General features: G+C 41.3%; 1 protein-coding gene across 2 annotated transcripts; it reads right to left on the bottom strand.

The window, feature by feature from the left end:
- Positions 1 to 14930: 14930 nt before the first annotated feature.
- Positions 14931 to 62031, bottom strand: LOC133653081 (EMILIN-3). Of its 2 annotated transcripts, XM_062052086.1 has the most exons (7): positions 61960 to 62031; positions 61072 to 61408; positions 19025 to 19147; positions 17982 to 18268; positions 17565 to 17911; positions 17146 to 17493; positions 14931 to 16579 (listed from the first exon to the last, which is right to left on the bottom strand). In XM_062052086.1, the coding sequence occupies exons 2-7, from the start codon at positions 61254 to 61256 to the stop codon at positions 15443 to 15445; spliced, it is 2427 nt and encodes an 808-aa protein (XP_061908070.1). In that variant the 5' UTR covers positions 61257 to 61408; positions 61960 to 62031; the 3' UTR covers positions 14931 to 15442. The 2 variants fall into 2 exon arrangements, with proteins under 2 accessions (XP_061908070.1, XP_061908069.1); XM_062052085.1 differs by lacking the exon at positions 61960 to 62031 and having other exon boundaries at positions 61072 to 61603.
- Between the last annotated feature and the right edge of the window lie 10058 nt (positions 62032 to 72089).

Below are 72089 nucleotides of genomic sequence, written 5' to 3'. Positions count from 1 at the left end.
CTCAGGCACTCTGTATGGGCGCTGACGGATAGGTGTTGGGTTTTTTAAGTGAATGACATGTTCAATTAGTGGAGTCCTTCCGGGCTTTCCACTGAACAATACTGGGAATTCTTCACACACTTGCAATAGTTTAAGGGCAGATTGTGCAGACAAGTGGCTTACATCAGGTTTCTGTGGTGTAGTGAGAATGGACAGATCTGTCTCCTCCACATCATCCTCCATTTCCACTTCCCGTGCCAGCATCACCTTTTTCTCTTGCAACTTCTTGCTTTGAGTAGGTACTTGACTGGCCTGGACATCCTTTCCTTCCACAGAGGATTTCCTCTCCTTCCATTCCTTCAGAAGGTTGATGTGGTACACTTGGGATGCCTTTCCTTTATCCGGATGTGAGATCTCATAGGTGACTGGACCAGCTTGTCTGACCACGGAGTAAGGACCTTGCCATTGGGCCAGCAGTTTATGGCTTGAGGTTGGAAGCAAGAGCATGACCTTTTGACCTGGGTATAGCACCCTGTGACGTGCTTTTTGGTCATACCAGGTCTTCTGTTTCATCTGGGCCTTTCCAAGATTTTCTCTTGCCTTGGCTCTGTATTGCTCCAGCCGGTCTCGCATCTGCAGCACATAAGAAAGTACCCCTTGTGGTGCAGGTGGTTTGGATTCCCAGGATTTCTTCAAGAGGTCCAAGGGGCCTTGAACAGGGAACCCATAAAGAAGCTCAAAAGGCGAAAACCCGGTAGAAGCTTGGGGTACCTCTCGATAGGCAAAGAGCAAGAAGGGAAGCCATTTCTCCCAGTCTCGACCGGTGTCGTCTACAAACTTCCTCAGCATGGACTTCAGGGTTTGGTTGAAGCGTTCCACCAACCCGTCAGTTTGTGGATGATAGGGGGTGGTGCGAATGCCAGTAATTCCAAGTTGTTTGTGAAGCTGCTTCATGAGCTTTGAGGTGAAGTTGGTTCCTTGATCCGTGATTATTTCATCTGGAATTCCTACTCGTGAGAAGAATTGTACAAGTGCAGAGATGACTTTCGGAGTCTTGATACTCCTTAGTGGGAAGGCCTCGGGAAATCTGGTGGCATAGTCACAGAGGACAAGGATGTATTCATGGCCTCCACTGCTTTTCTCCAGGGGTCCAACGATATCCATTGCAATCCTCCGGAAAGGAACATCAATGAGAGGAAGAGGGAGTAGTGGGGCTTTCTCAGGTCGTCTCGGAGAGGTCTTCTGGCACTGTAGACAGGTTTGACAGTACTCAATAACATCTTTGACCATTAAAGGCCAAAAGAAGCGAGCTTTGACTCGAGCAAGAGTCTTGTCTTGCCCAAGATGACCAGCCCAAGGTATGGAATGAGCAAGATGCAGTACAAGGGGCCTACAGCAGGTAGGGACCACCAAGCGATTCTCTGACTGATCTGCTACATACAGAACTCCATCCTCCAAGACATACTTTTCACCCTGGTTTGGCTGCAAGGGGATGTTTGCATCTTTCATCTTAGCCAGCAGGGGAGCCAGTGAGACGTCAGCTCTCTGTAGCTCTCGGATGTCTTCAGGTACTTGCCACTCTTCATCAGGTTTCAAGCTTGACACATTACCCAACAGTGGAGTACCTTGGATTTTCTCCAGGCGGCGCTGGCTCTTACTTTTGGGCGGGCCCTTCTGACCACCCTGGCATAGAGAAGGGTCCAAGTCAGGAAGAGGCTCCAGCCCTATCTTGGCTGTCTGGGCACGGGTGAGTACTGGATAAGCCTCTTGAATGGCTGGAATAAAACTGGACTTCACTTTCTGCGTGTGTGTCTGATGAACAAGATCATGCAGAATAGGCAAGTCTCTGCCCAAGATCATGTCATGGGGCATGTGATCAAGAACCCCCACACGGAGCAAGAAAGCCTGGTCATCGATGACGATGGTCACATCAGCCACGGGATATATTCTTTGATCACCATGGACACATTGAATGGCTGTGGCATGCTGATAGTCAAGATTACCAAGTGACACAAAAGAATGGTTCAACAGTGTCATGGAGCTACCTGTGTCCAACAATGCTTGCACTGGACGGCCATTAACACAAGCTGGCACCATGATAGGTTTGGCCTCAGGTTCAGAATTGGGTGCAAGAGCAGGTGCCATGACTGAAGCTGGGACAGATGGATGGGGAACATGACAGAAGCTGGACAGCTTGGGACCTTTCAAGGGGCAGACTGGGGCTCGATGCCCTGGCTGTTGGCAGTGGTAGCAGATGAGATCCTTCACTGGACTCTGTCTCGGGAGCAGTCTGTTGTCCCCTGAGGTGCTATAACCACCTGCTTTCTGCACACCTCTTTGGTGTGACAGGTCGGCTGCACCTTGGGCTGCTACACGGTTGTTCTGCTGCCTTGGCATTCGGAGTCCTTTACGAGCATTCAAGTACTGGCCTGCAAGTTTAGCAACAGTAAGTCCGTCTTCTGGCTCATGTTCCTTCACCCAAGTCTTCATTTCGTTGGGCAGCATGCGAAGCATTTGCTCCAGAATGAAGAGCTCTGCAATGTCTTCTTTGGAATGCTGCTCTGGCTTGATCCATCTTCTGTAGAGACCTTTGAGTCTGTTGTAAGTCTCCTTGGGAGATTCACCAGGGGGAATGTAGGTTGACCGGAACTGGAGTCTATAAGTCTCAGGAGAGATATCAAACTTAGCAAGGAGGGCTTCTTTAAGGTCAGTATAGACGTTGGAAGCATCTTCCTCCATCGCAGAATAGGCATCCAGAGCTTTGCCGGTCAAGAGTGGAACAAGTCGGCAGGCCCAGTCAGACTGAGGCCAGCCCCAGGTGCGAGCGATGCGCTCGAAGCGGACAAGAAAGTTTTCGATGTCCTCACCCTGCTGGAAAGGGAGCATCTTTGGGCCTTGTCGGAGATGATGGTCAGGTGGCAAGGAATCTCTGGACGGCGACGCTTGAGGACTAGGAGTTGGCTGTGGGCGAGTTCTGGGTTTGGGCGACTGCTCATAACGACTATCATCAGTAGTAAGGTTAGCATTTTGGTTAGTGAGTGAGTGATCTAGGCTAGGCCTTGTACAGACATTTTTTAACTCCTGGAGTTCACGGACTATGATAGCTTCCCTACGTTGCTGTCCAATCAAAAAGTCTTGGAACATGTTAACCAGGGTAGGTTCACTTAGCACTCTTTCAGTCTTTGGTGGCTCAGCAGACCACCTAGCCTTCCCAGAACCCTTCCTATGCTGCTTACGCCTAGCCCCAGAGTTCTCAAAACCTTTGACGTCTTCTTCAGACTCCTCTGTGTTCCATCCAACTTCACGCTCCTCAGCCATAGTCGTCCGGTCCAGCCTCATCGCCGTGGCCCCTCGACCAGCCATCTCATCAGTCTCCTCTGTCATTGCCACCTTCGACACTTGGGATCTCAAACCAGTTCTGGCCTGCCCTCTGCCAGATTTGTTGTAAACTCTGCGGCTTGCCATCCCACCACTGCCACCATATGTCACACCCCGCCTCGGGTGAAGGTAATGTAACCGTTGCAAACCAGACTTTCAAATCAAGGATGGCAAGGCACGCAGTTGGTAACAGTTTACAAACATTTATTGAAATCCCAAAAAGTGTCAAAAGGTGAACAATGACAGGAAAACAAAGCACCTACACTCTCAGTAGATGATGCATGGAGACCGAAACTCCTGCTCAGGACAGAGAACCTCCCCAACAGCAGCCTGTCAGAAAAACGGCATTTTCCAACTTAAATAGCCCATAGCTCCGCCCACTAGCTGGGACCAATTTGACAGGGGGAATTAAGAAAACAGTTATTTTGCAAATTACACCATAAATAACCATCACATGTCTAAAAAGTATTCACATAGTACTTTTGCATGTGTAGAGCAGTCATTTTTGTACCCAGTATATTCAGGCTTTAGACAACACAACTTTCAAATGTCCAGTGTCCTTCTGTAATACCCAGCTTTTGATAATCATGGTTCGACCCAAATTTGGCCTAATTAGTGAATGCAGGTGTGTTCACCTATATAAAGCCCTCAACCCCACCCTGACTCTTTTAGTCAACTGTTCAGAGCCATGGTGGGTGACAGGTAACAATTTGTTTGTTGAGCACATGCTTTTCACTAGCTAACAAGATTGAATGTTTGTAGTTTGTCCATGTTGAGCTTCCCAACAAATGTGCACGGTTTGTGAGGAAGTCCAAAGGTCAAACAGTGACAGTGTGGGGTCAAACTGTCACAACGGGGTACTGAGATTCATCACCAACTGCACTCCCCTTACTCACCATTGTGTGTTATACTCAATGGTTAACTGGACGTCTTCATGTGCTCGACGTCTCAATCATTGGTATGTGTTCATCTACAAAACCATTCTGGGTTTCACTCCATCTTATCTGTCTTGTCTTTTAACAATGAAACAACGATGTCACAATCTTCGTTCAATGAATGTCCCCAAAGTAATAACTGAACTGGGCAAGAAAGCATTTAGGTTTTCAGCACCGAAGGCTTGGAATAACCTACAATCAGATCTTCAACTTCAAACCCTTGTTACATTAAATGAGTTTGAAGCTTCGGTGAAAGGATTGCAGTTTACCTTGTCTGTATGCACATGTATTACATGAGCAAGTTTTAATGTTGTATATTTGATGTTTTATGTGTTGTTTACTGTTTTTAATGTAACGTTGCTGCTGCCCTCTTTGCCAGGTTTCCCTTGGAAAAGAGATCTTTGATCTCAATGGGAATTTACCTGGTTAAATAAAGGCTAAATAAAAAATAAATAAAAAGTAGGCGCCAAAAATGTGACATGTAGTGAGCAAATAAAGGTATATGTTTGTTTATGATGAAACAAGGCTGTGTACTACTATCAAAACCTATTCCTTCAATCGAATGTGCAAAATATAAATGAGTCAATAAGATAATACGAAAAATACTTACTTATTTTGACAGAACACATTAACTATACCATCTGAATAAGGTAGAACATAGTCGATAGGAAAGGCAACCTGTCTCACGCTTCTGGTATTGCTGCTAGCTGGCATGCTAGATCGAATCTGAACTTATATTTTAATATTTTTTTCCAAGAAGTTGCTTGCCTTTGTTGGATCATCAAATCTGTGCGTCTGGCTGCCGGATAAAATGATCTCCAATGTCGCTGGAAAGAGAAGTCCAAACTTAACCTTGGGATATGACTGTAGACTTTTCTTTACCGCAGCAAAGGCAGCTCGCCTCCGAGCCACGGCCGGGGTGAAGTCGGGAAAAAAAATTAAATCCTCTTGCCCTTTGACTAAGGATAGCGGAGAACCCTCACCCACCCTTCGTAGAAACTAGTTCCAGACTTGAAATAAATTCACTCATTCAACGAGTGGCCGCGGAAGTTTGTCATCTTTAGGCCTGGCACAAAAGGTCCGGTCAACACGGTCTAGCATGGGCTTGTTGTCAAGTTTCAGGACCTCTTGCAAGAGCTGAGCGGTGGACTCAGTTGGACGGGGGCCCTCACAACCCTCAGGGAGGCCCTCCACTCGGAAATTATTCCACCTTGAGCGGCCTCCAGATCATAAAATTTTTTTGAGAGGAGGTCCAAAGTGGCAGTTAGCTTGTTGACGCCAGTACGGAGTTCGGTTAACTCGTTAGCATTACCATTAGCAGCGAGCTCCAGGCTAGCGATGGCCCCGCTATGGAACAAGAGAGTGGTCTTGAATGACTCCATAACAACCGCTATTTCTCCTCAGACAATGGATCTAAGATGGTCGAGGATCTCTGCTCGCATTTTGTCCGTCTTCTGACTTATCCTCTGAAAAAGGGCCGAGTGGAAAACCTACTCTTCCATGATAGTGGCCTGGCTTATAGGATTTCCCTCAGCCAAACACCGTGGATCTCACAAGCGCAATCCACAAAAAAAAGATGCACACAACAGGCCAGTAAAAAATATGGTAGTGTTGACGGCTGGAGTTAGTAAAAGTGCCAATAAAATATAAAAAAGGTCACATTTCCACAGAGCCCCCACTAAGCACTCCTTGCACTGACCATGCTCAGCCGGAAGTCAACAACCCTGTGTTAAATAAATTGTTCGCTAAGAACTAACCAGTCCATAGTTCCGTCCTTTGTGTTTTTCAAGTCCCTTTTTCGACTAGACAACGTTACGGGGACCGTAACAATCAGCTGATGGGGAGGGAGGGTCCTCATTTTCTTAATGTGACTCAGTGCATTTGTTTGTGTAACCCAACTCTTCTACTCCTGAACAACTGCACACACATTTGTCCAAACATGCACCCTTTCTGTGTTGCCTGTAGGGTTGTCCCGATAACAATAATTTGGTACCGGTACCAAAATGTGTATTGATACTTTTCCAAATAAAGAGAACTACTAAAAATGTCAATTTTGGCTTTGTTTTAAGAGAACATTTTACAATACATTAAACATATGTTTCCTATTGCACTCAAAGAACAATTTTAGAAGGTTAAAATATAAATTAAAAGGCATAAAACACATTGGGCTTTTTTGTTGCACTCAAAGAACAATTTACAATTTTCCACATTACATATAGTCTGCCATAATCAAGGATTAGGTTAGAATAGAACAGAACGTTTTACTGACATTATATTAAATTATTCATGATTTATGGTTGCTACTCCTGGTCTGTGCTTTAAGAAAACAATTAATAATAAGTACTAAAACAAAACTATGGATAAATGTACACAGATAAGCCATGTAGCAGGTAAAACATACATTTGTTAAAGATGCAACACAAATTGTAGGAATTTGTTACAAAATTTAGTAATTTCACTTGCATTAGTTGACGGTAATTGGGCAGTTTTAACTCAGCTAATATTTGGCATCAAGCCAAGCAGCCGTGTGCGTGTCTATGTATCTCCATGTTATGTATCTACATATGCACAGCAGAGGAGCTGGTTAGCTCAACAGAGTAGCGTATGTGTGTTTACGAGAATGGCAATGTGTTGGCTGACTGACGTCAGTGAGTGAGTAGCCGGGTAAAGAAAGAGAGAGGGAGCGTGTGCACTGCGCAGTAAAAGGATGAACGGTTCCAGTTGTGTCCTGCAAAACTAATAATAAAGCAACCAAATTGTCATGAATTGGCAGCCTCAAATTCTGACCAGAAAGCAGAGCTTAGCAGGCCAGGTAAAGTGAAGGGTGTTAGCCCCGACGAAAACATCCGCCCTGCAAGGAACATCTGCCCTGCGTTCCTCGACTACAGCCTGCATAGGAGCCGAACAGCAGGAAAGGTGCAACACCTACATCATTACCTGTTACTCTCTATAACTCCTTGTGCAGATCTTAATGCTTATTAGTTAAATGTTTACCTAAGTTCAGAGGTGGGTAGTAACGCGCTACATTTACTCTGTTACATCTACTTGAGTAACTTTTGGGATAAATTGTACTTCTAAGAGTAGTTTTAATGCAACCTACTTTTACTTTTACTTGAGTATATTTATAGGGAAGAAACGCTACTTTTACTCCGCTCCATTTATCTACATTCAGCTCGCTACTGATTTTTATCGATCTGTTAATGCACGCTTTGTTTGTTTTGGTTTGTCAGACAGACCTTCAAAGTAGGATCTATGCATGCCTGCGTTTCACCAATCAGATGCAGTCACTGGTGACGTTTGACTCCATTTCACCAATCAGATGCAGTCACTGGTGACGTTTGACTCCGTTTTTTCAATTAATCAGAGCCAGGCGGTCACATGACCGTCACACGTGGACCCCGACTTAAACAAGTTGAAAAACGTATTCGGGTGTTACCATTTAGTGGTCAATTGTACAGAATATGTACTGTACTGTGCAATCTACTAATAAAAGTTTCAATAAATCAATCAAAAGTGTGAAGGAAAAAATACTTTTTTTAATTTCAACCGTACCTCCCGTCAAAAGCCTAAAGACTGACCGCACAGTTCCTGTCTTCACAATATAAGTGCCGCTACATCGCGCCTGCGCTAACAAAATAAAAACCTCCGAAAGCCAGCGCAAACAAGCTAGCAAGCTACGGAGTTTGCCATCAATGTATTTCTTGTAAAGTGTATAAAAACGAAAATGGAAGCTGGACAAATAAGATGCCAAAAACCAACCACTTTCATGTTGTATTAGACAGAAAAGAGGAACTTTTTTTCTCCTCCATTTGAAAACGTGGACGTTATCAGCACTACTGTCTGATTCCAATCAATGCAAGTCATCAGAATCAGGTAATACACCAACTTATATTCTTGTCTTCATGAAAGAAAGGAATCTATATGTTAAACATGCATGTATATTCATTAAAACACCTTTAACATGTGAACAAAAACGGCAAAATAAATAAATATAAATTATATACTGTATATATAAATGTATGTATATATATATATATATATATATATATATATATATATATATATATATATATATATATATATATATATATATATATATATATATATATATATATATATATATATATATATATATATATTTATATGATATGTGTGTGTATGTATATGTATATATGAGGTAGATCACCTCGACTTGGTCATTTAAAAAGTAGCTCGCCTGCTGAAAAAGTGTGGGCACCCCTGGCTTACATGAACTCAACGTCAAATTTGAGGAAGCATATCGCAGTAAGTAACGTTAGTAGATATTTTGGCTGTCACCGTAGGCTGATGTTAGCTTTCCTGCTATGAATCACTGTCAAATGTACATCGTGTGGGGACATTTATTAACGCACTGCAGACTCACACACACACACACACACACACACACACACACACACACACACACACACACACACACACACACACACACACACACACACACACACACACACACACACACACACACACACACACACACACACACACACACACACACACACACACACACACACACGCGCATGCATAGAAACACTAATCAGAAGTGCACAGTGTGTTTACCATGAATTGATTAACGTTGAAAAACTTATTAGGGTGTTACCATTTAGTGGTCAATTGTACGGAATATGTACTGTACTGTGCAATCTACTAATACAAGTTTCAATCAATCAATCAATCAATGCCTACTGAGCCTATGGTGCTGTTAAGTTATTGTGGCTCAATTTGCCTTAATTTTTTTTATATTAATGTATTATTATTTAATATATATTATTGTTTTAGTTGCTTAAGAGATATTCCTGGCTCTGAATTTGCTCATTGCTATTTTTATGTTATTGTGCATTATTTGTTGCCGTCATCATTAAACGAACAGGTTACTCATCAGTTACTCAGTACTTGAGTAGTTTTTTCACAACATACTTTTTACTTTTACTCAAGTAAATATTTGGGTCACTACTCCTTACTTTTACTTGAGTAATACATCTCTAAAGTAACAGTACTCTTACTTGAGTACAATTTCTGGCTACTCTACCCACCTCTGGCTTAGTTTGAAGCAAAGGTGCTAATAATGATTGCCACACTTAATAATGATTGTCACACTTGCAGCGTGGTGCCTCCCTGTTTAAAGCGTCACTTTTATCGATACCTCCATATTGCGCTTCACGCATCCTCTTCAGTAACCAGTAGATTTGTCGTTTTTTGACATTCTTCCTCTCCAAGATGTTATTGCTTGTATGCACTTTGTGTGTGCGTTTTGACACACTCAACATCATGCTGTCTTCACCGACGCACAGCGGCATTCGGATGAAAGAACGGTACCGGTACTTTTCTAAGGTAGTATAGTACCGATTTCAATTAACGAGTATCGTGCTACATTATTTGTACCGGTAAGCCGTACAACCCTAGTTGCCTGTGCTGGTATTTGTCTGAAAAACACACCACATGATGGTGCTGTTATTATACCCCAAAGCCAGATGGACTTAAAATGTCTCACACAACTCAATGTGCGATACAATACTCAGAATCACCACTATATTTGCCACACACACTTAGTGGACTAATAAGGACATTTGAGCAAGATTGGTTACAGAATGGGCAGCACGGTGGAAGAGGGGTTAGTGCGTCTGCCTCACAATACGAAGGTCCTGAGTAGTCGTGAGTTCAATCCCGGCCTCGGGATATTTCTGTGTGGAGTTTGCATGTTCTCCCTGTGACTGCGTGGGTTCCCTCCGGGTACTCCGGCTTCCTCCCACCTCCAAAGACATGCACCTGGGGATAGGTTGATTGGCAACACTAAATTGGCCTTAGTGTGTGAATGTGAGTGTGAATGTTGTCTGTCTATCTGTGTTGGCCCTGCGATGAGGTGGCGACTTGTCCAGGGTGTACCCCGCCTTCCGCCCGATTGTAGCTGAGATAGGCTCCAGCGCCCCCCGTGACCCCGAAGGGAATAAGCGGTAGAAAATGGATGGATGGATGGATGGATGGTTACAGAACATGGCGACCATCAAGCAAAAAATTGTTGCAGTGAAACAGGAACATATAAATCCTTGACTACTTGTCTGATGATTATTTGATGACATCTGTATTACATGCTGGCATGTCTTCCAAAGCATTGGAGGCGCCACACATGTAATTTACAGTAAAGGAAGACAAGCAAGTATGTTATATAATGAATGCACCCTCACTTGCTGCATCGTTGAGGACTCCTCAACGATAGACATTATTATTATTATTTTTATTGCTTTCATTATTATATGTATCATGTTTATGTGTGCTATGCTATGTGAGGTTTTTTCCTTGGACTCAGTCTGCACCCCTCCCGAGGGTCCAGCCTTAGACTGATATTTTTTTTACTCTTCCCCCCTTTCCAAATATCACCTTTTTCCCACCTTTTTTAAGGAGCGCTGTAAGTGGCTGATCCGTTGGCGGTCCCGTCTTGTCCCCCTGTAACGTATGTCTGCTCTTAGTGGGACTGTGCCGAAAATGAAATTTCAGTTCTTATGTCTTGTACATGTTAAAGAATGGACAATAATAAAGCATCTTGAACCTTGAATCTTTATGGGTCTTGCTTCCTTTAGTTTGTCTTCACTAAGTGAAAAGTATGCTCTGATGTCAGGCCACTTATTTAGAATATTCAATTTCTGTGCCTTTAAATTTGGGACGTCCAGTTCCAGTTTTCAAGTTTTCAGGCCCCTAAAGGGACATGGGAAATTTTTTTTTTAGACATATATATATATATATATATATATATATATATATATATATATATATATATATATATATATATATATATATATATATATATATATATATATATATATATATATATATATATACACACGCGCATCTGACTAGAATACCCTTATGTGCATTATATATATCAACATCAACTACCTACTGTACTGTTTACTTGTTGAAATACCCTTTTTAGAGCAAATATCTACCCATATAATATATATATATATATATATATATATATATATATATATATATATATATATATATATATATATATATATATATATATATATATATATACATATATACACAGTATATACACGCACAAACACACATATACATGTATACTGTATAGGAAGAAACACACATACATATATACAGTATACATATATACACACAAACACTAAATTTGACATACAAAATACAAAATAACTACTATTTTTAAGAACAAGTTACAGTAATATATAATATATATATACACTACCGTTCAAAAGTTTGGGGTCACCCACACAATTTTGTAGAATAGCCTTCATTTCTAAGAACAAGAATAGACTGTCGAGTTTCAGATGAAAGTTATCTTTTTCTGGCCATTTTGAGCGTTTAATTGACCCCACAAATGTGATGCTCCAGAAACCCAATCTGCTCAAAGGAAGGTCAGTTTTGTAGCTTCTGTAACGAGCTAAACTGTTTTCAGATGTGTGAACATGATTGCACAAGGGTTTTCTAATCATCAATTAGCCTTCTGAGCCAGTGAGCAAACACATTGTAACATTAGAACACTGGAGTGATAGTTGCTGGAAATGGGCCTCTATACACCTATGTAGATATTGCCCCAAAAACTAGACATTTGCAGCTAGAATAGTCATTTACCACATTAGCAATATATAGAGTGTATTTCTTTAAAGTTAAGACTAGTTGAAAGTTATCTTCATTGAAAAGTACAGTGCTTTTCCTTCAAAAATAAGGACATTTCAATGTGACCCCAAACTTTTAAACGGTAGAGTATATATATACATGCTTATACATAATATGTATATATATATATATATATATATATATATATATATATATATATATATATATATATATATATATATATATATATATATATATATATATATATATATATATACACACACACACACATATATATAAATATATATATATATATATATATATATATATATATATATATATATATATATATATATATATATATATATATATATATATATATATATATATATATATATAGATACACATACATACATATATATATATGTATACATATATATATATATACATATATATATATATTTTTTTTTAATAAAAAGTTTCTCGTGCGCACGAGATACATGTCTAAAAAAAAAAAATTCCCATGTCCCTTTAGGGGCTCCGTACATCACTGATTGCAAAACGTTTTCAAAATTGCTTTTATTTAGAACAGGGGCCTCAAACTTATGGCCCGCGGGCCATTTATTTTTGTAATTATGGCCTGCACACCCTGAAATACTTAAATATATTATGGCTATCTTGAATCCCACTCAAAATTATAACTACAATAATGGTGCAGACACAACATTTACAGCACAACAAACACATATTGGGCAACACAAAGAGCAACTTCCTGTAAGCAAGCCGGAGTGTTGGAGGGTCACTAACTGCTGGTAAAAGTACTGTCGTTAACAAATTGAGTCACATGGTTAGAACGGGATTCTAAAGTAAATATTTCCTTTGGCCCAGCCTCACCCTAACTCTACCTCCAGCACTCCCCAGTTAAATTGAGTTTGGGACCCCTGATTTACATGTCTATTAACATGGAGATGATCTCTAAAAATGGTTGCAACGCCTAAATAGTAGATGCACTGTTTCTGTAATACCTCTTAAAGCTGAGAGTTTACACTGACATGCTTTCTATTGGATCCCTTGTGAAATCCATTTTAATTTCAAAATAATTAGAAAAAGGCTCTCCAAATAATTCTGGACCAAACTGTATACTGTTCTGAAAATAAGCCATATTTACAGGAATACTCATTTCTATTGGAGACCTCCCGATCCGAATCGTGGGATCCGATCAGACCAACAGGAGCCTTTTTTTTTAACTGAATGGGTTTTTTACAACAGCTGTGTCCCAGTGTATTCAGGAGGGCAAGGTTGAACTCACTTGAAAGATTCCTTCAAAATGTAAGCACGCTCATCTCTGAATTCCTTGTTATAACCACAAGCACATGCAGGAGGCACATGAATTCCAGCAGGGTCCGTACCATGAACCGCGGCGAAGTTGGTAGAGTGGCCGTGCCAGTAATCGGAGGGTTGCTGGTTACTGGGGTTCAATCCCCACCTTCTACCATCCTAGTCATGTCCGTTGTGTCCTTGGGCAAGAGACTTCACCCTTGCTCCTGATGGCTGCTGGTTAGCGCCTTTCATGGCAGCTCCCGCCATCAGTGTGTGAATGTGTGTGTGAATGGGTGCATGTGGAAATACTGTCAAAGCGCTTTGAGTACCTTGAAGGTAGAAAAGCGCTATACAAGTATAACCCATTTATCATTTATCATTTAACCCTAAAAAGGATTGTGTTTACGTTAGTTACTTGGGAAAAAACTTTTTTTTCCCTTTCTCTAATCTATAATAACTGTCAAAGTAGCAAACTCAAAATCGTATCAGATTTCAGGCCAGAAAATTGTATCGGAACATTCATGTACAATATATGAATTATTGTGTTCTACAAACACATTTATAAATATATACTCTGTTTACTCTAACACTAATACATCATGCATATGCTATAGTGTTTAGCGTTAGTATTGACCTTTATTAAAAAAATATGAGACCTAGAAAATGACCAAATATTGAAACCTCAAAGCAAAATCGAATCTATAATGACCTCAATTATAAACTCAATATCTGCTCTGTTGCATAATTTTAGGCCTGGGGGTTATAAATACATTTGCAATGGACTGAATATAGTAACAACAGTCCACTCTGTGCTGCTCAATCACTATATGTCAATTTTATTCCAAATGTTCCTAAAATGCACAACGCTGGACACTTTGGAATACATTCAATTATCGATTATTTAATTAATCGAGTAATATATCAATTATTACGGCGTGGCGAAGTTGGTAGAGTGGCCGTGCCAGCAATCGGAAGGTTGCTGGTTACTGGGGTTCAATCCCCACCTTCTACCATCCTAGTCACGTCCGTTGTGTCCTTGGGCAAGACACTTCACCCTTGCTCCTGATGGCTGCTGGTTAGCGCCTTGCATGGCAGCTCCTGCCATCAGTGTGTGAATGTGTGTGTGAATGGGTGAATGTGGAAATACTGTCAAAGCGCTTTGAGTACCTTGAAGGTAGAAAAGCGCTATACAAGTATAACCCATTTATCATTTATTTATTTAATTAAGTGAGTAATCACATAAAACACACTTTATAGCCTTAATGTCTATTTTTGGGATAATAGTTTGTATTTGCCATACCATTGATCCTTTCTTCTAATAAATGCACATGATCAACATTTAAATTTAACTTTTAACATGTGTGCATTAATAACAAATAGAATCTGCGTGCGCTCTTGCAGTGGCCATATTAAAACTATGTCTGCTTATTCAAAGTTCCAGGTACTCCATGCGGTCCTGATTTTATCAATTTCCATTAGTTATACTCATTAAACGATTATTTGCAGCAACAGAATATAAGTCAAAGTTGTACTTTTTATTTTATTTTATCTCATTACATCTATTTAATTGAATAACCACTACAGCCCTAATTTAAACCAATTATTTTTTAAAAGATGGAGCCAGAAATTCTCTATTACCTGAAGTACACAGAAACAAACACACCAGCCATTGGAGAAATACATATTTTAACATGTGTACATGGCAGATGTTTACAAGCACGTAAATAGCACCACATTGAAATAACATACTTTTTTTTTTATGAAGAATTTTCCACACAGAAAGTGTTTTTTGTGCTTGTCAGCAAAAACCCGTAGCAATGTCGTGTTAGTCCCAGGTCATTCATTCTTGCACAAACATATCTAATTCATAACAATACAGTCGCTTCATATAAGTTAAAAAGATGACAAATGTAGGGAGTGATACACAGCCATAGGTGTGTCTTTGAAATGTCTGTGTGTGTTTGTGTGTGTGTGTGTTTGTGTGTGTGTGTGTGTTTGTGTGCAAGTGCGTGTGCCCTCCTCATTTGGCTGAACTACACAAACAGGACATCTGGAGGCACTGCGGTGGAGGGCTTATGGGAAATGGCTTTCACCGCTCCAATTAATTTGCATTTGTGCAGATGGAAATTGAAAGGAGGGGAAGCAAGCAGAAGACATCACTTGAGCCAATTGAAAAAGACACACAAGCCTCTTTTTTCAAGCTACTACTGGTCTCCTTTCCGGTATGCTGCCTGCTTTGGCTCGCAGTCTTTGATTTCTCCTTTCAGTTCAGCAAGCTGCTCTGAATGGTCGGCCAGGGTGCCGTTCACCTGAGCCAGGTAAGAGTCTGAGTGTCTCTCAAGCTCTGCCCTGATCCTCTCCAGTTGCTCCGCCAGCTGCCCCAAATTGCTACACTGACCCTCTACGTGGCTCACCCTGCTATCCACGTCCATAACCTCCTTCTGAACTTCTCTAGCTGTGCTCCGGCAGCCCTGAAGCTCCCCACTGAGCTGTCTCTTTAAGGCCACAAGTTCCCCCTTTAGCTGGGCTAGATGCCGTTCCCCAGACCCCAGCAGAGAGGCTTGGTGGCCCACTATTTTGGTGATTCCTTGTACCTGATTGACCAGCTGGTGTTCCCGCTGTTCCCAGGTGGAATTGGCATGGCCAACCTCACTTGCAATAAAACTAATAGAATCCTTGAGGCCTTTGAGGGTGCGGTTGACGGAGTTGATGTTGACTTTCAGCAGGGTTATCTCACCATAGACCGAGTCACCAGCCGCCTCCTGGGCAATGCGGAAGAGCAGGTTCTGCAGTGTGTTGTTTAGACGATCCAACTGCTTGGAATGAGAGTCCAAGCGATTTGTCATCTTTTTCTCCATCTCCTCACACTGCTCTCCCACCACACTCCCTCTGACACCCCCTGCTGGAGGAGTAGAAGGCGAGCAGGAGGAGGTGCAGAGAAGCTCCAGGTCTATGAGGCGTTTTTCAATGCCATCCAGATTTTCATCAAATCTCCTCCTCACAGACTCGATCTCAGACTCCAGGGCCGGGACCGCCTGGCCCTCTAAAAGTGCCGGTACAGTGGCGTTGCTCAGCTCTTCAACAGCCACAAAAACCCTCTCCTCTAGGGTTTTCAACTTGTCGTCCAGCATGCTCCTGAAGCCATCAAGACCACCATGGAATCCATCCGTTCCACCTTCTGTAGAATTGAGACGACCCTCTATGTCTACCAAGCGGGTCTCAATCAGCGTCTCCACGTGGATATTCTGCTCATTGAGGGATGACTGCAGCTGTCTCTGGGATTCTGTGAGACCTTTCACCGACTCCTCCAGTAGAAGAACACGCTGAGAGAGGCTGGTTACCTGCAATGATTGTCACAGAAACATAATAATGTAATTATTGTGCGGGAAAAATGTATTAATATAATCATCTTTCTTGGTGTTTGGATGGTGTCATAGCATGGTTCTATTGCCTTATGACATTGGTAGAGGACTATCCTTCATAAATATTGCTTTTTTATTGCTTTCATTATTTTAGGGCAGGACTATTTAACTGGAAATTTCAGTTAAACAACTTGAAAGAGACTAACAACTTTGCAGGAGATTCCTAAAAACAATGTCATGTAGACGATCTTTGACTAGCGTTTTGGCCGTAGGTCCTTCAAAAACAGGGCTTTTTTAAAATTATTTGGTAACGCTGACAAAATAAATGGACAAAAATCGAATCAAGGATGCTGGTTCTCAGGAATATACAAAATAAAAATGAAAGAAGAAGTCCATCCCCCCAGCCATTAGCTTTCTGGAAATGTGGCCTCCAAAACAGTTTATTTGACTAGCCCTGTTTTAAGGTATTTGATGTTTTACTGAAAATATACTATTACATTCAGTTTTTTCTTTACAAACTAAATCAAATGTGTTTTTGATAATACCTGTCCACAGCAGCTCTCTGTGAGTGTTAGGCCTTGTATCTGAGCCTGCAAAGAGCCCAACTCTGCTCTCAATCCAGTCTCTCTTCCATCAAGGGACTGCTGCATCTGTTCTTGGCCATCTATGTTCTCCCTGTGGCATTGTCTCTGCACTGCCCCAATCTTTTCTTCACAGTGGTTCTCCAGACGAGTGAGCCGGCGCTCAAATCCATCCAAGATCTCTGCCTGAATGCCGGCCAGCCTGGCATCAAGGATGTCATCCAGAAGCGCTGAGCCAGGGCTGGGAATGGGCCTTCCTCTTGTTCCTTCCAGTAGTCTCTTCAGCTGCCCATCATGGCCTAGAACCATTCCCTTTAAGAAATAGGTGAGGACAATATCAGATTGAGACATTTAATTATTTAGCACAACGGCATGCCACAAACCTGAATCTCCTCTAATATATGTGTCTTGGCCCGTAGCTCATCCTTCACTTCTGTCACCCTCCCTGCAAGGTCCCCAAATCTATTGAAGCTTTCTTCCCCTTCCAGTACAGCAGGATGCCCATCGGGGATCAACCCGTGTCCGACAGCTGAGTCAGGACCTCGTGGCGTGTAGGGAAGAACGGACACCAGGATCTTGTTGGTGTCTTCCCGAAGAGATGTACGCAGTCGCTCCTCCAGACCCGCCACCATCCCATTGAGAGTATCAAGACCCTGAGTTAGGCGCCGTAGATCATCCTCCATACGATCCAAACGTTCACCAGTCACACCGGAAATCCCAAATTTGTTCCCTGTTTAGAGCAAAGTTCTGATGCTTAATCATATCACCGCATAATTACAACACACAGCTGGATGTCTCACCATTGTTTGGTTTCCCCACAGGCAGCTGTCCACTGGGTACTGATCTGTGATCAGGCAGACCGGGGTAAGGTTTTCCAGGCTCCAGCTGCGCTCCTCCAGGCCAGTGGTCAATTGGGATTCTTGGGCCATGGGGAACACCCTTTATCTCAGGGCGATGTGGCAAAGCAGCTCCCATGTCAGGCCCATCATAGCAGTTCTCCCCAGAGAAGCCGGGGCAACATCTCCATTCCAGCTCAGTCACTGTTTTATAACCCACTTTGTATGTTGGTTTGTAGAACGTTCTGTACCTAAATAGAAAACATGTTCAGAGTTACTTTTTTTTAAGTCATGTTGTTTCACACCACTAATTTGGTCTTTGTTTGAAATAATTAACACCAACAAGTCAGGAGTTCTGACGGAGAGATGGGAAAGACAGGACAGAGATAACAGGATGTATTTGTTCTCTGTGGGATTAAACACGGATTAGAGGGAGATTAGGGTTTAGTCTAAAGTGTAATGTAAATGACGAGGCATTAGGATTGAGGGATTGAACCTGGGTCATTATTGGATGTTAGTGTTATGATTTTCTGAATTCAGATTTCCTTTTGATTGTTTAGGATCATCTCATCTCACACACACACTGAATTGATTTATCTTTTGGGTGGGAGAAAATCTGCTCCTTTAATTTCCCTTGTGAGACACAGAATGTTATTACAAATGGGCCTTTGAAATTCAAATCAAAGAGTCACACAGTTTGAAATCAAGCAGACATCTGCGTCAAAATGAATATAATTTAAGACAGTGACTCAGCTAATCATATATTGTATTAATACACAGGCAAACATGTCTCTCATCCGTCATATAACAAATAAATAAATAAACCACAGTGCTCGTGATATTCGTTCTTTTGAAATTGAAACTTATTACGTTTCCACTGCACTTCTCTGGAAAAGTACATTTTAACACTAGAGGGCAGCATTGATGCTATAAAAACCTTTACATTTTACTGTGCATTTATAATAGTGGCGTACTGTATATTTGTGTTTATTAGTGTATGAACTTACATGACAACAGGACATTTCTGTCCCCAGATGCATTTAGTCGTGTATTCCGCCTTCACATATGTTGCCACTCCATCCTGCATGGTGCATGTGATATTTCTCTGGACCACATAAGCACAGTGGTTTCTGCAGGGAAAAGAAAGGGAAATTAGAAGTTAATATTTTGCAGCATGGAGTCATCCAAAGGCCTTTGGGTGTCCAGCTGCATGTCATGACAATATTTCTTGCTGTCATATTCATAATGTTAAAATGAAACATTTGTAAATTTTCCAGTATTGTCTCTTCCACCTGGACTTGATTTTGGTGTTGCTCAGTGACAGGAAAAGTGGAGAGTATGATGAGGGATACATTTACCAATCCATGGATACTTGAATTTTAAAAATGTACTAGGATTTCACAGCATTTAACAATATTTATTCACAGTAAATTTTCTGAAACAACTAATGACAATACAAAATAGGATACCCTTTTATTTCACAGCAACTAAATGTTATTTTACTGTAAACTACTGTAATCATAGTCCTCTGTAATATCACAACACCCATCCATCCATCCATTTTCTACCGCTTGTCCCTTTCGGGTCGCGCGGGGTGCTGGAGCCTAACTCAGCTGCATTCGGGCGGCATTACTGTAAATTCACACTGATTTGTCCCTTAAGGGGTTCCGTGGACTACGTTGCACACTCTTGTACAGTAAGTGGCAGTATGCTGTTCAAATGAGAGCAAAAAATGAAAACAATACATTTACAATTTACAGTTACAAAATGTAGTTGTAACTTTTTGGAGCTTGTTTCCACCACAAAAAAAAAACAACCCCAGTGGTAAGTCATAATTATGAGATACAAAGTCGAAGTTATGGGATAAAAAAGTAAAAATTATTAAATAAAAAGTCATGCTTATGAGATCCATCCATCCATTTTTCTACCTCTTGTCCCTTACACACACACACACACACACACACACACACACACACACACACACACACACACACACACACACACACACACACACACACACACACACACACACACACACACTCACACATACACACACACACACACACAGACATTTCATCGCAGGGTCAACACAGATAGACAGACAACATTCACACTCACATTCACACACTAGGGCCAATTTAGTGTTGCCAATCAACCTATCCCCAGGTGCATGTAAAAAGACCTAATCATGAAATAGAAAGTCAAAATTATGAGAAAAAAATATTGTTTTTATCTCATGATTAAGATTTTTAATCTCATAGTTTCAAATCTTTATCCATAATTTTTCACTTTTTTTCTAATAATTTTTCACTTTTTATCTCACAAATATGTTTTTTTTAATGTCATATTTGAATTTATCCCGTAACTATGACTTTTTATGTCATAATTTCAAATTTTTTATCTCATAATTATGTTTTTCTTTTATCTCACATTTCAAATTATCTCACAACTATGACTTTTTATCTCATAATTTTGTCTTTTTATTGTTAGCTGTAAAATCACAACTCTGCTGTTACGGTATATTACTGTAAAGATTTTTCACATTTGATTACTATGCAAATTACTGTGAAAGTAATGCAATTATTAGCTAGAAATTGGTTGAACACTTACAATGAAAATCAAAAATTGGTTGTCATTTTGTAGAATGGTGATGGTAATAAACGATATCCAGCGTACTTTTCAATATGTGATCACATTTGCTAACCGCCTTTTCATCCGTCTAAATAATGCAGTTCTACATTGTTTGACATTTGAAATGCATTTGAAATGCTTTTAGCTATAGCAATCTACTGTTGCAAATGGTACACCAATGGTAGAGGATATGAATGGTGTCTATGCAAGACCAGAAACAGACACATATTCACTTTAGTGTGTAATCACAATTTGAAGTACTTAAATTGTTTTCGTGTCATGCTGGAGTTTAACCTTCTCCTGTATCATTGCCAATAGGCCAACTGCAAAGACAGGAAATGACGATCTGCACTCTTTGGACTCACACGTGAACCGTTGCTCTCATTCAGAGGGGACTATTTAACAACACATGCAGCCATCATTGTTGCTCTGCAGCTGTTTCAGACAAATCCAAATGTTTGGAGGAGCAGGGAGGAACACGGTGAGTGCCAAGTTAACGGGTTAAGAGGATTGAACAGATCAGACGGCCTTTAAGAAACTGTGAGAATGTGTTGTCAGCTGATCACTGACTGTGCTGACAAGGTTTCTGTGTCCCCTCATCGCCTCATAAGCAAGGGAAAAGAGCAGCAACCTGCTGCCAGGTCATGCATTGTTTGCCAAGCTGTGGTTACGGTCTGTGCTTATGTGCCTCGTGGGAAGTCTTGAAATGATGCAAAGTTATTTTGAATTTAGAATTTGTATAAAAAATGCAAACTTCCACTGACCTCCAAGAGGTGCAATATTGAAACAAAAACATACATTTTCTGATGTTTTTGGGACTGTTGAAATTAGAGATGTCCGATAATGGCTTTCTTGCCGATATTCGATATTCCGATATTGTCCAACACTTAATTACCGATTCCGATATCAACCGATACCGATATATACAGTCGTGGAATTAACACATTATTATGCCTCATTTTGTTGTGATGCCCCGCTGGATGCATTAAACAATGTAACAAGATTTTTCAAAATAAATCAACTGAAGTTATGGAAAAAAAAATATATTTATTGAAGTCACAAAGTGCATAATTTTTTTAAACATGCCTCAAAACAGCAGCTTGGAATTTGAGACATGCGCTCCCTGAGAGAGAATGAGGAGGTTGAGGTGGGCGGGGTTGGGGGGGGGGGGTAGCGGGGGTGTATGTTGTAGCGTCCCAGAAGAGTTAGTGCTGCAAGGGGTTCTGGGTATTTGTTCTGTTGTGTTTATGTTGTGTTACGGTGCGGATGTTCTCCTGAAATGTGTTTGTCATGCTTGTTTGGTGTGGGTTCACAGTGTGGCGCATATTTGTAACAGTGTTAAAGTTGTTTATACGGCTACCCTCAGTGTGACCTGTAAGGCTGTTGACCAAGTATGCCTTGCATTCACTTGTGTGTGTGTGAAAAGCCGTAGGTATTATGTGATTGGGCCGGCATGCGAAGGCAGAGCCTTTAAGGTTTATTGGCGCTCTGTACATCTCCCTATGTCCGTGTACAGCGGCGTTTTAGAATGTCATAAATTTTACTTTTTGAAACCGATACCGATAATTTACGATATTACATTTTAAAGCATTTATCGGCCAATAATATCGGCAGCCCGATATTATCGACATCTCCAGTTGAAATGTATCAATGCTCACACACTCGGTGGGGCTACAATACCTGTAGGCTATATACTGTATACATAGGCGCCGATCCCGTGGGGGCTTCGGGGGCCCGAGCACCCACAGACTGTGCCGAGCACCCATGTGGGATTGATGGCAACTTTCAATCTTTAAAATAATTTTTGAAAAATCAATCTTGTTGTAGTTCATTTTGTGCCGAGTTTGGTCCGTTTTACAAAATAATAAAGCCACAAATCATATGGGATATTAACTTCGCTGAACGTCTTTATTTTTTTTAATACACACACACACCGAGCACCCACTGGCAGAAATGTAGATCGGCGCCTATGACTGTATATGTATACATTTGTATGTATACATGTATATATTTACATGTGTACATTTACAATTCCCGAAGGGGATGAACTCCAATCAATTCCTCTGCTAAACATGATTTATTGGGACAACATTTGGAGCTTTTTCTCCCTAAAATAATAAAACTCTGTCTTTATATTGCAACACTTAAAACGTCTGGCGTCAATAATCTCGTGCAAGGTCACATTTATTGCAACGCGTCGTTGAATAATTGGAAGAATATCTGTATGAATTGTAAACAAATGGTTTGGATTTCTATGTGAATGAATCCACAGTAATAATAAGCTTTGTGCACTCCCCCCCCCCCCCCCCCCCCCCCAAAAAAAAAGGCAAAACAGGCACTGTGCGTAGGGCCCCACGATCCCTGGGGGGCCCTGTTTTGCATGAACAACTGCATGTAATAACAGGGCGCAAATGTATTCCTAGCCCTTTCCTGCTCTGTCACTGATAAAAATGTAATAGTTTTCAGTGTCTCTCATGGTGCAGAGTCTTAGTGCTGTTCTTATAATATATTATAACTTTGATCGCAGGTCGCAGTTGTGTCTGGAAGGTTTTCAGACAATTATTCAACAATGTCTTTCCCAAAACATGTATCAAATTGAATTAAAGTTTTGTTAAAAAAAAAGTGTGAAATCATGTTTATTGGGGGAGGGGACTCCACTAAATAACATTTTGCTTAGGGCCCCAATTTAGCCTGGGGCGGCCCTGGTTTGGTGACTTGTATGTTTGTGTAATTGAGACTTGACAATTGATTTGGGGACGACGTGGTGCAGTTGGGAGAGTGGCCGTGCCAGCAACCTGAGAGTTCCTGATTCAATCCCCAACTTCTACCAACCTTGTCACGTCCGTTGTGTCCTTGAGCAAGACACATCATCCTTGCTCCTGATGGGTCATGGTTAGGGCCTGGCAAGGCAGCTCCCGCCATCAGTGTGTGAGTGAATGGGTGAATGTGGAAATATTGTCAAAGCGCTTTGAGTACCTTGAAGGTAGAAAAGCGTTATACAAGTATAACCCATATATTGTGTGAATATGTGGTACAGTAAACACACCAAGGCATTACACGTAGTCGGGGGAACCTCTATTTATTGCAAAATGTGGGAGCAGGGCTCCCCCGGGGCTAAATTGGGGCCCAAAGCAGAATTTTATTTTGAGGCCACACCTCATCACAACATTTTACATCATTGACTTTCATTCATTCATTTTCATTTTTAATGCGCGTATGCACGCAAAACAGAGGCCCCTATGCATGGTGGAGCCCTGCGCACAGCACATAATCTGCATCTAGGGAGGGGAGGCCCCATGTGGGAGTCCTTATCTGTGTGTTTTCATCCATCCATCAATGGCTTTTGGCTCTGTGGGTGGTCATTTATTATGTATTGAGTTCTTACTTTCACATTTTGAACAGGAGCTTTTCACCTCATATCCCAAGACACACTTTATTGCAGGAAGTAGCAATTAACTCATAAAGCGTGTTTGCTGCAACTTTGTTTTGTCTGCTTGACTGATGGTGCTGGGAGAAAAGATGACTTTGTAATCCGGAGTGATCTAAGATTAGACATACAGTACACCAGGAGAGATAAGAGCTATTATCCTCTGTGAGTTATTTTCCCACTCGAGCTCTAAACCAATATAGCTCAAGAAGACTGCTGTTAAAAAGTGTATGTGAAGTTTGCTTTTGTTTTCATGGCTGACAGATGGGAACTGGTGGTCACACACGATTAAACAGTAGGTGTCAAAGCAAAAGCACAACGGACCTTACATTTATCAGAGTGGGAGGGGGAAATAATGTCAGTGGAGAAAGAAGCCGCCAATTCGCCCGATGAATCCTAAAAATAACTGCTGTTGTATGGAAATGACCGGATATATTTGTCATGATTGTGTGATCATGTTTGGTTTTAGTTATGTTCGGTTTTGTTTTTGGACTCTTTGTGCACTCTTGTTTGTTTTGTCACCATAGCAACCCATTAGTTTCACCTGTCATGTCACGCACCTGTCTCACACTTTGCACTCGCACACCTGTCACTAATCATGTCACTGCTATTTAAGCCTGTCTGTTTCTGTTGATCGTCCTGGTGACATTATCCTTTCTAACTCTGCTCACTTCATGCCATGCTACTTCTGTACCTTCATGCTACCCCAGTTCCATGCCAAGTAAGTTTTTGTTTATTCATGTCACGTTTAGCAGTTCTTTTGTTTCATGTCCTTAGTCTACGTTAAGTGTAAGTTTTTGGTTTCATTAGTCAAGTTTGTTCTCCGCCATTGTGCGCGCCTTTTGTTTGCTCCCTTTTTTTGTAGTTTGTTAGTGTAAAAATAAATATGTACTTACATTCACGCCTTGCCCGCGCCAACTTTCCTTTGCCTTCCGGGAAAACAAAACAACCCATAGTCCACGTATTGACAATATTTTCCTCATATGCATTTAGGCAAAAGTGACTGAAACCACTAGTTTGCTTTACTAACCCTTTATGATAAAGTCTGTCTGTCACATTCTAGAAAAATCCATCTTTTTTCTACCACTTTTCCTTTTTAGGGTCGCGGGGGCTCAGGTGCTCAAGCCAGAAAAAAAAGGGCACCCATTGTGAAAACATTTCATAAAATTATTATTATCATTATTAAAATTACAGCAGGATGTTTTCAATGTATATAGCAGGGCTACTCAACTAAATTGCTTTGGGGGCCACATTTTCAGAAAGCCAAGGACTGGGGACTTTGTCTTTTTTTGTATATTCCGGAGAACCAGCGTCCTCTAGAGTAGACATTTGATTTTAGTCTATTTATTTTGTCAGCATTACAGCAGCATTTTGCTGTTTTTAAGGACCTTCTGCAACAATGCTAATCAATGGTCATCTCTACGACAGCCCTCCGCGGTTTTTAAGAAGTTTTTTTCAACTTAACTTGCGAGCCACCAAGTTGAATAGCACAAATGAGGAAAAAGAGAGGACCTAAAATAAAACCTAGAGGAACACCATTCATATAAATAAATAAGATGAACAAATGAGTATTGACTGCATCTAAAGTAAACAAGCGACAGCAACACCTTAGTTACATGAATCACAATGCAACTGTCGAAAAGGAGAGGACTTAAAGAGGAGCCTTGAGGAACTCAGTTCTGATGAATGCCTTAAATGTCACCTTAAGGATCTGCCATTGTGTTTACAGTGGTCCAAGTTCGTCTTTACAACAGGAGCACTCTTGAGATTTTAGAAATTTGCTTCAAAAATATTGGTCTCCCAAGTTTTGAACTGAACTGGGGGTCGTTATGGTGTCATTCCCGTGCCGGACTGGGCCCCCGGCCCAGCAGTTGAATAGCTCTGGTATATAGTCATTAATACAAACTCAAATTATCAAATTGAATACAAAAATAATGTTTATGGTACACACATGTATTGAAGCATCACACTAATACCCAGTGACGTGCAGTCAGGGGAGGCAGGTGAGGCGGGGCCTCACGTGCCATCATGGAAATAAAAAAAATTTAAAAAGAAAAAAAAATTATAAAATTGTTATATGTATCCAGTGATTATACTATAAAGTTATTTCCATTTAACTTCACCAGTTTTAGATTATTTGTATTCAAAATCGCTGAATTTTCACATTTGCCATTCAAATACTGAGAAGAGACGGTGCGGTGATCAGCAGCCAGTTGAGGCACGTCACTGCGTTGTGCCTCAACATGGATTGCGGACTCGGCTAACTGCTGGCCTGCTGTGCAGTGAGACCGTATTGCTATATGAACTATATTATACATTTCCAAAGTTTAGTTAGCTGAGGTATATAATGTACAGTGTATTTTGTCAACAACTGTATGTGTGTAAGTATTTCTTGTGCTGAGCAATCATAAAACGGCTGCGAAGACGCACTGGCTGAGGCTCGCAGTAATCCCGCCTCCTGGTGGTAGAGAATGCACCCCCGCCGTAGATAGCACCCCCTGACGGGAGTGTTATATCAACTAAAGCCCACACTTAAACTTTCCATGTGCAAGATTGAATCTATTTAAAAAAGGTATTTAATTAGAAGCCAAAAAGTGCAAAAACAATAATGTTCGTGTTGGAGGAGTTGTGAATGACTGCAGGGCCACAACATTAGGTACACCTGCAGACTGCAGCACGGATTTCATATTTCATTCATTCACAACTGGGGTGCATTCTACGGCGGTGGTGGATTAATCCAGCACAACAGCGGCGCATGGACTTCATTTATGAGTAAAGGTAAGACCATAATAACGTTTTTTTTATTAAATGTGCTTTTTTGTGTGCTACAGTTTGTATGTGTAAAGTTAAAGTTAAGTTAAAGTACCAATGATTGTCACACACACACTAGGTGTAATGAAATTTGTCCTCTGCATTTGACCCATCCCCTTGCTCACCCCCTGGGAGGTGAGGGGAGCAGTGGGCAGCAGCCCTGGAATAATTTTTGGTGATTTAACCCCCAATTCCAACCCTTGATGCTGAGTGCCAAGCAGGGAAGAATGCTGGTATGAGCTTTTAAACATAACCCGTTAACTGCTGCCAATCAAATGGTGAATACGATACTCTTTAGGGTTCATATGTTTGTAAATCTGACTGTGATGAAGTCAGTGCCTCACCAGCCATGAACCTCACCGCACGTCACTGCTAATACCTCATCCATAGCATAACTTAAGACCCTTAAGAACTTAGAGAGATTTGTGATGATAATGAAAACGCCTTACTTTTTTCCCTTTTTCGAGGAATGTTCTCACAAATTGAAATGCAAATGTTGACACGTATGCCCCTCTCCCTTCATTAAACATGGCAAACGTCAAGAAACAGCTGAACTAGGCTTTGAGTTGTTTTGGTAGTTTGTTTCGGAAACGTCGGACTAGTAGTGACATCATGTTTTCAGTGGCGCTAATGTCAAAGTTAATTTAACAGCGAACAACGTCGGGGGGTTCCACCAACATGGTTGTTAATTGTCTGTCTGATGCTGCGTCAGCACGGCACGAGGAGGAGGGACGTGAGCGCCGTCGAACAGTTTAGGGAAGAATTCTCACAAGAACTTAAATGTATGGCCTTTCAGATATCAAAACTTATTTGGGGGTAATTGATGATGGATAAGATGTTAACTCTTAAGTGAAAGAGAAAAAAGGTCTTCACAGAAAGGACACTTTTCTTATGCAGAATAATAGGGCACCACTAGGGGTCTCTGTGTGCACATGTCTGTTTTTCAGTTCTGATAAAACTGCTAATGTCTCCCAGACATTCTCTTTTATCAAGACACATCCACTTTTTGGGATCAAAAATGATTTTCCTTCTTTTTGTACCTCAACTGTCATGTTTTCTGTTCCTCCTTCATTGTGCGCATGGCTGTTGCAATCTACCATGCATGTCAGTCAGCAGCACCACTGATTGGTAGTGATGTCACTCACTGAGTGTGCATCATTACATGCAATTGTTTTGTTCTTGAATTAAAATTACTACATTATTTTCCCAAAAATCATCTTCTAAAAGAGCAGAACAGGTGGACTAAATGTTCAACAGGACTGACTTTGTAGTTATGTTTTCTTCAGCCATGGAAATAGATTGTTTCGATTGTTTATTGTTTGTTTCAGTAAAGTTGATCATCCAAATTATGGAAGAAGCCACAGTTTTGTTTATCAATCAATCAATCAATTTTTATTTATATAGCCCTAAATCACAAGTGTCTCGAAGGGCTGTTTACATGTTAAGATCACAACGACAAACACAGCCAGTCACTGTCCCATGGATTCATCAACTCTTTCTCCTGAGTCAAAACCAAAATATAATTGTAGGCTCAGGAGGTGTACCGCAAAAAAGAGCTGACAAAATATAAGATGAAAAGACTAGATTTAGGAAGAAAAATAAAATAAATATGTGAATTATCTTGTCAATGCAGCTAGTTAATTTTAATTAATAAGACATCCTAAATTAAGATTTGTGTATCTAGAAATTAGCAAGACTTTTAAGATACAAGTAAGTATTTTATTCTGACAACAAACATTATTAATTTTGCAATTCTTAAAATAAGCATTTTTGGGATGTTACAGAATCTTTAAACAAGATTTTCTATGTGGGGTAAACCAAAATACTGTATTTTATTAACTATAAGCCGCTACTTTACTATAAGCCACAGCCAAGGTTTCTCATTGTAGCCCATTGGGTTGAGTTTTTCCTTGCTCTGATGTGGGATCTGAGCCGAGGATGTCGTTGTGGCTTGTGCAGCCCTTTGATACACTCGTGATTTAGGGCTATATAAATAAACTTTGATTGATAGATTGATTGATTTTTTTCCTACGCTCTGAAACCTGCGGCTTATAAAATAGTGCGGCTAATTGATGGATTTTTCTTACTGACGGCCATATTTTTTTTGTTTATTTACTAGTATGGTTTCTTCATTCATCACTCCAAGCAACAATTGTAAATTTTACAATATAACTTACACAATTCATACTTACCAGTACTAAACCGTCACATGTTTGATAGTTGTGTTTTCATGCTTATTTGTATGTGCTATCGTAACGTAATCAAGCTAGCATCGTTAGCATTAGCTAAGAAACTAACACATTTACAAGCGTCTGTGTTAGTATTATTAACTTACAATGGCATTATTTTTGTATTGTTTCAGTTTCACAAATTCCTCAGTAAATTTACCAAAACGTCACCGTGATGTTATTGAGTCTGTTTGGCTGATTAGAGAGCTTGCTTCCGCAGCTAGTGGGTTCATGACTGTCATGCGCTATGGTTTGGATCATGTTTTATGTTATTTTCTGTTTAAAGACTCCATAGTTCCTGGTTGCACTTCCTTGTTTGTTTGTTTGTTACCTTGACAACCATTAGTGTCACCCGTTTCATGTCTTGGACTCACGCACCTGTTGCTAATTATGTTCACCTGTCTCCGATTAGTGTTCGGACGCTCACCTGCTACCCGAGCACTAATCAGAGGCATTATTTAAGTTTGCCTTTGACAGTCAGTCGGCCTGGCGTCATTGTTTGCTTCATGCAACCTGTCTACGTAAGTTTTGCCTTGTATCTAGTTTATGCTAAGTGTTTGATTCATGCCATGCTACGTAAGTCTTGTTTGTTTCATGCCACAGTTACCTGAGTATTGTTTGTCCCTAGTCCATGCTAAGAAGTAGCATTAGCTCCAAGTGCGATCAACACGTTGTGCCTTCGCCTTGTGTTCCGTTTTGTTGGTACTCCTTTGGTAGTTTGAGAAAAAAATCATGTTTTTACCTACACGCCATGTCCGGAGTGGTTCGTCTGCATTCCTGGGAGAACGACCCCGCAGCAAGCTGCGACCCCCCCATCGTGACAATGACGATGACTTCTGTTGTGTTTGACCGGCCGATTTACTGATGTGGTTCAGGCACCCTTTGGAAACAATTAAGGTATGTAAATAAACATTTACAAAAACTTTCTGTGTAAATAACTTATTTCACAACATATATCTGCAGCTAATACATGGGGACATTTTTTTTTTTCTAAAATTCATTGGCTGCGGCTTATAGTCTGGAAAAAGACGATATTAAGTTAGTTAACTAAGTTAAAGTACCAATGATAGGTGTGGTGAAATTTGTCCTCTGCATTTGACCCATCCCCTTGTTCACCCCCTGGGAGGTGAGGGGAGCAGTGTGCAGCAGCGGTAGGCACGCCCGGGAATCATTTTTGGTTATTTAACCCCCGATTCCAACCCTTGATGCTGAGTGCCAAACAGGGAGGAAATGGGTCCCATTTTTATAGTCTTTGGTATGACTCGGCCGGGGTTTGAACTCACGACCTACCGATCTCAGGGCGGACACTCTAACCACAAGGCCACTGAGTAGTATCCTATTTAAATAGTTATTTTCTCAATTTTAATTAAAAAAAACAACTAGAATAGACACAATTGAATCATTCAGGCTAGCATTAAGAATATGATGTAAAGTCAATGACTCAAAAATGGAAATAGCTCTTAAAACTAGGGACATTTCTCAAAATAAATTTTAAATCATGGCAAGTGGCAAATAATTTGCATTGTAGAGCGCAAAGGTTCCGGTTCAAATCCTGCTTCCTCCATCCCAGTCACTGCTGTTGTGTCCTTGGGCAAGACTCTTCACCCACATTGCCCCCAGTGTCACCCACACATGGATACATGGATTTCTACACTGACCGAGACCCTGACCTACAACCCAGATCTGGTCCCGGGCTCTGCAAGATGGCAGCCCACTGCTCCTCAAGAAGAAGGTTTAAATGCAGAAACAAATTTCACTGTATTTTCTGACAAAGATGATTCTTTTTAAAACATGGCAGCATATCGAAAACAGTGCTGGTCCTTGTTGTTAAAGAACCACCCATCTGACCTCATGCTCAAACCCAATCCTCTAGTGAGATGGACTCTCCTCCCTACCACACTTTCTTACCCAGTCCAACTCCAATAAACAGTAAAACACTCCTCAGCTCCCTCCACCTTGCCAGGAAGAGCCACACTTACTATTTATCTTGCCCTTTGAACATATTTGCTCTCTAACACAAAAATATTGTCTTTAGTCACCACTCACTGGACCGTGCCATTTTTTCATCACGAGCAGCGTAAATATTTCCAGTATTGCATTACAGTTGTAAACTGGCTTGCAAGGGGGAAAAGATTATTCCAGTCTCAAAATTTTCACCTGCTGTGTTTTTGGCAAATGTTATTGCCATAAGACCTTCTCTCCATGTTGGGGTCAAAACAACTCCCCTATTAATCACAACTTTTTTCCACTTTAAGTCCCTCTTATAAATCTGTAGTGAATCTTATTTTAATCAACCACCCGCACGCATGTGTTCTGTTTTGCTCCTCTGATGATTTTAAGGAATTTCTGTTGTTGTATTGTCTTCTCCGATTTTCTTTGACCTGCTTCTTTGTGTTGACAAAATGTAACTAAAGTGCCCACCTTCCTCATTATTTCCTCATCTGACTAGCAGGGTTCCTGACCCCATGAAAAAAGATCATTTTTGTGTTGAATGTAGAATTTACAGAAAAATGTGTCTTTTGCATTTACAAATCCCAAAACCAGTGAAGTTGGCACGTTGTGTAAATTGTAAAAAACAGAATACAATGATTTGCAAATCCTTTTCAACTTATATTCAATTGAATAGACTGCAAAGACAAGATACGTATTTAATGTTCGAACTGAGAAACTTTTTTTTTTGCAAACAATCATTAACTTAGACTTCAATGGCAGCAACACATTGCAAAAAATTTGGCACAGGGGCATTTTTACCACTGCGTTACATGGCCTTTCCTTTTAACACTCTGTAAACGTTTGGGAACTGAGGAGACCAATTTTTGAAGCTTTTCAGGTGGAATTATTTCCTATTCTTGCTTGATGTACAGCTTAAGTTGTTCAACAGTCTCTGTTGTGGTATTTTAGGCTTCGTAATGCGTAATTTATATAGCCCTAAATCTCAAGTGTCTTAAAGGGCTGCACAAGCCATAACAAAATCCACGGTACAGAGCCCACATAAGGGCAAGGAAAAACTCACCCCAGTGGGACGTCGATGTGAATGACTATGAGAAACCTTGGAGAGGACCGCATAAGTGGGTAGCCCCCCCCCCCCCCCCCCCTCTAGGGGAGAACGATAGCAATGGATGTCGAGTGGGTCTGACATAATATTGTGAAAGTCCAGTCCATAGTGGATTTAACATATTAGTGAGAGTCCAGTCCATAGTCTAATGCAGTGTTTTTCAACCTTTTTTGAGCCAAGGCACATTTTTTGCATTGAAAAAATCCGAAGGCACACCACCAGCAGAAATCATTAAAAAACTAAACTCAGTTGACAGTAAAAAGTTGTCGCAATTGTTGGATATGAATTTAAACCATAACCAACCATGCATCACTATAGCTCTTGTCTCAAAGTGGGTGTACTGTCACCACCTGTCACATCACATCATGACTTATTTGGAGTTTTTTGCTGTTTTCCTGTGTGTAGTGTTTTAGTTCTTGTCTTGCGCTCCTATTTTGGTGGTATTTTCCTGTAGCAGTTTCATGTCTTCCTTTTAGCGATATTTCCTGCATCTACTTTGTTTTAGCTATCAAGAATATTTCAGTTGTTTTTATCGTTCTTTGTGGGGACATTGTTGATTCGTGGATGCCCTCTTTGCTCCACAGTACGTCTTTGCTGTCATCCAGCATTCTGTTTTTGGTTTACTTTGTAGCCAGTTCAGTTTTAGTTTCGTTCTGCATAGCCTTCCCTAAGCTTCAATGCCTTTTCTTAGGGGCACTCACCTTTTATTTATTTTTGGTTTAAGCATCAGACACCTTTTTACCTGCACACTGCCTCCCGCTGTTTCCGACATCTACAGAGCAATTAGCTACCGGCTGCCACCTACTGATATGGAAGAGTATTACACGGTTACTCTGCCGAGCTCTAGACAGCACCGACACTCAACAACAACACATATTTTGCAGACTAGAATTACTGTATTTTTCGGACTATAAGTCACAGTTTTTTCATAGTTTGGCCGGGGGTGCGATTTATACTCAGGAGCGACTTATGTGTGAAATTATTAACACATTACCGTAAAATATCAAATAATATTATTTATCTCATTCACGTAAGAGACTAGAAGTATAAGATTTCATGGGATTTAGCGATTAGGAGTGACAGATTGTTTGGTAAACGTATAGCATGTTCTATATGTTATAGTTATTTGAATGACTCTTACCATAATATGTTACGTTAACACACCAGGCACGTTCTCAGTTGGTTATTTATGCGTCATATAACGTACACTTATTCAGCCTGTTGTTCACTATTCTTTATTTATTTTAAATTGCCTTTCAAATGTCTATTCTTGGTGTTGGGTTATATCAAATACATTTCCCCCAAAAATGTGATTTATACTCCAGTGCGACTTATATATGTTTTTTTTCCTTCTTTATTATGCATTTTCGGCCGGTGCGATTTATACTCCGGTGCGACTTATACTCCGAAAATTGCGGTACTGGTTTGCAAAAAATATTTTTAACCCAAATAGGTGAAATGACATAATCTCCCACGGCACACCAGACTGTATCTCACGGCACACTAGTGTGCCGCGGCACAGTGGTTGAAAAACACTGGTCTAATGATTATAAAACTTCAAAGGATATCTGTATTTCATGTATGCAAGCATGTTTTAGCACAGCCAATACGGGTCAACCAATATACTTAGTCATATTTCCTGGTTGAGCCTGTTGAATATTTTGAGCAGTGCGCCCACCTAGCTGAAGGCTAGTGTCTCGTTCAAGAATGACACCTCAGCGCATAGGGTCCCCCCCCCCCCACTGTTTGGGAATGTCTGATTTAACCCATTGTTGGCAGCTGGAAATAGATGAGGTCGTAGGTCAGCATCTTGGCCAGGGAAGTATCACTGCAGTTAATGAGCCCTGATGACCCTCACAGATTTGTGAGAGATGTTAGTCAGATCAAAAAAAACAAAAAACATATCAATCTTTAGACGTATATGACCTTTTTTAGGAAACAATTCTATTAATTCATCTACAAACGTAAAACTGACTGCTCTTGCAGCCATTAATTAGGGTTAAACATTGTATCTATCCATAAGGACCAAGTTAAGACAATTCAGTCTCTGAATAATTCAACTCAAAGACAGTTCTGTTTATTATGCTGTTTTTTTGCCAGACAATTCTCCATAGGCCCTATTCTCCCAAGTGCATAAGTGAAAAAAGCTGCGCAATTATGTAGATTCTGGCTGCACAGCCTTTTCACCCTCGACTTAAGTGTGATACTGTACGCCTTCATCCCAGATGCACACTTTGGGTGGAGCGTCACTTAAATGTGGGCGTTCACTGTCAAATCTGGCCTTACGCGTACTGTTGTTCCTACATGTCTCTGAGGCTGCAATACGTCCAATGCCTCTGGGAGATTAAACATTATATTGCACTTGAAGTTTAGATGCAGTCTACACCACACTTAATAAAATAATAAAATAGACTTACAGAAAGCTAACAAAAAGGAATTGTGATTGCTTTAATTGAGTCACCTGGAAATGTTCATTGATATGAGGATAAAAGGACTATATTGCCACGCTAAGTTAATTATGAAAAATCAAAATGCACATCATTTACCTGCCGTGTCTCTGTGTGAGTGGAAGAGCTAAAGGGCCTGACAAGGCTTAAAACGCAAGTCGATCGCACATATCGGCCAGGTTTGGACTTCCTGGATAAATGGTAAATACATTTAATAATTTCGGTTGAACCATGATCATTGAACTACACAACTGTTTTGTAGAACTTGCTTCTAAAAGACGCTATAAAAAGTTTGGAGGAAGTTATCATCAACAATCACTTTATGGCTCACACAGGATAAACTAGAATGTAGCATGTATAATACCCAAATATGTAATTTTTTTTGGACAGTTAATGTCAAATACAAACAGCTGTCCAAGTCAGGGGTGTCCTAACATTTTGACTGGCCATTGGGCTTAAAAAATTTGTCTGGGGGCCAAATGTTTGGATTGTGACATCTAATTGACAGCTGTGCTGTATTTAAATGAAAGTATAATGAATGGTCACTGATTTTAGTGACTCTCAATGACCACCAGCTAGCGTCACAACGCCAGTTGTCAGGCCTTGGCTAATTGCTTGTAATACCACACAAACAATTGCTTATTAAACTCAGGTCATCTCACGGGCTAAATTACTGACGCCAGTGGGCCGCACTTGGCCTGCGGGTTGTAGTTTAAAGGCCTAATGAAAGCCACTACTACCGACCACGCAGTCTGATAGTTTATATATCAATGATGATATCTTAACATTGCAACACATGCCAATACGGCCGGGTTAACTTATAAAGTGACATTTTAAAATTCCCGGGAAATATCCGGCTGAAACATTGCGGTATGATGACGTATGCGCGTGACGAAGTCCGAGTAACGGAAGTTATGGTACGCCGTAGAATACTATACAAAAAGCTCTGTTTTCATTTCATAATTCCACAGTATTCTGGACATCTTTTGCAATTTTTTTAATGAACAATGAAGGCTGCAAAGAAGACAGTTGTAGGTGGGATCAGTGTATTAGCAGCGGACTACAGCAACACAACCAGGAGGACTTTGTTGGAGCGCTAGCCGCGCTAGCCGCCGACTTCACCTTGACTTCCTACGTCTCCGGGCCGCCAAACGCATCGGGTGAAGTCCTTCGTCCTTCTGCCGATCGCTGGAACGCAGGTGAGCACGGGTGTTGATGAGCAAATGAGGGCTGGCTGGCGTAGGTGGAGAGCTAATGTTTTTAGCATAGCTCTGTGCAGTCCGGTTGCTAAGTTAGCTTCAATGGCGTCGTTAGCACAGCATTATTAACCTTCGCCAGCCTGGAAAGCATTAACCGTGTATTTACATGTCCACGGTTTAATAGTATTGTTGATTTTCTATCTATACTTCCAGTCAGGGGTTTATTTCTTTTGTTTCTATATGCAGTTAAAGCAAGATGCTATCACGTTAGCTCGTAGCTAAAGCATTTCGCCGATGTATTGTCGTGGAGATAAAAGGCACTGAATGTCCATTTCGCGTTCTCGACTCTCATTTTCAAGAGGATATAGTATCCGAGGTGGTTTAAAATACAAATCTGTGATCTACAATAGAAAAAGGAGAGTGTGGAATCCAATGAGCCAGCTTGTACCTAAGTTACGGTCAGAGCGAAAAAAGATACGTCCATCGCTGCCTCTCAAGTCATTCACTGTAACGTTCCTCATCTACGAATCTTTCATCCTCGCTCAAATTAATGGGGTAATCATCACTTTCTCGGTCCGAATCTCTCTCGCTCCATTGTAAACAACGGGGAATTGTGAGGAATCCTAGCTCCTGTGACGTCACGCTACTTCCGGTACAGGCAAGGCTTTTTTTTATCAGCGAGCAAAAGTTGCGAACTTTATCGTCGATTTTCTCTACTAAATCCTTTCAGCAAAAATATGGCAATATCGCGAAATGATCAAGTATGACACATAGAATGGATCTGCTATTCCCGTTTAAATTTTAAAAAATCATTTCAGTAGGCCTTTAAACACCCCTGGTCTAAGTCTATCCTGAAGTGTGACGGCTTCACAAACTTTGTACAAAACTGTCAACGGTGAAGGATGCAAAAAAAAAAGAATTGCTTTTGCTACCAGGGTTTTTTTAATCTAATATTGAAGATTGAAGTTTTCCTGAACACTGGCTACAGGAGAGTTTGCTGACATCTTCGAACGGCTCTTGGTCAGGAAAAGGAACATATTTACTGAAACATGTGATTTGGAAGCGCTGTAAGCCCTTTATATAGCGGCTCACTGATAAGCAGTTGCTTAGCAACCCAAAGCCATATGGACATCAGGCTGCAGGAGTTTGGGACAGTTTTAAAAGTGTCACCAAGAGCAACCGCTGTCAGCGGGCGGCTATAGCAAGAATGCAGAAACCCAAGCTACATAACCTATCTCAAAGTCCGGAACCGTCGATCTCATCAAATGAGTTTCTGCAAACAGGATACGAATGGAAGTAGGACATCACATTGATCTTACAAAAAATAGACAACATGAAATCAACCCTGAAACAGATGTGTAAAGTCTAAGATCAAATGTGGGAAGTCTAAAATCAGAGATGGCAAGTTTAAGATTAGATCAAAAAGCAGCGTGGCATGCCTTCAAGCAAAAGTAGAAAGCCTGCAAACCCAGAATCAATCAATCAATGTCAATCAATGTTTATTTATATAGCCCTAAATCACAAGTGTCTCAAAGGGCTGTACAAGCCACAACGACATCCTCGGTACAGAGCCCACATACGGGCAAGGAAAAACTCACCCCAGTGGGACGTCGGTGAATGACTATGAGAAACCTTGGAGAGGACCGCATATGTGGGTAACCCCCCCCCCTCTAGGGGAGACCGAAAGCAACGGATGTCGAGTGGGTCTGACATAACATTGTGAAAGTCCAGTCCACAGTGGATCCAACACATCAGCGGGAGTCCAGTCCACAGCGGGGCCAACAGGAAACCATCCCGAGCGGAGACGGGTCAGCAGCGCAGAGATGTCCCCAACCGATGCACAGGCTAGTGGTCCACCCGGGGTCCCGACTCTGGACAGCCAGCACTTCATCCATGGCCACCGGACCTATGCAACTCCCCCTCGCAAGGGACAGGGGAGAAGAGGAGAGAAGAAAAGAAACGGCAGATCAACTGGTCTAAAAAAGGGGGGGTCTATTTAAAGGCTAGATTATACAAATGAGTTTTAAGATGGGACTTAAATGCTTCTACTGAGGTAGCATCTCTAACTGTTACCGGGAGGGCATTCCAGAGTACTGGAGCCCGAATAGAAAACGCTCTATAGCCCGCAGACTTTTTTTTGGCTCTGGGAATCACTAATAAGCCGGAGTTCTTTGAACGCAGATTTCTTGTCGGGACATATGGTACAATACAATCGGCGAGATAGGCTGGAGCTAAACCGTGTAATATTTTATACGTAAGTAGTAAAACCTTAAAGTCGCATAAGTCGAATAACAGCTTGAAAAGGTTGCTTCGTGATCTCAAAGATAATGTGATGAATCTCCTAGAGGAGCAAACAGAAATGTGACAGTAGATAAAGCTTCTCTGAGAAGAAAATATAGCAATGCATCAAGAAATAAAGGTTCTACAGCAGGATACATCGCTCTGAAGAATTTCATCGATAATATGGATCAGGAAAAAGGAATGAACGATATAATCGTGGCAGGGTTGCATATCATTCCTAGATCCTATGCAACAGCAGTTGCCACCGTAGGCGAACCAAATGAAATGGATGTTGCCTCAGCAGAGCAACAAGTGGTAAACGTGTTAACTTTAAAGGCCTACTGAAACCCACTACTACCGACCACGCAGTCTGATAGTTTATATATCAATGATGAAATCTTAACATTGCAACACATGCCAATACGGCCGGGTTAGATTAATAAAGTGCAATTTTAAATTTCCCGCGAAATATCCGGCTGAAAACGTCTATGTATGATGACGTTTGCGCGTGACGTCACGGATTGTAGCGGACATTTTGGGACACCATTGTGGCCAGCTATTAAGTCGTCTGTTTTCATCGCAAAATTCCACAGTATTCTGGACATCTGTGTTGGTGAATCTTTTTCAATTTGTTTAATGAACAAGTAAGACAGCAAAGAAGAAAGCTGTAGGTGGGAAGTGGTGTATTAGCGGCCGGCTGCAGCAACACAAACACGTAGCCGGTGTTTCATTGTTTACATTCCTGAAATATGACAGTCAAGCTTTACCATTGGCCTGTGGAGAACTGGGACAACAGAGACTCTTACCAGGAGGACTTTGAGTTGGATACGCGCTACCGTGAGTACGCAGCTGCGGCTTCCAAACATTTGATCACTTGCCCGTACGTGTATGCCGCTATGTGCATGTCACGTACGTAACTTTGAGGAAATATATGTGCTGTATGAACTTTGCGGAGGTGAACGATACTTTGGGCTGTGGGATTGAGTGTGTTGTGCGGGTGTTTGATTTGTATTGGCGGGTTATATGGACTGGAGGGGGGAGGTGTTTGTTATGCAGGATTAATTTGTGGCATATTAAATATAAGCCTGGTTGTGTTGTGGCTAATAGAGTATATATATGTCTTGTGTTTATTTACTGTTTTAGTCATTCCCAGCTGAATATCAGGTCCCACCCGCCTCTCACAGCATCTTCCCTATCAGAATCGCTTCCACTGCCCTCTAATCTTTCACTCTCACTTTCCTCATCCACAAATCTTTCATCCTCACTCAAATTAATGGGGTAATCGTCGCTTTCTCGGTCCGAATCGCTCTCGCTGCTTGTGGCCATGATTGTAAACAATGTGCAGATGTGAGGAGCTCCACAACCTGTGACGTCACGCTACTTCCGGTACAGGCAAGGCTTTTTTATCAGCGACCAAAAGTTGCGAACTTTATCGTCAATGTTCTCTACTAAATCCTTTCAGCAAAAATATGGCAATATCGCGAAATGATCAAGTATGACACATAGAATGGACCTGCTATCCCTGTTTAAATAAGAACATCTCATTTCAGTAGGCTTTTAATACTTTAACTTTGATAACTGACATCAGTGATCATCTAAATGTTCACAATCTATGAAAAAAACTACAAGAATGGATGAAAAGAAGACATTTCAAAGATTATGCACAGAAAAAAGTATGAATGCTTTTAAGAATGATCTGGAAAAACAAAACTGGGACTTTGTGTACAGTGAAAATGATGTCGGTGAAGCATACGGTAAGATAAAGGCTGTCAAAATTAACGAGTTAACTCCTGTGATTAATCACCAAAAATTATCGCATTAATCATGTACATACTTTTGTACAGTCAGTACAAAAATTAGTGTGGAGACTGACTGGTTCTGTACGTTGGCAAATTTCACTCCAAAATACAGCCTGAAAGAACTCTAGATAAAACTGTGACCAAGTTTTGTGCAAATAAATAACATGCATTCAGTAAAACATAAAAAAATATTTATGTATTATATTCTCACGATAAAATTGCATTTGTGTTTACAAATATCAGAGTTTTTTTCTTAGGCAAATTTTAATTATGCAAGCAAGTAATTGATTAATCTCTGATGAATCATGATTAATCCTGTCAGGCTTGTCACTGACAGTTTGGTTATGTTTTGGTTTTTCCTCTTTGTGTTTTATTTCCTGTCGGCGCTCTTATTTTTGTTCAGTTTCCTGCTTGTCTCCCTGAGCGCTGTTTCCCCTCAGCTGCGGCTGATTGGCACCTGGCCACACTTGGTGTCAATCAGCCGGCTGCTATTTATACTTGCCTCGCCCTCCAGTCAGTGCTGGAGTATTGTAAGCTGTTACCTGTATGCTGTGGACTGTTTGCTGGTTGCTGTCTCCAGTTTTCTTGTTTCCTGTTTGCTGGTTCCTGTTCGCAGTTTCCATTTCACCTGTTTTCCTTTTTATCCTGTTTCCTGTCTCCTGGTTTGTGTTTTTCCTGCATTTTTTGGACATTAAAAATCATGTCTTCCTCTATCAAGCCTGCCATCTCTGCATCTTGGGGTTCGCCACCCCCACTTCTTGACAAATTCCAATTCCAAAATGTGATTAATCTGATTTTTAAAAATCATCATTTTACAGCCCTAGTATTTATTTATTTTTTTTTTTTAACTTTTATGATTCTTTATGACAAACATTGTCCATGGACACAACTTAGAAGCAAACGAAGAACAATCATCCATGGATGACAAGGGGACTGATAAATACGTGTAACAGGAAAGGTACATTATATAGAAAATTTACAAAACAAAGATCAATTGAGGCAGAAAATAAGTAAAAACATATAAAACCTAAGCTCATTAGCATACTACAAACATGTTGTAAAAAATATTAGTCATTAGGCAGTAACAAAAATATAATTAGAGCAACATTGTAAATTGCGCAAAAAAGGATTACCCTCAGTACTTTTCAGACAAACGTAAAACATGACAATATGAACAAAGTAGTTGATAGCACACAGACATAAATCCCAACACAATGTTCCTCACCGACGTGACAAGAGGAACTAATCAAAATTGTGAATAATTGTAAATCCAAGATCTCAACTGATTGTAACATTGATATGGAAACGATAGAAAAGGTTATTGAAGAGATCTCAGAAAATTCAACGTATATCAGCAAACTATTGTTTCAAACAGGCAAATTCCCAACCAAATGAAAATAACAAAAGTTGCACCGATTTATAGGACTAAAGAAAAACACCAGTTTACAAACTACCAACCTGTTTCTTTAATTCCACAATTTCTTTTAATCTATTGAAAACGATTTAACCGATTGGAAAAATTCATCAATAAAAGCGGAACACTTGCAAACAACCACACGGCTACAGAGCCAACATCTCAACATCGATGGCATTACTGGAAATAATTGAAGAGATTATCAATGTAATAGATAGTAAACAGCCGCAGTGTTTATGGATCTGACAAGAACATTTGACACCATTAATCATATCTTAATCAAGAAATTAGAACGGTATGGAATCAGAGGGTTGGTCTTGAACTGGGTAAGAAGCTGCATAACCAACAAGAAGCAATATAAGAAGCGAACACACATCTACAAATCTTAGAATCTTAGTAAAACTAAAATAATGCTATTCGGTAACAGTAGAAGAGAAAGTCAAATACAAATACAAATAGGGTAAAAGAAACACAATTTTGGGGTGTAACAACAGACATACAAAACTTTGGCTATCAAGAACATTCAATCAAAAATAGGACAATTCAATGATTTGGTGCATTTGCAAACAGCTAAAATTATGTACAAAGCAAACTATAACCTGCTACCCAAGAATGTACAACAATTATTCTCACCAAAAAAGGAGAAAAAATAACCTGAGGGAAAAAAATGTAACTTAAAACATTTGTATGCACGTATGCTAACAATACATTGGAGGTAGCCACCATAGTTGACATACAGTGCATTCGGGAAGTATTCTCAGCACTTCACTTTTTCCTCATTTTGTTATGTTCCAACCTTATTCCAAATTGGAATACATTCATTTTACCCCAGAAAACGTTTTGAAATTTTGCAAATTAATCTAAAATACAAAAATCACATGTACATAAGTATGCACAGCTTTTGCTCAGTACTTTGTTAATGCAACTTTGGCAGCAATTACAGTCTCAAGTCTTTGTGAATATGATGCCACAACCTTGGCACACCTATCTTTGGGCATTTTGCCCATTCTTCTTTGCAGCACCTCCCAAGTTCCATCCAGGTTGTCTCTGTACATTTCTGTATTCATCTTTCCCTCTAATCTCCCAATTCCTGCCACTGAAAAACATCCCCACAGCATGATGCTGCCACCAGGGAGAGCATTGACCTGGTGATGAGTGGTGCCTGGTTTCCTTCAAACATAATGCCTGGCATTCACGCCAAAGAGTTCAATCTTTGTCTCATCAGACCAGATCATTTTGTTTCTCATGTTCTGAGAGACCCCCAGTGATCCCAAAAGGGACAAGCGGTAGAACATGGATGGATGGATGGTCTGGGAGTATTTCAACTGCTTTTTGGCAAACTTTTTTTTACTAAGAAATGGCTTCCATCTGGCCACTATACCATACAGGCCTGATGTGTGCATTGCTGCAGAGATAGTTGTCCTTCTGGAAGGTTCTCCTCTCTCCACAGAGGAATGCAGCTCTGACAGAGTGACCATCGGGTTCTTTGTCTCCTCCCTGACTCGACTAAGATGAATGCAGCAATGTACAGAGACATCCTGAAAACCAACGCTTTCCATCCAATACGATGAAGCTTGAGAGAGTGCTGTAAAGAGAAATGAGCAAAGAGGAATGGGTGAAACTGCCCAAAGAAATGTGTGCCAAGTTTGTGGCATTGTATTCAAAGACTTGAGGCGGCAATTGCTGTCAAAGGTGCATAAACAAAGTATTGAAAGGCTGTAAATACTTACGTAATGTGTTTTTTAAAATTTGTAATATATTTGCTAAATTTGGAAAAAACAATAAAAATGATTCCACATTGTCATTACTTAGACTTAGACTTAGTTCCTCCCATTCCTGTTGGAACATTGGGCGACGAGTCCCCTCCATTTGTTCCGGTCCCTTCTTGCTCCATGCCAGCTGACTCCCATCTCTCTCAGGTCTTCCTTGGCTGTTTATCTCCACGTCTTCTTTGGCCGTCCTCTCTTCCTCTTTCCCCCTTCTGGCACCCAGTCCATTGCCACACTTGCCGGTCTCTCTTTTGGCAGTCGGAGTACGTGTCCAGCCATTCTCCTTCTCATATCAGAGACTATATCTCATCACCTCTTCATTGGTGATGTGGTCTCTCCATGAGATCCTCAAGATGTATCTGAGGCATCGTCGGTGGAAGACATCCAGCTTGTTTGTAATGGTTGATGTCTTCATCCATGTCTCACAGGCATAGGTCACTGTAGGGATGACCACTGACATATAGAGGCGCAGCTTTGTGGACGTACTGATAGATTTTGATGACCAGATATTCCGGAGGCGTTGGAAGACTCCTGCAGCTTTTCCGATTCTGGTCTGTACATCCTTTTCTGCGTCTCCAGTGTTTGAGATGTTGCTTCCAAGATACGTGAAGTTCTCAACGTACTCTATGCCTTGTTCGCCTACGGTGAGCAGTGGAACGTTTTGGTCTTGTGCAACGGTCATGGCCTTGGTCTTCTCTTGGCTTATACGTAGGCCGACTTTTTCCCCTTGCTCATGCAGATTGTTGGTCAATTTTTGGAGTGCAGCGTAGGAATGGCTAAGCAGAGCCAAGTCGTCCGCAAAGTCCAGATCTGCCAGTCTGCCCCCTCCCCACTTAATGCCGAGGTTTGCTCTGACGACAGACTTCCTCATGACAAAGTCTATGACAATGATGAACAGTAAGGGAGACAAGATGCAACCCTGTCTTACCCCGGTCACAATGTCAAAGTCGTCGGTTGTCCTGTTGGTGGTTTTCACTCGACAGGTGGAGTTATGGTACAGGGCTCTGAAGATGTTGACGTACTTTGATGGTATACCGTATAGCTGGAGGATCTGCCACAGTGATTCCCGGTGGATACTGTCAAAGGCTTTCTTGAAATCGATGTAATTGATGATGAGGGGTGTCTGGAGTTCTTGGCACTGTTCTATGATGTTGCGAAGAGTGAAGATCTGTTCCGCGCAGGACCTTCCCTTTCGGAAGCCGGCTTGCTCTTCCCTTAAGATGTTATCTACCTCGTCTTTTAGGCGTTGGAGCAGCACACTACAGAAAACCTTGCCTGGGATTGACAGCAGTGTGATGCCCCGCCAGTTGTTGCAGTCTGCAAGGTTTCCCTTCTTTGGCAGCGTCACTATAACCCCCCGTCTCCAGTCGGCAGGGACCTCTTCGACATGCCAGATCAAATTGAACAGGTGCGTGAGGCTCTCCACGACCACCTCTTGACCGTGCTTCAGCAACTCAGCAGATACCTCGTCGAGTCCTGGTACCTTGCTGTTCTTGAGGCTCTTGATTGCTTGGGCAACCTCGGTCCTGGTTATCTCTTCTGAGGTGACTGTCAGAGTTGGGGCTGGTGTTTCCCGATCAAAAAGAAAGGGAGTGGGAAGTGTTGGCTGGTTGAGAATCTCTTTGAAGTGCTCCACCCACCTTGCCTCCTGTTCCTCATCGCTTAAGAGTGCCCTGCCATCCCTGCTCTTGACAGGCACCCCGGAGCTGCTCCTGGAGCTGGTTAGCTCCCGCACAATCCTGTAGAGTGTTTTAGTGTTGTTTTTCTCTGCTGCCTCTTGCGCTTCTTTTGCTTTCTCCTCCAGCCACCTCCGTTTGTCTTTCCTGCAGCTCTTTTTTACTTCCCGGTCCAGGCGTCTGTACTCCTTGTCTTTCATCCTCCAGCATCGGAGCCTCCTCTTCCGTTCTCTTTCCATCTTTGCCATCTTCCTTTCGTCAATCAATTTCCAGGTCTTTTCCGTTATCCATCTCTCCTTGTTGGTGCCCCTTCTTCTGCCTAAAACTGTTTCCGCAGTCTCAGTGATGGCACGGGAGAACAGACTCCACTGCTCCTCAATGGAAGGATGTGGTGGTACCTCAAGCTTCTTCCTCAACTCCTCACAGTAGCTTTTTGACAGGTTGGTGTTCTTAAGCTTTTCCACTGCGTAGGGTCTCTTGGGCTGCATTTTTTGCACCTTTTTCAGCTTCAGCCTGATTTTACCCACCACAAGAAAGTGATCTGAGCCTACATCTGCACCCCTGTGTGCACGAACGTCTAGCAGTGACAAACGCCATCTTGTGTTTATGCATATGTAGTCCAGCTCATTTTGGGTTCCGCCCCCAGGTGAAACCCATGTCATCTTATGGATCTGTTTGTGCATGAAAAACGTGTTGCCAATGCTGAGGCCGTTTGTGCTGGCTAGCATCAACAGTCTCTCCCCGTTGTTATTGGTAGAGCTTGCAGACCCGTGTGGTCCCACTGTGGCATTAAGGCCCCTTCTGTCGCCATCCACTTTCGCATTTAGGTCTCCAATCAGCATCTTGATGTCGTAGCTGGGGATCTCATCAAGCACAGCTTGGAGCTGGCTGTAGAAGGCATCCTTGTCCTCTTCTGAGGCAGCCTCGGTTGGGGCATAGACTTGCACGATGGTGACTTTGGCATGTCTAGTATAGAGCCTTGCTGTGATGATGCGCTCATTCACCGGTTTCCATCCCACTAGCGCTTGCGCCGCACAGTTGGAAAGGTATGGTGGTCTTGCTTCCCAGAGAAAAGAACGGTTGCTCCATCAATCACGAGGCGCCCCTGCCCAGTCCACCTCATTTCACTAACGCCTAAGATGTCCAGGCGATAGTCCCTCATAGTCTTCAGCACCTGGTCCATGCGCCCACACTGGAACAGTGTTCGCACGTTCCAGGTACCTACTCTGGTGTTGGTTTTGGTTTCGAAGATCGGGGTCGTCAGGGGTCGGGCTTCCTGCTGGATTTCACCCGGCTCCGTCATAGATGCATCCAAGGATGCGCCCTCTCTTCTCCGCCGCAGTGTACCGGAATGGCTCCTTCTCGTCGTTTCTGTAACATGATGCTTTTTTACGGGGCGGGGTTGTTAACCACACGCCCAACCCCCAACCTGGAGGACCGGGTGCTGACTTTTGTCTGGCCTCTATCCCCGAAACCTGCCCGGCATGGTTAAACCTGCCAGGGGTGTGATCCCCCGCCGGTATAGCTTTCAAGGGTCATTGAGACACGCAAGACTCTCCACCACGGCAAGGTACCAGCACAGAGAGAGCATTGTCATTATGAGGTATTGTATGCAGCATTTTGAGGACAAAAATGAATGTATTCCATTTTAAAATAAGGCTGTATTATATTTTTTTTTAGAAAAGGTTAAGCACTGTGAATACTTTCTGGATGCACTGTAAGACCTTCAGCATTTTAGTGAGTGGAATTAAAATATGGAATGGATTAAGCAAAAAAGTCAAACAAAGTACTACTGTGATCCTATTCAAACTCAAAGTGTTTTGAAAGTACAAGGAATAAGAAATCTGATAAGCATTTTAAACTTTATTTAAAAAAGGAAATACGCTTATTCATCTCATTACATGAATAGCAACTTATTGAACTTTTTTTTTTCGAAAACTTTATTATGGAGTATATTGTGAATAAATTGAGAAAAGAAAGTGAACAAAAGTGTAAGCAATTGCTATGAAAAGGGGTATAGGCCTAAATAAGATTAGCTACTTCCTACTATTTTTTTAGACACGTTATAATGAGAAACTGTGTGCATGTTCAAAATGAACTTAACCCACAACCATAACCAAACAGTACTCCTTACATGGTTATGGTTTGAGTTTATTTCGAACATGCATACATACAACATGATACACCAACATTTCCAGTTTCTCTTTTTAACATGTTTGAGAAGGAGTAGGAAGAAGCAGAGCTTATTTAATCTTACCACTTTTCCATTACATAGCAATTTCTAACACTTTTGTTCACTTCCTGTTCTCAATTTATTCACAATATACTCCATAAATAATAACATTCAATAAACAAATAAATAATATATAGTTAAATAAGTTGTTTTTCATATAGTGAGAGGGATAAAAGTATCATTGAGTTCAGCATGTTTATCATTGTTCTTCTTCTTTGTACTTGGTAAACACTTTGAGTTTGAATAGTCTCTCAATCATTACACCGAGAAATTTGATTGAATTTACTCTTTCAAAGTCTATTAGTATTTATGTTTGACTTTCTCTTCTACTGTTACCATATAGCATTATTTTACTTTTACTGAAATCCAAAAAGTCTGTTTTTGTCAAACCATCTTTTTAATTTGTTCATTGCTTCTGTTATTTGTATCAGCTTCTGTGTGTTCTCTCCTGAACAAAACGCTGTTGTATGTTCTGCGAATAGTACTAACTTTAAGTCTTTTCTAACTTCACAAATGTCGTTTATATAAAGATTTTGGTCCCAGTATTGATGGCTCCTGGGGTACACCACAGGATATATTTAACGTTGTAGATGTGTGTTCGCCTAGCTTCACGTATTGTTTCCTGTTGGTTAAGTAACTTCTTATCCAGTTTAAGACCAACCCTCTGATGCCATACCGTTCCAAATCTTTGATTAAAGTATTGTGAGTTATTGTGTCAAATGCTTTAGTTAGATCCATCAACACTCCTGCTGCACATTTTTTACCATCTATTGCATTGGTAATTTCTTCTGTAATTTCGATTAAAGCCATCAAAGTTGAAATATTAGCTCTGTATCCATAGTGGTTCTCAGCAAGTATTCTATTTTTGTTCATGAAATTGTCCAATCCGTTATTGAACAGTTTTTCAATTATTTTTAGAAAATTGTGGAAGTAAAGAAACAGGTCCATCCATCCATCCATCCATTTTCTACCGCTTATTCCCTTCGGGGTCGCGGGGGGCGCTGGAGCCTATCTCAGCTACAATCGGGCGGAAGGCGGGGTACACCCTGGACAAGTCGCCACCTCATCGCAGGGCCAACACAGATAGACAGACAACATTCACACTCACATTCACACACTAGGGCCAATTTAGTGTTGCCAATCAACCTATCCCCAGGTGCATGTCTTTGGCGGTGGGAGGAAGCCGGAGTACCCGGAGGGAACCCACGCAGTCACGGGGAGAACATGCAAACTCCACACAGAAAGCTCCCGAGGCCGGGATTGAACTCACGACTACTCAGGACCTTCGTATTGTGAGGCAGACGCACTAACCCCTCTGCCACCGTGCTGCTAGAAACAGGTCTATACATTGTAAATTGGTGTTCGTCTCCAGTCTTATAAATTGGTGCAACTTTAGCTATTTTCATTTTGTTTGGGAATTTGCCTGTTTTAAATGACAGGTTACTAATATACATTAATGGTCCTGAGATCTCTTCAATAACCTTTTTTATTGTTTCAATATAAATTCCATTACAATCAATTGAAGTCTTGGATTTGCATTCTTTCACGATTTTAACTATTTCCTATTGTGTCACTTTCATGAGGAAAATTGATTTGGGATTTCTATCTATGATGTCATTGAAGTCCTCAGTTGAAACTGGGTCTGGAATCATTTCCTCTAATTTTGGTTCAATATTTACGAAATAGTTTTTGAAACTTTCAACTACTTCCTTCATGTTGTTATTATTTATATTTCCGTTTGAGAATTATTGGGGTTAATCCCTCTTAGGGCCATCTTTAATGATGCTATTGAGGATGCCCCATGTTGCTCTCATATTGTTTTTGTTCCTGTCTAATAATTGACTGCAATATTTTTTCTACACATCCGTAGTATGTTAGTTAGCTTGTTTTTATACTTTGTGAACTTATTTTCTGCCTCTGTAGTTTTTAGGTTTATAAATTATCTATATAATGTATTCTTCTTATTACAAGCATTTTTTAATCCTTTTGTCATCCATAGTTGATTGTTCTTCTTCTCATTCCAACTACTGAGTTGTTTCCATGGATAATGTTTGTCATAAAGCATTAAGAACATGTATGAACATTTACTATATGCTTTATCAACATCATTTTTATCGTACACATTGTCCCAATTCTGTTTTTCTAGCTCATTTTCTAAAGCAATGAACCTCTTCTCTGTGCATAGTCTTCATAATATATAGTATTTTTGTCATTTTTCACTTCTTGTATTTTCCATCATTGATTGTGAAAACTGGCAGATGATCATTCACGTCGGTTATAAGTGACCACATGTAGTGTTATTATCAAAATCATTTGTAAAAATATTATCAATAAGCGTGGCACAGTGTTCTGCGATTCTGCTTGGCTTTGTGAATTTAGGATATAAACTGATGCTGTACATTGTATCAATGAAGTCATCAATGGACATTTGCTTGTTAGGGTTCAATAAGTCAATATTGAAGTCAACACATAAGAAAAATGATTTTTTGACCAATGTCAATCAAATTTGCCTTGACCCAGTCTTCAAATGTGTCAATACATAATGTAGGATGATCTACATATACAACTGATTCATATGTTTTTTTCTTGTTTTCCTGACATATTGCAATGGTTATACATTCTAAGATATTATCCATAGCAAATTACATGTTTTTACCACTTTGTAATTCAGGTTCTTCATCACATATACTGCTATTCCCCTTCTGTTTTTGTTGGTTCTGTTGATATAATTTAGCTCATATCCTTCAAGATCATCAATCCATGTTTCTGCGACAGTGATCACTTTGAAGTGTTTGTGGAATTGTTTTAAAAAGTGCTTCATGTTGTTGTAATTATGGCAAAGTCCGCCTCACTTTTGCCTCACTTAGGCGGGGTGGGCGTTTCCGCAGGCTGGATAGAAGAACACGAATGATTGAAACATGCATAATTTCAAGTTTGTAAAAAAACACTTAAGTGCAAATGGGAAAATAGGTGCCCATATGATTAAATGCCTGTAATTATTGTAACAACAATGATATCTTGTGTATCTTTAATGCCACTCTGGACACATTTGCATGATCAAATTTCATATGAGCCCTAAAAAGTTCCTATTTGTACACTCTGCAGCTGTACAGTATAATGCTTAACCACACCGGTGACTTTTTTTTTCTATCCTCAGGCATTTGGCAAAGTACATAATCTTCTTAGTGTAAGAACAATTCGGAGCGTTTCTACAACAAATAATTCAAATTGGACTTGCTTATTATGCTTAATGCTTTGTGTTTGCTGTGGGAGTGAAACTCAAATCGGTGTAATGCTTGGGATTCTTGGTGAGGAACTAAATAAAACAACACAGCACTTGCCAATCACACCAAATTATCGAGACATCGTTTAGAAAAATGTTGTATGGGTTTAACTTTTTTTTTTTTACATGGTAAACGAAAATCTTTAATATAACATAAAATGACATCAGGCATCATCTGCAGGTATTTCAGCAAAGTCAATCAATAAGTTAGTCAAGTAGCATGACCTAATATTAAAACCTAAAATTAAAACTAGGTTCGATTCAATTCAAAATCAATTTTCAATTCAACCCGATTCTTAATTCACAACAATTTTCACAATATAGTATTTCGTATAAAAACTATAATAAAACCTTTTCAAAGCAGGTTAATGGTTAAAATATCTTCTCTTTTTAGCACGCCGAAGGTGCGCTCTGGGGCAGGCGGCTGGTGTTGTGATGGTGCGTCTGGAATGATTCAGATGCAAAGAATGCATATTGCAAGATATTAAAAAACACTGTTAAAAACAGTGCCAGCAGACACCAAAACAAATCAATTGAGTTTGTTTTAATCAACCACTTAAGTTATACAGCAACTATAAAATTATAAAACAATATTGCCAAATTGACAATATGTCTGACATATTTATTTCTCACAGTCTAAATATTTTGACACCCTCATGGATGGAGGATTATCTCTCCGTCGTCTGTCTTTGCAGGGCGATCGCCTCCTTTCTCACAGCCATTTCTGTCTAACTGTGCCAGTTTGCATGCACATTCCAGACATGTTAATTATAGACACAAAACAATGGTCGCATGACAGTTTTAGTCTTGATAAATCACTTTTTCATATATTTGCATCTCTTCCCAGTCTTACAGGCGTTTTAATAATCAGCATATATTCTACATTTACATGAAGACAGACGTGCTAAATTATTTTTTTTTCTGTATTTTACTAATTTAAGAGATGCAGTCCTCTGCACATGACCTTAGTAGATCAGCTTTGTGTGCGCTATCAAGTTTGCATGTGTTTCAATACACACAAACCTTTAGTAGATCAGGCCCTTAGTGTTGACTGTTAGAGGAGAAGGCGACCTCTTTCATGTCGGTTGCAGGCAAAATATAAACATACTGTGAACAAGTGAGGAGTTTAATTATAACAACTGCAGGGAGGGGAAATATTAGCCTGGCCCCGATCAAAGTGAACAAAAACTTTCCTGGCTACATTGCTGCAGTGCATGGATCTACACTTTAGCTCCTTGTTTGTTGATGTAAAGATGAGCTGTGAGCCACATATTGATGTGTGAAGGAAGCATACGTGAAGGCCTTCAGTAATAAGATGGTACGTTTCCCACACTTATAGAAACCCTCAGAATGTGGGGATTCAATGTGTGTCATGTCTGTTCATGTTTTTGTTTTGGCCATGTGTTTGTTTTTTGGACTCTCTAGTTCCTGGTTGCACTTCCTTGTTTGGTTTGGTTTCCATGGTCACCCATTAGTTTTCACCTGTCTTGTCACGCACCTGTTTCACATCTCGAGTCACGCACCTGTTTTCACTGATCACGTCACTATTTAAATCTGTCTGTTTCTGTTGTTCGTCCTGGCGTCCTCACACTATTTCAACACTCTGCTTCATGTCATGTCACAGTTCTTTGCCAAGTAAGTTTTGTTCATTTATGCCACAGTTAGTGTTTTTGTTTAATTGTTCATAGTTTATGCATTTGTGCAAGTTTTGTGTTTATTACCAAGTTTTGTATTTCCGCCTTTGTGCGCGCCTTTTGTTTTCCTAGTCAAGTTTTTTACCTCCGCTGTGAGCGCCTTTTGTTTATTCCTTTTTTTTATTGTTAAATTTAAACATGTATTTAAATTCACGTCTTGCACGCGCCAATTTTCCGTTGCCTTCTGGGAGAACAAACCACGCCATAGACCCAGTCATGACAATGTGATGTTGGCAAATAAGCACAACTTATCACCATTAATAAACAGCAAACATAATTCCTTGTGTACTCCCATAGAAATCCAAGACATGTTTTACCCACACAAATATCAGTGAAAGTAGAAAGTTGGATGAACATGTTGTGTGAGGCTAGCCAGAGAGTTTACCAACCCCATGCTGGAGACTGTTTCCATTCTTGCTCTCCGCCGGACACCCAGCACAAACTTACAACAACAGACCATGACCTTTGACCTTTACCAACTCAATGGCCTTTAACCCCCTGACCTATTTCCCATCTATCATTGAAAAGCCCTTGGATGTATCTCTGACCTAATCAGGGATGGCATGCAGCATTTACTGGGATCCTAATGGATGCACAACATCCACACACAACACAACCAGGGAATCATGTTCCACCTGTTGTGTACTTTGGTACGCTAGCGTGTCATAACTAGTCTTGTGCTTGTGACATACATGTATAATCCTGCGCTAGTCCTTTGTGACATGCAGCTTTGCAGATGTACATTAAATTCACTTATAATGCTGTTTTCCAGCAACAAGTCTTTGGAATACATTTACCGTATTTTCCGCACCATAAGCCACACCTAAAAACCACAAATTTTCTCAAAAGCTGACAGTGCGGCTTATAACCCGGTGCGCTTTATATATGGATTAATATTAATATTTATTTTCATAAAGTTTAGGTCTCGCAACTACGGTAAACAGCCGCCATCTTTTTCCCCCGTAGAAGAGGAAGCGCTTCTTCTTCTACGGTAAGCAACCGCCCCCATAGAAGAGGAAGCGCTTCTTCTTCTACTGTAAGCAACCGCCAAGGTGAGCACCCGCCCCCGTAGAAGAAGAAGCGCGCGGATATTTCATTTCATTTGTGTGTTTCTGTAAAGACCACAAAATGGCTCCTACTAAGAGACACGCGTACAAGGTTCCACTGACTTTTGATATTCCTGTGAACCGCACTGTGGATACAACGAGCACGTACGGTGAATATCCGTTAGCTTGCCATGCTAACGGCCAGAAACTTCCATCCATGGTGATATTCAAAAGGAAGACCTTGCCAAAAGAGAACTTTCCAGCCGGCGTCATCATAAAAGCTAACTCGAAGGGATGGATGGATGAAGAAAAGATGAGCGAAGAGACCGGGTGACTTTTTTCACGCAGCTCCGTCCCTGTTGATCTACGACTGCATGCGCGTCCACATCACAGATGGTGTCAAAAAACAAGTGAAGCACACCGAAGAAGAAGAAGAATTCGAGGGATTTGTGGATGAGTAATAACTTCAGAACGTGAGCTTTAAATGTTTATTTTGTGTGTTGTGTGACATTAACGTTCGAGCAACGTTGAGTTATTGATGTTGCTATTGCTCTGCACTATTTTGAGTGTTACTATTTTTGTGATTGCACATTTGCACATTACATTTTGGGAGTGAACAGAGTTGTTAGAACGCTGGTTTGTAATATATTATTAAAGTTTTACTGACCTATTTGACTGTTTTTTTGACATTCCCTTTAGCGCAGCGTAGGTGCGGCTAATAACACGGGGGGGCTAATAGGTAAACAAAGTTTTGAAATATGCCATTCATTGAAAGTGCGGCTAATAACACGGGGCGGCTTATGGTGCGGAAAATACGGTAGCAGGGTTTTACATTTAAAAGTAACAAGCTACAGCTATTTACCAGAATACACATATACAAGCAATGTATTTATTCACATTTGAGGCATTCCCTTATATACAAATAGATGAGTTATCTAAATGTCTCTACCCAGTGACTCATCAGCTTGACAGCAACAGAGTTCATATATTTTTGGAGTTGCTCGAATGTGTCCTTAGGGTCTAACTATGGACAAGGTAGGTCAGTAGTTCTTTAATAAAGGCTATAATTAGACGCGTCACCATCACCTACTGACTAATATATAGCAACACAACTATATTTACACACGTGGATAACATTCTTGGTAGCCTTTTGTGGAAGAAATAAAAAAAGCACAATGGTCACTGAAATAACTTGAAAATGAAAAACCTAATAATTAAAAAACAAATACTGGACTGTTTCAAAATGCATATTGAAAAGTAACAAGACAAATCTGGAGCTTTTTTTGCAAGCCAGCTCCATGACTCTATCGACTGCATTGCAGCACTAATACGCCGAGCTTCTATACTTGCTGGATGTCACAACAAATCTGTTTAATTTAGCTAAGATCTGCTTGTCACCGATTCTGTTCATAACTTTTATGGACAGAATTTCTAGGCGCAGTCAAGGCGTTGAGGGTATCTGGTTTGGTGGCTGCAGGATTAGGTCTCTACTTTTTGCAGATGATGTGGTCCTGAAGATTTCATCTGGCCAAGATCTTCAGCTCTCACTGGATCGGTTCGCAGCCGAGTATGAAGCGACTGGGATGGGAATAAGCACCTCCAAGTCCGAGTCCATGGTTCTCGCCCGGAAAAGGATGGAGTGCCATCTCCGGGTTGGAGAGGAGATCTTGCCCCAAGTGGAGGAGTTCAAGTACCTAGGAGTCTTGTGAGGGAATGAGTGGATCGTGAGATCGACAGGCGGATCGGTGTGGCGTCTTCAGTAATGCAGACGCAGTATCGATCCGTTGTGGTGAAGAAGGAGCTGAGCCGGAAGGCAAAGCTCTCAATTTAACGGTCGATCTACATTTTCATCCTCACCTATGGTCATTAACTTTGGGTTATGACCGAAAGGTCAAGATCACAGGTACAAGCGGCCGAAATGAGCTTCCTCCGCCGGGTGGCGGGGCTCTCCCTTAGAGATAGGGTGAGAAGCTCTGCCATCCAGGAGGAGCTCAAACTAAAGCCGCTTCTCCTCCACATCGAGAGGTGCCAGATGAGGTGGTTCGGGCAACTGGTCAGGATGCCACCCGAACGCCTCCCTAGGGAGGTGTTTCGGTCACGTCCGTCCGGTAGGAGGCCACGGGGAAGACCCAGGACACGTTGGGAAGACTATGTCTCCCGGCTGGCCAAGGAACGCCTCGGGATCCCCTGGGAGGAGCTGGACGAAGTGGCTGGGGAGAGGGAGTCTGGGCTTCCCTGCTTAGGCTGCTGCCCCCGCGATCCAACCTCGGATAGGCGGAAGAAGATGGATGGATGGATGGATAGATCTGCTTGTGTTGGACAGGAAGTCATGCACAAACACAAAATGAATTATCCGGTTTAATTTCAAAATAAAATACTCAATGTTGTAGGCCGATCGTATTTTTCACTTTCAAACGTCCTGACGGACGGGAAGGGACACTAAGTCAACTTGTCAAAAGTTTTCAGATGTAATTTCATCTTCTTGATGATGATGGTACTTTTTTATTCTTGCTTGCTACAAAAAAAAGTTGTTTTTGAGGCAAAACTGTCGTCATTGTTGTCGTTTAGCACCTGTTATTAATGGCAGGACCGAGTTGATTTGCTTCTGCTCCTCTGGAAGGACAGAATAAACTGTTTGTGGTTCACCTTCTTACAACTTCACTTACCACGTGACTGCACACAGATTGGCAGGATCTCTGACAAGTCTGCGCTATTTCGCTACACGACGGAGCCGCAACAGAACGGCGGTGGGGTTTGGCGGACTGTTTATGGCGGTGCTGTTCTGTGGTGGCCGCGTATGCTTAAAATGATAAAAATATGTAAATATTAAATGTTATTATACATTACATATTTACTTACATTATGTATATATAACCCTAATGGAGGTGTTTGGATGTTTTTTCAGGACTTTACAGGCAGAATTGAGCGACTCACCATATTTATTTAATATTTAGAATACATTAAAAAAAGAAACACACATGTGTTCTTGTCTTACATAAGGACTGTGAATGATAGGCAACAATTTAAGAAAGTGCAGTTCCCATTTGAGGTACATGTACGAGCTGCATAAATGACCATGAACTTAACAACATTGTTTTGTTTAATGACCTTCCTGCTTTTCTCCACACGTTTTGAACACGGCGCCAACGCACATTGGTGAGTAGTACCACAGATCTCCAGAGTCCTCCACCCTCTACTCCGCATCAACCAGTGGTGTGCCATCAGGGCCAGCAAGGCCTTATCTGCTGGCCTAACATAACCAGAAATCATGACAATAATTAAAAATAAAATTATTTTTTTAAGTTACTTTCCCTAAATATCTAAAAGTATTCATCTTCTCTTCATGTCATATTATGCTCATTCAAGTGCTGTTGTTTTTAGGTTATAGAGGTTTTATCCAATCAGAATTCAGCTATCTTATGTTGCCATGCTGTACCAAATCTGCCTAGAGCCTTCAGAATCAACAATGCAGGCGTCCGTGCACTGTAAGTGAACGGGGACATACAGTTGATAGACAGTTGCGATAGCCAATCAGATCACAAGTTGTCAGTAAGGCCTTCTAGATGGCCTCACGTTGAACGTGACATTTATGTGTCCTGTGATTGGATACTTACCGGGATCGTTAGCGGATGAATTTGAGAACACATAGAGTTGAGAGACAGTTGCGATAGCCAATCAGATCACAAGTTGTTGACAGTAGCCTATCCAAGTAGCCTGATGTTAACAAGACTGTGATTGTCATTCCAAAGTGAGTATCCATTCACAAGTTTCAATTTAGCAGAAAGTGTTGTGCCGTAGCCAGACCGGGATAGCAGAGAAGGAGAACAAAACGTTGATTAGGTGGCAGATATAAATTTGCAAGACCATTTCCAAGAAGGATATTTAAAGAGAAACTACATCTTGTGAGATGATGTCGGCCAACCCAGGAAGCTAGTCCAGCTGCTCTGGCCATGAAATGGGGAAATGCTCGCCATTTCCACTCGAATAAGGCCGACTACGAGGGGTACCACTGGCTTATACGGTGTCAACCAGGTCCTACTAATTATGAGTTCAAATATTTTTTTTTTTCACTTTTAATATGTTTTTTGCAATTTTTATTTTGACTGTACCACATAGATATGTTTTAATTGCTGATGTGTTTTAATTGAATTTTAAATGCGCCAGAAAATAACCGGTTTTGTACACTGTTGATGTTATTCAATGAACAGTAGGGTGTAAATGTGTTCCTGTATAGTATTTCTCCAGCAATGGTCATGTGGTGACATCAATTATGGTATTTTGACAGGTAATCTTTGAAGTCGGACATCACTGACGGCCTTGGTGGGAAACGCACGGCCCGCCACTGGCATCAGCCATGCCTCCATGTTGTTCCTTGATGAGATTGTGATGCGTCCGTGTTTAAGTCTGCCCCCTCCGTGACGTTACCGTGTTCAAACCATGTGGGTCTGGGAGGAAAATGTGATTGGCAGATTATAGCGGTGTTGAAGGGGAACTGCACTTTTTTGGGAATTCTGCCTATCATTTACGATCCTAATGAAAGACAAGAACACGTATGTTTTTCTTTTTTTTATGCATTGTAAATATCAACTAAATCCGATCTCAAGTTCGCTTACAATGGAGCTAATGAGAGTTGCTCTGTTCTGCCTATAAAAGTTAAAAAAAAAACATCCAAACACCTCCATTGAGGTTTTATACACACACTGTAAGTATATATTTCTTATTTATTTGTTTTAACATGTCCTGTTTAGCTACTCAGGAAAATCATATTGTTGATGTTAATGCGGTACAGATTTACTTTACGAGAGAGAAGTGTAGGATACCGGTACTTCTTTTGTTGCCTTATTTGTATTTCACTTTATTAAATGGATTTATATTAATGTTTGGCGCAGCCGAACTGGAGCAGAAGGGGATAGAAAGAGTAAAAAAGAAGATAGGGGGGAAATTGCGGGAACAAGAGGGGGATAAGACAGAGAGACAACAACAGAACAACATCAGCAAATATGATATGTACAAATATGATGGTAAAAGTGATAGCAGAGAAGCAGTTAATGAAGTAAATATTAATAACACAGAAATGACAATGAACATTATTGCACTACAAATGAAGCAATAAAAATATCAATACATGCTCTAAGTATATATGTATAAAGTAGTAAAAGGCACATTTATAACATTTATTATTTACGGTACCTATTTTGCTCATTTTCAGCATGCGCGGCAATCAATCAAGACAACAACGCTTGTATGTGTTGTAATCACGGCAGACTTGGTAACAGAAAACGAAGACGACTATTTATGGACAAATAAGGATTCACAACCTTATCTTTTTTAACCTGAACCTGAGGATGAACGGCTGCTTATAGAAGGCAGCATGAAGAGAGAGTGAAACATTGTGAGGTCGCCGTGACTTGACTGTAAATGTGGAGCTTGAAGACAAGCTATGCCGACAGAAATGTAGTGCTTACCCTAAATCAGTGCTTCTCAAATATTTTCTATTATACTCCAAAAAAATGTTTTGCGCAACCCCCCTCCCCCCCACTCTCCACCGTCACTGAAAAAATTATAATGTGTCTATAAAATTGTTATAACTATACCTCTGCGTAACACTGCACGTTTATTAACATTAAAGGAAACAACACACAGGTCTTTCCTCGTCTCCCACTGTGGTGACAGTGAAGCCAAGTGCTACACTTCATCATATTCTTCATCTTATTCGTGCGGCAAAAAAAGCATGTTCTCCGAGGTCACACGTGCCCCCCTGGCATTGCCCCCCCCCAGGAGATCCCGCCCCAGTATTTGAGAAGGACTGCCCTAAATAAACTGAAAAAAACCCGTCCTTGGCCAGCTTGACCAGACAGACAGGTGTCCATCGAGTAAGTCACTATAATTTTGATCATGATACATGCATAACATCATGCTTGTTAGTACAACTACATACACTGTCAAGCTAGCTGTGTACAAACAAAACATGAAATGTGGTCTAATACTTTACAGATAGTGTAATATGATTGTTGATGTTTTTCAGTCAGTACAAATTGGTGTCCAATCGCAGTGTATTGTGCCTTATAAACACAAAAGCCATTCAGCTGTTGACGCAAAAGTTAGCTTACTATGCTAGAAAAAGAGTTACTGAGTGTTTGCTCTTACAATAACAATGTCTCTATAGTTTAGTTATTATACAGGTTACGGAACATAATTTAAGTAATGTTGGCGGTTTTTGGGCTCATTTTTAAAGTGATTTAGAGGCAGAATGGATTGCTCCCATTAGCTGCAATGCTAGCCACCTAGAACGAGCCGATTATTACAAATTAGAGTTATGATTGTGGGTGATAGGCAAAATTCCAAAAAAAGTGCAGTTCCCTTTTAACACAGTATCATCACAGAGGCTGCAGTTCTTTACCAGGTGAAAGGCGTTTTAAAGGCCGGCACTAAACAGTTGAACATGTCTAATTTATATCTGGTCCACACGGTTTTAGAGGTTCTTTTTGGATAAGTGACAGATGACCAGGGTTTGTGTTCGGTTTTCGGAGCACAGCAAATTGCCGCATCGCCATTTACCATCATCCAATGTGTAAACACCACTTTACAGAAGTTAACCTCTTATGTGTTTATGTGTATCTGATTTGGATTTAATACTAACATATTGACAGTCTATTTGAAACTATTACAGTTGCATTTTTGTTTCGAGGATGGGATCTGTTGTTTTCAGTATTTTTTCTATATCTATCGCTTCCTTCTCTTTATTTATATACTTACCTCAAAAGGCTTTTTTTCATACATGTCATACTTGCCTGCAGAGAGGCTTTCATGACAGCCTTAAACAAACTCAACAATAATGATCAATGCAATTTAAGCAAACATAGCTATGGTATCCGACCAATGTCCGTATCAAAATTAATTCCATAACCAATGTAAAAATGCTGTAACTTTCACTCTTTGGTCAACAGGCGACTTCAATGGTGGCAAAAGATTTGATTGAAGTCTGCTGGAAGGAGATATACTAAAGGTTTTCTACTCCAGTTGTAATACATTTTGGTCACAAGTTATGAATTGTTCATACCTGACTTTTCATTTAGAACACACGAGAGGAAGTAAACCTGATTTTAGGATTGCCAGTGTTTGTCAATCTAGATTATTTAGTTGGTTTATTGGATTATTTGTTGTTGTTGATATTTTAACATAATATGCCCATTCCAGAAAAAAAAAATACAGAATAGACTAAAGAAAGTTGGGACTAAATCAACTGTGCTCTCTTGTGGGTGTGGGATGTTGGGGCATCTTATTTTGTAAGAGGTGAGTGGAAATGGCAGACTTGGGCAGTATTTTGTGACAGTTTGAGTGAAGCAGCAGGTAGCTAGGGAGCTGTCCAAAGCCATAACAGCTCCCAGGGGAAGCCAAGCAAAAGAGACAGGAAAGGGGAGGGAAAAAATGAAAGCCCTGCAGGCCAAACATCAGCTATCTCTATCCAGAAATAACATATATCACGGTTCTGTTTCAGATCACAGCTTCATGACTTTTAAAAACGAGGGTTTGTTATTCCTTTCTGCTCATGTGCTGTGACCGCCAACAACACATCAGGCCAGAATGTTACATTTATGACACATCTCTGATCAGAAACAGAACATCCTTTGCCTCGTTTTATTGATGCAAGAGAAGTAACGCAGGTCCAAAGATGTTATTGATTGGCGATCACCAGTCCCCTCTGACAGTGGGTGTCCAGCTGTTCCGCTAAGTCTTCTAATGAAGCTCCTTTTTTCACTGCACAAACAATCAATACACTTGCCATCACATCATGCACCAAAAAGAGCAAACCAAGCTTTTCTGTTCAGAGCCCATTATGTCATTCTTCCTCTGTCAAACATCGAACCTCAACTACAGATGGTTTAAAGTATGAAAAAGGGTCAGAAACAAGGGTCAATTACAAAGCTGATGCCCTAACTAAAAGCATGTTTCTGCAAAGAAACAATCAAAGTCACCTGGTGGAGCAACAGTGGGGCGGGGGTCCATTTGGCAATAATAACTCAGGATATGTAGAATAGGACATCCAAAGGAGAGCACTTACTTGTGGCGAGTCATAGGCTTGTTTGGGGCATACTGGGGGTTGATTCCAGCCTTGTACAAGTTGTATCTGTGTCCATAGAAAGGGTTGACATGGCCTCCATAGAAAGTTCCTTTGCTTTCCACTGCAGACAGTAACACTCCCAAGAAAAAGAACGGCGCAAGCGCCCGGTGCAGCTGGGCGGTCATTGTTTTTCTTGCTTTAAAATTAATCCCACAGATGAGGAAAATGATGCTGGCTGAAGAGGAAATGAGGACTGGTGAGTGGAAGCTGTGGGCTCCTCAGGGTGCCGTGCTGAAGTTCTTCACAACGAGTGCAGTCTTGTCTTCTTCAGAGGGCCCTGAAGGAGACATGGAGTCCAAACAGCTGTAGCATCAGCAGCATCTCGCACGGGTCGCCTTCAGCTCGCACACTAACCCCACTTTGCACACATACTGTAGGACTTAGGGGAGACTCGGCTCGAGAGGGAGGGGGCAGAAGAACAACACAAAAGGTGTGCTGAGGGAGAGAGATAGTGAGGGTGCCTCCAAAAAATGCATCAGTTCCACACACGTGTGTGTGTGTGTGTGTGTGTGTGTGTGTGTGTGTGTGTGTGTGTGTGTGTGTGTGTGTGTGTTGGGGGGGGGGGGGACCAGCTGTCTAGGTTCAACCCTCTTCTGCACTGCACTGCATGAATGAGAATGTGTGCCGGTGTGTGTGTGTGTGTGTGTGTGTGTGTGTGTGTGTGTGTGTGTGTGTGTGTGTAGGGGGGTGCAAGCAGTGTCTGAAGGGGGAAGGCAGACAGACTCGATTTACATATCCAACCCCCAAGTCCAGCTTGTAGCAGAAAGGGGACAAATTATGCTGTTTGTCCTGCACTGTGAGTTTAATTCACAAATTATATTTCTTTACCTGCTCTTTGACTTATGCCCATCTACTGCTGTCACTTTTGCCAAGTCCGAGTGCACACCGCCATGTGCAGAGCTGCAGAGGAACACAGTGAAGAACACAATGGACCTCCTGCTTGCCTTACAGTTTATACAATCCAAGTCCCTGTCCCTGTTAAACCCTGCACTTCCATGTCATTCCGGAATTCATGACCTGAAATCTTTTGATTATTTAATTTGATAGCTCTCTTTGCCCAAACAAGACAATATTTGATTAAAAAAACATAAGAACTATTATTTAACGCCTATTAGCTTTACTATTAGTTGTATGACTGTATATATGTATTTATTTATTATTTATGGTTTCCCCTCGGCCATCAGACACATGAACAATAACAAGATCTGATAGCTCAGTTACAGCTAATTTTTATTACCTATTCTGTGTTATGTGTTTCATGTTGCAAGATTGTACCAAGTTGCCCTAGTTTGTGAACCTGTTCTCAAACAAGGGCAATAAAACTATTCTGATTCTAATTCTGATTCTGATTAGTCTGTATTGAAAATGTCTCATCCGTTTTTTTAGCTCCAGAACTCCTTTTAATCTGTATTTCTATATTAAACCACTATAGTAAATACAAATTATTGTAACACACATTTAAATCACGGCCCACGAAGATGGAGTGGGGGAGTGGTAAAATAATAAATATTCAAATATTGAACAAACAATGGCTATAGATTGGTTTAAACCTGTTCTAATTATTTGGTAGCTGTGTAAAATAAGGACTGTCATTGCTGAGGGTTCGTGGCTTGGAGTTACATTATTTATATATATGTCACATCATGCCCTGAAGTAAACATTTTAGTGTGTTGTCAGTACTAATATAATCAGTGTATCATTAAAATGGTTTTGAAACTGTTATTTGGTGGTCTTAAATCACAACATACTAACAAACAGGCAACAATGTGTTGATCACAGCAAACACACCTTTTTTCAATATATACCTGCAAAAATTTGGGAAAATAGGGATATTGTGATTCAACTTTTTCACTTCTGGTATAGGAGCTTGAGTATTGGCCAATACCAATATTATTCTGATACAAAATCAATATGAATTATATAGTAAATGCTGAATGCAGCAGACAGGCTGCAGCACCCCCCGCGAGCCCATACAAGCGGTAGAAAAATGGATGGATGAATGTTATAAAATGCTTGATCAAGTGAAATGACTCAAATAGAGAATAAATGTTAAGTATTAAAAATACTAACTTATTCATTTATAACTGAAATGAAGTTACGTTTAATTAAATTTGAAATGGAGTGTTTATTGTTTTTCTTTGACACGTTGAGCCACACTAATCCATGTTCAACAACATAATAAAGAGGGCCGCAGTTTCAAGGGGCCGGGCATCGAAATGAGAATGTTTCGTCAGAAAGTGTTATAATCCTTTAAGACTGTGTTTACTTAATAACAAAATAAACCTGTCGGCTTTCACACTGCACTGTCAAAAAATTCCTCATTCTGCCCTCACTACTCATTTCCAGCATGTGCCGCTAGTTAAGAGCATGAATAAACAGAAGCTCCAGAAGTTTTGTTGAGGATTGATGTTACTTCTTTTGAATTATTTTCCTTCCTTAGATTTATATCTTTACACTACTTCCTTTATTTAGATTTGTAAGCCTGAAAATATAAACATAAAATAAACATTACAAAAGTATAATGTCCATTGTGTATTTTACATAAATAAAATACAAGATTTCGTGTTAACACATTCACACAATAAATGACAAATGTTTACACATATGGAAATCAAATAACATCCACAGCAAACATTGCACACAATGTATGTGACTCATCAGAATTAAACCTAAGGTGTTGCAATATTACCCTCTAGTGGTTAAATTTAGTGCTACATGTATTAAACAAGCTTTGATCGTCAGAGTTACTCTCAGACAAAAAACAACGCAACCACGAATTCAAAAGACATCACAAAGTTAGCCATTTCAATACAAAACTTAACTAAGTGAAAGTAAACTAAAGATATATTTATGTACTTACAAAGATTTGACAAAGTTTTGTGATGTAGCTTACACGTGTGGATTTATACCATTGTTGTTACTTGTCTAGAACACGGTATCCGTCGCTCATAAGGTCAAACAGGAAAGAAATGACTCGAGAACACACACACACACGCACACGCACACGCACACGCACACACAGTCACTAGCCTTGTGGTGCACTCAGTTTGAAATCAGAAAACTCCCTGAATGCTTTAAACCACACATGGCTTGTCCATTACTTTCTTTGGATTCATATGGAATTTAAAAAATAGATTAAAAAAAAAAAAAAGGCTAAACAAACACAAAAAAATGAACACTTTAGCTAACAGCAGCACTGATCTGCTGACTAAATGAGAACCGAAGATAGATCAGCCTGCCCATAATGGCTGTACCGCCCAGGCACACATTGGGTGCGCTGCGAAGCACACAATGGGTAGACTAAACGTTCATACACTGAGACAAGGTTTGTAAAACCAAGCACATGTTTATCTGGTCAATGTGTTACTAAATCAAAAAGTTGGACAATGAGGGGTTTGTAAATTAAGGTTCCATACTTATTTGATACTTGTTTAGATTGACTCATTTGTTTTGGACTGCAATATTGTTCAATTAAGGACAGTTATTATGCAGGTCTAGCTTTATTGTGTGCTAAGCTGTTGTGAAGCTGCGAGCTCCTAATAACCTATAGCCTACCATGATTACCTTTTATAAATTACTTCATTAAAATACAAGAAAATATAAAATTTGTGTGCTTATTAGAGGACATTTAGATGTTAACTGGTTGTTGAGCTTTGCACATGTAAACAGCTTGTATCGGAGCCATTGTCGATTTTAGTTACAAGCCCTGTTAAAAAATGTTTTAAAAGACACACATACTGTTAAAAAGCAACATATCTTCTTGTGGGGAAGGCAGCTTTCATGCAGACAGAAGGTATCCTGAAATATTTTTAACTGAAAAATGAAGGATGAGTTACAATGAAGTAAGGTCTTTACCAGCCCCAGTTGTGATGTTTCAATTCAAATGCAGTATTTCTGCATGTGTCCCTCGCTAATTGTGACCATAAGTGTATCTTCCCCACATTTCATTGGCCCGTACAGGAGCTTTATCCTACGGCTGAGTTCCTCAATCACTACTGAGAAGACTCTGGTTCCAATTGACGTCACTGCCTCATTATGGCCCGAGCCTTTTGCCAGGATATCTGGCGTCATTTGTGCACAGTGGCAAAAGAGGCTGTCCACGTTCTAAAACGCGTTTAAGGATAGACCGTTGTAAAAATGGTATACACTTATGCAAAAGAAAAGGAAGACAATAAGAATACATTGTTCAAGAGCTTTGCTTGAAGTAAACAAACAAACAAAAAAACTCTGAAAGAGTGACAAGCTTGTGTCTGAAATGGCTTATTTGTTTGAACAGTTGGTTTGCTGGGTCTTTCCCACCTGTGTGTGGACTGCACTCAGTGTAACCTGCTCTATTTACCCTCCATTTACTGGTCAGTGGGAAAGAAAAACACAGCATCAAAAGGACATAAGTGGGGAAGCTTTCAAAAGCAGCCTTGCTACGGAAAATCCCAAATACACTTGAAAACTTTACAATATCCTCTTTTGAGAAGTGATCTAAGAAAATATATTATGTCAAGAATTTAAAAAAAAAAATCTGATTAGGGTTGCCAATCATCCTTTGAAAAACGCAATTAATCAATAACGTTTATTTGACCAGGTAAAAATTCATTGAGATTAAAATCGTGTCCAAGCGTGACCTGGCCAAGAGCACAGCAAGACAAAGTTACAGAAATACATATAAGAACAACAAAAACAGCAACACTCACACACCACAGTTAAAAAATAAATGACTTACATATACAGTATTAACATAAAAGCATGTGCTAGGTCAAAACAATGTTTCAGTAAAACAACGTAAAGACAAGTACAATGCCCAAATGAAACAGTTCCTCGGTCCTTTAAAACGGCCGAAATTCCCCCAAAGTGATCAGCTCAGGTAACATCAGATCATTTTGTATCTTATTCCATGACCACAGAGCAACATACCTGAAAGCTTTTTTTCCAAGATTTGTGTTGGCTCTATGAACAAACTTACAAAGTATGTCCTGCGACCTTAAGCTGTAGCGACTGGAGTCTCTACACATAAAAGAACACAAATAAGGGGGAACCATACCAAGAAGTGATTAATATATAAAACACAACCAACGAGACAATCTGCGTACTCATGAAGATCAACAGTTTGCCTGAATCATCTCATATTTACGTTTATCAAACATATATTACAATAACGTCATTCCACACCTCCGGGGGGAAGTGGGTAGAAACACGGCACACGGCTGAAGCTTAACCAATTTTATTTTAACAATCTATAAGGTCAATAATATAATCTGTTACTCTCTCTCCCCCCTTTTTATCTGCTTTCCCTTCAAGTGTTGATTACATTTAGGTATTGTTGCATTTGAAGAGATTGTATTGTTGATAATAGAGGTAATTATTATCATTATTCATTATCATTGGTTTTATTTCTATTGGTATTTTTGTTGCTCCATTCAGAGTGCCATAATGTTCATTGTCATGTATGTGTTATTACTATCTACTTCATTAACTTGTTCTTTGTTGTAATTTTTGGTATCATATTTGTACATATCATATTTGCTGATGTTGTTCTGCTGTTGTTGTTTCTTTTATTGTTGTCTCTTTCTGTCTTATCCACCTTGTGTCCACAATTTCCTCCTTTGACTTCTTTTTTAATCTTCTTTATATCTCCTCCTACTCCGGTCCGGCTGAGCCAAACATTAAATATATCCATTTCATAAAGTCAAATACAACACAAGAGAAGTATCCCACAATTATCTTTTGTAAAGCAATTCTGTACAGCAGATATGGGCATCTACATCAAAAATATGATGTTCCTGTTAAAAAAATAAAAATAAAAAAGGGAAGAAAAAAAAAGACCTAAACCTGCATATCTAATTAAAATCTGGTTGAAGTCAAAGAGTACAAACACATGTTTGTGTATGGATTATCAGTCATCTGGTCATTTACCAGTAATCCAAAAAAGATTTAATTGATGCAAATGGAATCATCTAAATTGTAGTCCAGCTGCCTCTATTCAGGTTTTGTGGATAATATGAACTCCTTTCACACAAATAAAAAAGGCAAAACAATCAGGTTCCTTTTTTTCAGGGCGTTAGCAACCCTACATCCGTTTCATCTAAATCCATGTATGTCAAACATTATTGGATTATGTTTAATCTGATGCCATTCATTTCTTCATATTTTCCCCGCATGAATTCAAGCTAGCATGCCTGGAGTTCACCCGAGATGGTTATCTATGTCTTGACTGCATTCTGACGTTGCACTATGCACTATTTCTAAAGTTTTGTCTATTGTGGAAAGCAGATGTGTTTCAGCATTTTATTATGAAAATGAGTGGCATGTAACTTTGAAATTTACAGTATGTATTTCACAGTCTGCTGTCCAGATGCTGTCCAGATGGGAAGCAACAGTATAGCCATATTGATTCTATCAGTGAACAAGCAATTGAACAGGATTGTATTTTGAATGGTTTATTAAAGACCTACAATCTAATCTTTCTGCCAATACGAGCATGTTATAGAAAACTACCTTTATTACTACCTCTTGATTAATTCCTTACACGTGGAGCATGTGGTTAGCGGTCTACCTCACAGCCAGGTGCTCCTGGGTTTAATTCAAAGCTAGGCCTTTGCAAATGTTTGTTTGTATGTCAAAAGTGCCTTTTATCCAGACCCTAAAATGTTGCCATCATCTGAAATGAATGAATGAAAGGAGCTAAAGTTGACCCTTTTTTTCTTACAACCTAGTGTGTGAAGAGTACATGAATTATTGACCTAACCCCTCCATGACCCTTCATTGTGTTGGGAGTCATCTATGGGATTTTTACACATCACACTACTGTTGGAATTTAGGTGCAGGACAACACATGTATCCGTGATTGTGTGACACAAGTTGACTTTACAGTGGAAGGTGGGTTTATTAGGTACTACAAAGCTCTAGACAAAGTTTTTAGTCTCCTCCAAGTAACCACCTGGTGTGTAAATATCAAAGTCATGTGACTATTACATTTACCTCGCCTGGATGCGGGTCATCCCTCTGGTGCCAGGTCCGAAGACGCAATGCGGGCCCCTCATCCAATGCGCCCACCACTCATAGGAAGGGGCATAGAGGCCGGGTGCAGTGTGAGCTGTGCGGCAGTCGAAGGCAGGGTCCTTGGTGGTCCGATCCTCGGCTAAGGAAGCTCGCTTTTGGGACGTGTAACATCACCTTGCTGGGGGGGAAGGAGCCTGAGCTTGTGCACGAGGTGGAGAAGTTCCGGCTACATATAGTCGGACTCACTTTGACGCACAGCAAGGGCTCAGGAACCATTCCTATCGAGAGGGACTGGACTCTCTTCCACAGTGGCATTGCACACAAGGAGAGGCGATGGTCTGGGGTGGCAATTCTTGTTTCCCCACGGCTCAAAGCCTGCAGGTTGGCGATTAACCCAGTAGACGAGAAGGTAGCTTCCCTCCGCCTTCGGGTGGGGGGACGGGTCCTGACTGTTGTTTATGCTTATGCACCAACAGCAGCTCAGAGTACCCACCTGTAGCACGTCTTGTGCTAGGGTTCAGTGCTTGGGAATAAGCAGGCTGGTTTTGCTGAATATTCACTGCTTTTATTTTGTTAGTCTGTCAAAACCTGTCTCTCTCGCTTCACGCTCCTTCCTCTCCTGGCTCGTTTTTCTCCCTGGGCTCCTCACGCTGCTTTAAATACAAGAGACAACCTTAAATACAACCTGTTCCAGCTGGGTCATCCACTCACCTGCAGCTGCTCCATAACCGGCTTACGCACATGCTCCGCCCACAGGCGACGCGTGGACCACACCTCCTGGTCCGAGAGCTTCCGGCTGATGTATAGTATGGGGCGGTCGACGCCCTCCACCCGCTGGGACAGTACCGCCCCCAGCCCCCTGCCCGACGCGTCCGCCTGCAGACAGAAGGGGATAGCAAAGTTAGGCATGTGCAGAACCGGCTCCTCACAGAGGGCTCTCTTAACCTTCACAAACACCTGCTGGCACTGCTCCGTCCACTGGACCAGCTATGGGGCACCCTTTCGGGTGAGGTCAGTCAGTGGGCTGGTCAGGTCTGCGAACCGGGGAATGAACCGGCGGTAGTAGCCCGCCAGTCCCAAAAACTGCCTCACCTCTTTTTTCATCTTGGGTGGTGGACAGGCCGCGATCGCCGCCGTCTTGTCCACCTGCGGTCGCACCTGTCTTCCTCCCAAGTGGTACCCCAAATACTGTACCTCCCTCCGGCCAACTGCGCACTTTGCCGGGTTGGCGGTGAGCCCTGCCCGCCTCAGAGAATCGAGCACTACCCCCACCCGCCGCATGTGCTCCTCCCAGCTGCTACTCTGGATGATGACATCATCCAGGTAGGCAGCTGCATATGCCGCATGAGGGCGCAGCACCCGGTCCATGAGGCGCTGGAACGTGGCAGGCGCACCAAACAAACCAAACGGAAGCGTGGACTGTCTACAGCCTGAATCCCCCATAGCCCGGTATGTACTCCCTTGTGCCCTTACCGGGACGCAGTACGCCTCTCCCGGATTGGGGGAGGGTGCTGGAAGGCCGACCACCTGCATCACCTGGCCCACCTCCATCAGTGGGCACTCCCACCGCACGTGACCAGGCTGCCCGCACTTCCAGCACACCTGCCCGGGTGCGCGAAGCGCCGTCTGTGGGGAAAGTCCCAACTCAGCATCGCTCGGGCCCTGTAAGAGAGGAGGAGGAGAAGACAGATTACAACCCCGGCTTTCCCCCCCGGATGAGACTGGTGTAGATCTTCGGCGCCTCCTACGTGGTGTTGGGGTGTGTTGTGCGGGAACCTGTTTGTGGCTCGTGTCCGCATCTGCTGGCTGGGAACTCGTCATCACCGGCGTTTACCCCTCCCTTTGCGCGGGCCGTTGGCGCGGCGCTGGTATCGGCCGCTTCGTTCCCCTCCGGGCCGCCTGCTCCCGTCCTGCCTCGCGGTAGACAGCCAGGTGGTCCTCTGCCAGGGTCACCGCCGCTTGTAGATTTTGTGCGCGGTGGTACCGGATCCATGCCGAGGTCCGCTCTGGGATGGCCGCCAGGAACTGCTCGAGCAGGATAAGCTCGAACATTGTACTGTCATACCTGGTGGGGTGCAGCCATCGTGTGGCCGCGTCACGCAACTGCTGCCCTAGTGCGAATGGCCTGTCATTTGGGCCCAGCTTCAATGCCTGGAAGCTGCCCAACCGGTCCAGAATGGCCCTTCTCAGGTCTGGGAACATCACCCGGGAAGCCACCGGCAGGCTCAACGCCGCCCGCTGCGCCTCTCCCCCAAGCAGCGGCAGCAGCCTCACCCCCACTCTTCTTTGGGCCACTCACACGCTGCTGCCGTGGCTTCGAAGACATCCAGGTAGGCCTGCGGGTCTTCCGCCTCCGCCATCCTCTGCATGTTGGTCGCCGGCCCCGCTGGTGGTTTCGCCCCCATCCGGTCAGCCATCGCCTGCAGAATCCGCCCCTGCTGCGCCATCTGCTGGCGGACCGCGTCCATCTGCTGGTGGTTGGCGGTTGCAGTCTACATGGGCTTTGTGGACTTGGAGAAGGCATTCAACCGTGTCGCTCGGGAAGTCCTGTGGGGAGTGCTCAGAGAGTATAGGGCGTCTGATTGTGGCGATCCCCTCCCTGTATGATCAGTGACAGAGCTAGGTTCGCATTGCCAACAGTAAGTCGGGCCCGTTTTCAGTGAGGGTCGGGCTCCGCCAGGGTTGCCCTTTGTCACCAATTCTGTTCATATCTTTTATGGACATAATTTCTTGGCAAAGTCATGGCGTTGAGAGGATCCGGTTTAATGGCTGCATGATTAGTTCTCTGCGTTTTGCAGATGATTTGGTCCTGATGGCTTAACCTGGCAGGGATCTTTAGCTCTCACTGATTCACTGCGCAGTCGAGTGTGAAACGACTGGGATGAGAATCAACAGCTCCATGTCCGAGTCAGTGGTTCTCGCCCGGAAAAGGTTGGTGTGCCATCTCCAGGTTGGGTAGGAGATATTTCTCCATGTGGAGGAGTCTTGTTCACGAGTGAGGGAAAAGTGGATTGTGAGATTGACAGGCGGATCGGTGTGGCGTCTGGAGTAATGCGGACACTGTATCGATCTGTTGTGTTAAAAAAGAGCTGAGCCGGAAGGCAAAGCTCTCAATTTACCGGTCGATCTACGTTCCCATCCTCACCTATGGTCATGAGTTTTGGGTTATGACCAAAAGGACAAGATCACGGGTACTAGCGGCTAAAATTAGTTTCTTGACTGAAAAAAAATAGCAGTTATGTTGTACCAGAAGTTATATATTTAAACAGTACAACAAATATACATTATGATACTTTTGGGCACGGTTTTATTTGCAATCTAGGAACACCTTCACAAACAAACAATTTGCAGACTGAGGAAAGGGGCAAAGATGTGGCTGTGGAGAAAAATGTAAACCAAAACATATCCAATACACACATAGATCACAAAGAAGTGTTTTGAGTATAGATTAAAATCATCATAAGTCCCCTTTAAAGATTGGCTGTGCTAACTTTAGGAGTGGGAGAGGATTTGTGTTGGCATATAAAAACAATATCCCATGAAAGTAAAATAGAGTACCTTTTGCAGATTGAGAAGCTTGACAGTCTGAAATAAGAGAAAAAGACAGGATTCTCACAGAGGTCAAATGTGCTGTTCTGTCATGGAAACTGCTTCTCTTTTCCACAATGGGACCAGGAGGATATGAACTCATAAAGATGTAGGTGTGGGAATGGAATGGCATTTGAGTGCACACACACACACACACACACACACACACACACACACACACACACACACACACACACACACACACACACACACACACACACACACACACACACACACACACACACACACACACACACACACACACACACAGCCACTTCACATCTGTATTTGTTCACACAAGACCTCCATGTTGTTGTCAGGTACATGCCAGTGTTTATTGTGTCTGCTGCTCTCCAAAAACAATCATACGCAGGTGA

The sequence above is a fragment of the Entelurus aequoreus genome, linkage group LG07 (genome assembly GCF_033978785.1).
Source record: "Entelurus aequoreus isolate RoL-2023_Sb linkage group LG07, RoL_Eaeq_v1.1, whole genome shotgun sequence".
Taxonomy (NCBI): domain Eukaryota; kingdom Metazoa; phylum Chordata; class Actinopteri; order Syngnathiformes; family Syngnathidae; genus Entelurus; species Entelurus aequoreus.
The sequence above is the reverse complement of the archived record's forward strand: the minus strand, read 5'-3'. Positions and strand labels throughout refer to the sequence as shown.

Excerpts from the sequence above, each read along its gene's own strand:
- LOC133653081 (XM_062052086.1), bottom strand. The coding sequence starts at position 61,256 with ATGACCGCCCAGCTGCACCGGGCGCTTGCGCCGTTCTTTTTCTTGGGA. Across the intron at positions 17,912-17,981 it reads TGTGGGGAAACCAAACAATG|GGAACAAATTTGGGATTTCC; the intron begins GTGAGACATCCA and ends TGCTCTAAACAG. Across the intron at positions 17,494-17,564 it reads ATATATTAGAGGAGATTCAG|GGAATGGTTCTAGGCCATGA; the intron begins GTTTGTGGCATG and ends TATTTCTTAAAG.